The 71,905-nt window shown below is 42.3% G+C and overlaps 2 protein-coding genes across 5 annotated transcripts; one reads left to right on the forward strand and one right to left on the reverse strand.

Moving 5' to 3' along the window:
* Positions 1-3,614: 3,614 nt before the first annotated feature.
* GABRR1 (gamma-aminobutyric acid type A receptor subunit rho1) lies at positions 3,615-36,610 on the forward strand. Of its 3 annotated transcripts, none has more exons than XM_042803559.1 (10): positions 3,615-3,918; positions 18,190-18,243; positions 19,993-20,099; positions 21,475-21,542; positions 25,197-25,420; positions 28,687-28,769; positions 29,961-30,101; positions 30,562-30,714; positions 32,377-32,573; positions 33,424-36,610. In XM_042803559.1, the coding sequence occupies exons 1-10, from the start codon at positions 3,797-3,799 to the stop codon at positions 33,709-33,711; spliced, it is 1,437 nt and encodes a 478-aa protein (XP_042659493.1). In that variant the 5' UTR covers positions 3,615-3,796; the 3' UTR covers positions 33,712-36,610. The 3 variants fall into 3 exon arrangements, with proteins under 3 accessions (XP_042659493.1, XP_042659494.1, XP_042659491.1); XM_042803557.1 differs by lacking the exon at positions 3,615-3,918 and adding an exon at positions 17,594-18,075; XM_042803560.1 differs by lacking the exon at positions 18,190-18,243.
* Positions 36,611-39,418: 2,808 nt separating this feature from the next.
* On the reverse strand, positions 39,419-56,553 carry PM20D2 (peptidase M20 domain containing 2). Of its 2 annotated transcripts, none has more exons than XM_032989878.2 (7): positions 56,039-56,553; positions 55,788-55,936; positions 52,025-52,167; positions 48,834-48,988; positions 47,232-47,367; positions 42,809-42,916; positions 39,419-42,004 (listed from the first exon to the last, which is right to left on the reverse strand). In XM_032989878.2, exons 1-7 carry the CDS (start codon positions 56,480-56,482, stop codon positions 41,802-41,804), a joined length of 1,338 nt encoding a protein of 445 aa, XP_032845769.2. In that variant the 5' UTR covers positions 56,483-56,553; the 3' UTR covers positions 39,419-41,801. The 2 variants fall into 2 exon arrangements, 1 of the variants encoding a protein (XP_032845769.2); XR_006166421.1 differs by lacking the exon at positions 39,419-42,004 and adding an exon at positions 45,373-45,508 and having other exon boundaries at positions 42,810-42,916.
* Between the last annotated feature and the right edge of the window lie 15,352 nt (positions 56,554-71,905).

The following is a 71,905-nucleotide window of genomic DNA, read 5'->3' on the forward strand; positions in this document are numbered from 1 at the left end:
GAAAGCAACACCAGCTGGTGGTGTTGAGCAGGAGCTGGGGGTGGCACCCCTGGGAAGAGGCCAAGTCGCTGGGCATGAGGAGAGCTGCTGGGGACTGCCCTTCAACATGAAGGATTCAAACCTTATTAATTTCTGCTTGAGGAAGAATTCTAATTTTTTTTACCTTTCCTGTTCAATATAATTTGTTTCAGCTGCCTGAGACGTTTGTGATTTGATTTTGTTTTTGTTTTGGTTTTGTTTTTTTTTTTTTTTCATGGATTATCATTTGCATTCAGGTCCTATTCTAACCCAAATAAGCACAGTATATGGCTTCAAGCACAAAAGCATTCCAGGAAAGATGGCTTCAGCTGTAAAAAGGAAATCATTGGCCTTTCCTACTGCAGAACTCAACACTGCTCAGTTGATTTCACTTCTATGGTCCATCCACATTGATTGATCTGTTCCTGGACCAGCTCCTGACTGTCTATGAGGGATTTGGCACAATTGTTTCACTTTCAGATGGCTGTGTCCTATCTGTAGAACTGGTGTTAAAGTTAGAAAAGTCAATGGTATTGTAGCTTTCAACTGACATTTTAAAATTTGCTCCAAGATCTCGTGAATATTGTCAGATGTGGGTGGAAGGTTAGTACTTATGTTGTTGCTAGTTGGGAATCTGGAAAACAGAGTGTATGTTTAATTTTATATTAGTGAGCACTCATTTGGTAGATGAACAGAAAAAAAATGCTGAGGGATTATCAAACCAAATAAAACTAAATAATAATTCAAATGTAAAATATTTTTACACAAATCCCTAGGACCATCCCCCCAAATATGTTAGCTGATAAACTTAAATAATAAAGTAATTTGAGGAGACTGAATTCAGCTCATAGACAGTGTACAAACTGTAAAAACAGATGAACTTGTTGAAATACTGTTCACTGCAAATTATTAATTCTTTTCTTGTTTGGTATCCCCAGGGTTTCTACTGAATGAAAAGAGTGCTATATCTTTAATATTTAGTTGTTCTCCTGGAGAAAGCAAACAAAATTAACTCTCTGTCTACACAAGACATATTTGAGGACAATATTTTAAAACATATTTCGTTCAATTTTTCTGTTTTCTTTTATTTTTCATATGTAAGGCACATAGCCATATTTTATCTTTTCCCTGGGTGTTTGAATTTCTCACATTTGTTCTAATTCTCATATGCCAACTTTCCACCATTTTTCCTTCAGAAAAAATCAGAAAGAAATAGTGCTGGAAGTAACCCCAAGAAGTAATATAGTCTAACCTTTGGTCTTAAAACAAAATCAGCCTTAGTTACTTCTAATGTTGACAATTACAAATTCTTCCCATGTAATATACTGCAATGCTTCCTTGTCCTCACTAGAAAATATTTCTAATATCTAGTCTAGTATCTAACCTCATTTTTCCCTTACTAATCTCTCAGCCTGTTACTTTTTGTTCTGTATATCACAGCCATTTGGAACAGAGTATTTTTCTCTTTGAAGTAACTTTTACGTACCTGAAGACATATACTGTGCTATTTCTACCCTTTCTAGCCTAGACTTTGGGTTATGCACCCGGACGGTTCACAGTTTCTTTGCAGATCATTTGCAAAACTTGTTACTTCCTTGCATGTTGGTACTGAGTCAGGGATAACTGCTCTTGGTAACAGCAAGTTAAACCAACCTAAAGCCAGCAATATTTTGTACCAGTCCTAGAAATATTTCATGGAGACCATGCTTCCCTGTCTTGCTTATGAGAATGTTGTGTGAGATGGTGTTGAAAGCTTATCTAAATCTACTGCTTCTCCCCAAGATATGAAGCCTGATGGCCTGTCAGGGAAAGAAGTGAAGGTTGTTCAATATGTTTGTTCTTCATGAGCCCATGTCTATCCCTCATCCAGTCATTTTCTTCCAGGAGTTTAGAAGTTGTCTGACTATTTGTTCCAGGATTTTTCTATGAATTGCTCATATTTGAACTTTCCTATGAGCAGCAATACAAACAAGGGGAATTGAACACACTTTTTGGCCTTCTCTATATCTTCTTTTAGTAAAATCCCTCTGTTAGTGAGAGGATGAATGTTTCCCACCCCTCATGTGTACCAAGGGAACTCCAGCTTTTCCAGGGCAGCTAAGTAAGTTCATAGTTATCCATTGCTTGTCAATCCCCATTACCCCTCTGGGGCATAAGCAAGGGACTAGCATTTTTTAGTGATGTGTATGAAGTAACAAAAACATATTTCAAAGAGAAGAAAGAGTTCATTTGATGAAAGACATCATAAAACTTTATATAGATTATTGCAAAGATTGAGAAGAGTATATCTAATATCAGCACATGTGAAAAGAACAGTTATTAAGGTACTTTTAATTCTTCTTGAGAAAGATATGTGAATGGGTGGAAAATAAATGCAGATAGTTTTCAAAGGTAAGATGGGTACAACAGCGATTAAACATTGCAATCAACTGCTGGTGACTGATTACCCATCTCTTGAAGCCCGCATGACTTTGTGTAAGAAATGTTTTAGCCCAGCGAATCATTAAATTGAATCTTAGTTGATGGAATGACATTTCAGTGGTTTTCAATGTGTTGTTCCTGTGGATCCTGGGGCCATGTAAATGCTCACTGAAGTCAGTAAAGCCACAGAAGCTTAGACCAGGTAGAGGTCTGCTCCCCAGGGTTTTTAGAAAGGGCTTTCATGAAAAAAGATGGGTGACTTGACAAACTTCTCTAAAATAGTGATCCATGGGTTACGGGCAGAAGAAGAGCCCTGTCAGCAAAGGGATGGGACAAGGCTGGCATTGTCTGTTGAACACGGGGCAACATCTCCATGATAAGGCACAAGTGGGACCAGAGCTGTAAGGCCTTGGAGGGAAGCACAGAGGAGAAGAGTAAACACGGAGCTGTGGGTTATGCAGGGAGGGGGTGAGCTCCAAAGAGATGGGCAATGTGGCTGGCTCGACCATGTATTTCTGCCCATGCTGTTTTATTTTCTTTATCACCAGCGAGGATTTTGTCAGACACATGAGACCCAGCACACCAGCTCCCTGAGCTCCGGCGTTTGCTGCTCTGCTTCGACAAGATCCCCCCAAACAGCCCTGTGCAGAGAGAAGAGTTATCTCTCCCGTTCTCATGCCCCCCTTCCTCTGCACACCGGGATGCTTTCCAGAGACCCTGCTCAGTGGAGCAGTGAGGTACGTGACACAAGTCCTGAAAGCACTGACCACTCCAGCCACAGTACCACTGTATATTAAAGTAATGTAGAAAAGCACACAGGATCAAAATACTGGTGTATTTTGATAGAGCTAAATGGAAATGAGCGTTTGCTGGAAACTGATACATATTTATTAACACTTTTCAATCTATTGCAATGCCTGTAACAAACATCACTGTTACATAGATAAGTTTGGTGATTAAAGAGCGACTAAGGACACCTGTCTGACCAGCTGCACTACTTTGGTCAACCAGGCAGAAATATCTATATGCCATATCCCACCGGTACTTGAAAAGGGTTCAATTTAAACCAATTAATAAAATAGCCTGTTTGGACAAAAAAAAAAAATTGTTCTCTGAGAACACGTGAATTCCACACTGCTAGAAAATCCCTGCCATCTGACGTAGAAGGATTTATAGGTTTAGTGGAAATTGCTTTCCCCACTGTCCAGATTAAATACTGCAGGATGATTTTTTGTATGAGTAAACATCCTTCCAATAATGATCAGACCGATAATGTCTTAAAAAGAGGAACAGGATCTACATTTTGGTTTTCTTCATCTTGTATGGACTATTTCTGGATACAGAACCTTCAGGTAACATGTTGACTGTCCGTAAAATGCATTTTAGCATCTTCCTCCTGTTGTGGGGATGGGTTTTATCCACTGAATGCAGAGCCCACCGACAAGGAAAAGAAATACATGATGTATACAAAAAAGGCAGGTGAGTCTCATTTTTTTACATTCAAATAGCTATAGTTTGGAGAAATGTAATGTTTCAGGTGAAGATACAATGACTAACAGATAACTAGAGTTTGCATTTGCAGATTGTGATCGTTCAGTCAAAAATATTTTCTGTTGCTGTTTTTGCCAATGAACAAATATTATTACATTTTCTACAGTGAAAATTATTGCTCCTCCCCCAAAAATGGGTTTGTGAGGTATGTTAAAGTTTTAAAGGGTGCAAAAAAAGAAGCATATGCTTATATTTATTGTTATTAAAATGTGGTTGAGTATTTACATGAAAGTGGAGAGGAAATTTAGGTCCATGAGGATTGTTGCATTCACTGAAGATCAGATTGACTTGAGATCTCAAATGAAAACATTCAGAATTTATTTTATACTCCCATACCATTTGTTTTATAGAGCTTTTGAGAGGAAAAAATTAAAGTTTTTCTGCAAACTTCAAGGCTATTGTCAGTCATCAGAGGAAACAGAAGGAACATGCAGTGTATTGAATTAAGATATTAAAAATTGTTTAAAATATTGTTTGGTTTTTTTTTTTTTTTTTTCCTTCTCTCTTACAAAAAGACTATGTGACATTTTTCTCCCACTATTTTGTGGACAGCCATTTTAGGAGGTTTTGAGTTGAGGAAGGTTTTTTGCTACAACTGAGTTTTGATTACCTATATGCTATATGGGGAATATTTGGAACTTTGTATGAGGATCTTTATACTCAGACACATAGCAAGGTACATCTGGAGGAAAAATCCTTTGGGTTTTTTTTGAGAATATAGCAGACACATAGTTTTCTTTTCAAATGTTGTGTACTTCTGCTTGTGACAGACTAAACCTATGTTGTTTCTGTTTTGCTATAGTCACTGTTTTTGTTCTGTAATGATTCCATAGCACCATCAGTACCATAAAGTGTATGGGGATGGAAATGTGGGAATGCCACAGTCCTGGGAAATTCAAACCACTACTCTAAGCCTTCAGGAAAAATGACTGAAAGGTGGAAGGGATGGAAAGTTCAGTGCCTTTTTGTTTTCCTGTAGCCCCTTGTAGCAAGTCAGGGCTACATTACAGAGTGACTGTAGCGACCTGGTTGACACCTGGGGGTCCACGAGCCATTTTATATATAGGAAATGGCTTTAGCAGTGACATCACATTCGTGGAGGTATATCTGGCAAAATGGATGCTGGGGCTCTGCTCATGATCAGCCCCAAGGGGATGCGTGACCAGAGACTGTATGGATGCAAGACAGCCATGAAACCTCTATTTTCGTTGAGACTTCATGACAGTGGCAGCAGAGGTGATATGCTGGCTGTAGCAAAATCAAGGTGTGAGAAGTAAGGTACCACCATTTGAGCTGAAAAGCATCCAGCAGAGAAGAATGCATACACATAGCCATGTTCTTGTTTAGCATCTTTAATGAAAATTCCCACTGCACCAAATTCTTAACAGTGTCAGTGCAATTAAGTGATAATATAACAAATCACAGCAGCAGAGTGTTAAAAATATGTGAAAATGGAAAGGAAATACCTGTTCAGTTAATGTAGGAACTGCCTGTTCGCCTGTGCTTTGTGTATACGGTGTAATTGCACCAGGACAAGCCTATCAGAAAGCCCCGAGGTGTCGCAGCTCTGAGAAGCTGGGTCTGGGAGGTAATCTCTGGACTATTTCTGCATCATTAGAGCAGTACTGATGCTGAGGAGGGCTGAGGGGGAGAGAGGAGCAAGGCTGGTGTGTGGCTGTAGGGTTGTCCATCAGCGGCGTGGTGCCCAGTGCAGTGCTCACTTTCACCTGTGATGGGATAGGCTGTGAGAGACAAATGTTTTTAACTGCCTTATATTTTGTAAGGTAAAAAAGGATGATTATTGTCATTGTCTGATTTCCTGCTAAGCACAAACAACAAAGCCTTCTGTATGAATAGTACGAAGAACTCCTAATTTATGATAATTGACTTCAGTGTCAAATAAGCCCAGAATAGAATTGCAAGTATTTTTTAACTTCTGCTTCCATCCATTTACTCCTGTTCTATTCTAGCTTGTCTCTTCTCCAGCCAGGTATTTCCTGGTGGATCAATCCCCCTTTTCATCTCCATTTAGATATATTCAGAAGATTAAGCTTCTTATATTTCTCAGTGTAGGATGTTTCCCAAGCTTTGACTCAGCCATTTGTTTGTTTTCCTCTGTTCCTTCACTGCTTTTTCGGGTTTGACATCAAGACTGGATACAGTATTTGTACAGCCCTCATGTAGGTGCTGTATGCAGTTACTCCTGTTGACCTCCTGGGACTGTGGTCATGGTCTCCATAGCAGCCCTGCAGTGGGAGATCAAGTTTGCCCAACATGACCGGGCATCTATACATGGCAGGAAACCTCGTCTTAGAGGTACAGCCAGTCCTCTTCGCTCTCATATGTAGGTCCCTATAGGTTAAGATGCTGATCATATAAGACAGTTTTGAAGAAGGCACGGTTCCTTTGTATTTCAAAGTCAATGCCTTTTTCCATCACAGAATTAGATTCTGGAAGAAAAACAGAGCAAGGGAGGATGCTATCTAACGTCAGAAAAAGCTTGCAGCGAAGATTGCTCCTGAAGGTTTTGTAACTGACTTTTTTTCACCTCCCTTCAACACTCAGCCCTGAATATCCATCATGCAGAAGAATAAGTTATAGCAATTGACTTTGTTACTCTTCTCTGAGCACTGCTATCTCTTGTTCCATAAAGCCTGTGGTAAGGACCAGGACGGAAATCCTTCCCTTCGCTGCAGCCCTTACCTTCTGAAGAGACCCACGGGCCTCAGTGGAGATTGATGGGGGAAATCTATTTGAAGTGGAAAAGGCTGGCTCCACATCACCACAGGATGCCCGGGGTGGCTTGATTTGCACCCATGGCCTCCTTAGCCTCCAGGAGCCCTTTAGGGCACAAGACCATCTGCTTGCCCTACTGCCAGGGCTCAGCACCAACCACCGGTGTTGGCAGGCTGTGCAGGCACCTGCTGTAGAGACCTGCCACCTTGGGTGTGCTGCCAGCATCCTGCTGTCCCTGACAGACGTGTGCAGCCTTGCTCCTGATGCTCATGGTACAGCTAACAGAGGAAATAAATAGGCTTTTAGCTTGGTTCTTTCAACGGTGCTGTTCTGCAAGCGTTAGTTGCTTCCAAGGAGACGACTCACTTGCTCTGAACTCTGCTTTCAAATTAAAACTCACCACTTGCTTCACAGTTTTCAGCCCCAGGACTTGTCATTTCACCTGCTCAAATCCAACCGAGCCCCCAGCCTTTGCATTCTAGATGATATGGTGAATGGGGTAAATGGGGGGCTGCAGGGTCAGACATCTCTGCCACAATTTTTGACACTGCTGGTACTCTAAGGCAGCCATTCTAGCACGAGACACTGCAACCCTGAAGAAGGGTGAGCAGACAGGCATGGTTTTCCCCATGAGAGTTCATGCATACACCACAGTCTTTTGGGGAGTGGGTTTGCGTGACAGGAATTTCACAAAAGGTACCAAATAATTCCTTAAATAAAACTGATGAGGCTTTGGGACACAGTGCAGAGTGTGGCAAGCAAGTGGCAAATAAGTGTAGGTCAACGTATGCATACAGTCACAGCTAAAGCAGCAAAGTAGATAGCCTTATTGCATGGGACTTATTACAGAGCCCTCCAATACTGTAATTCTCTGTAAAAATGTCTGTGTGACTCACCTACTTATTTTTGCCAATCTCCACGACAAATCACCTCAAAGGAATTTCACTTCAAAGAGCAGCAATACAAAAATAAAACCTTTCTCACCTTGCAGACCTGTTCACAGTTTGCAGTCAGCCATGTGCAAATCCTGCAGGGTTTGCAAAGCTTTTTACTCCTGTTAAATCCACAATGCCAAAACTCCTACAGGAAGGAGCTGAGATCCGAAGCACCGACAAGAGGGCTGTCTGCTGCTTTCCCAACTGCTCAGGCTCTTGGAAAACCACCAGGCTGCACCGGTGTCACTAGGAGGATACAAAGGGTCACTGAAGGTCACAACATGGTTATGCCAACAAAAGGGCCAAAGCCTGTGTTGCTAATTAGACTTGTAGAATCTGCTAGAGAGGATGAGCAACAGGAAAAGAATGGGCCTGGAGCTGAGCCCAGGTTGTTCTGCCAGAGCTAACTGCTGGGAAAAAAAAAAAATCTATTTTAACACTTAAATCTCTCTGGACAGCATTATAACCACCTTTCAGAGAAACAACTCTCAGCAGAAGACATTTCACTGTACAAGATCTATGGATCATGTTTGTTTAATCTTAGCTAAGAGACTTGCTTCATGTTTTCAGTCATGTCCCTACCATTCCCTGGCCGTGTTATAATCATTTTGCCTCACTCTGGTCTTCAAATAGAAGCTCATTTTCTGCTCCTTCAGAGCTCCTTGTCCATGTTTCTGTCAGTAAGAGCTATCTTTCACAGCAGTTGAATGGCATCTTCTACAATAAGCCATGGATTTGCTATCACAGGGTCTTGCTCGTGGCCAAAGATCTTTCTCTTTATGACATTTTCAGATGTTATTACAATTAGTGACACTCTTCCTAAGTGATGGGAGCCACCCTGCATCATTTTGGCCATGGTTCCTTCCTGGTCCTTTCTCAAAGGCTCAGCATCATACTGAACGTTTGCAACATCGAAGTTACCTTCCCTTTCTTTTGTTGATTTTGGATAGGACTTCTGTGTTGTCAGCTCCTCCGTATCCTGGCCACACTGTGTGTGAGCTGTCTGCACCCTGTAAAGCACGCATGGATAGCCTGGTACTCTCACAGAGGCTGCCTCCTACATGTAGGACAGCTCCTATCTTCTTGTCCTCCTGATGCTTTCTCTGGCCTTATGAATTCATCCCTAACAGGATTTCTTCCTTTACCTCCCAGCAATACTTAAGCCATTCTCTTGTCCTAGAGTTTTGCTCTTGTATCTTATCTTCAGGATTGATCCTGAAAGCATTTATTTGCATGAACAAAGCTTACTAATGCAAGCTGTCTTTAGATCAGATCTTCAGAGTGCACAATAAGCCTGTAAAATGCCTGTTGAAATCTTTGCCTATAGGAGCACATTATCAGTAGCAAGACAGATCCAGTGGAGCGCTGAGCACCTGCAGCTCCCAAGGCACTGATTTTTAGGATCAGCAGTTTGTGTTGTGGCTTGATATCATTTGCACCAGCAGTGCTGGGTCTCAGGAGAGCGACAAGAGGCCCAGTGTGGGCTTCAGTCCAACACAACTGGAGTCTCTCCATCTCCCCTGTTGCTAACTTGTCTTTTCCATTTCTCCTTTCACCTCCATCTCCTTCACTCCTTTCCTTTACCTCATTCAAGCTTCCTCCTCCAGCTTGCTATTTTCCTTTTTTTGATCCCTGACTTTCTCTACCCTCCTCTTCACCTGCCTCATTTCTTTGCCCCTAAACACATCTTGCTCCTGTCACACAGCTCTGCCAAGTTTTCTCCTGTTGATTTAACTCTGTCTTTTTCTGTAGCTTCCCTCTCTACTCCAGCAGCTAATGCCACTGCCTGTATTACCACTTCTTCCACTTTCCAGATATCCTTTTCTTCTGTCCAGCAGTGCTCATTTTCTTTATCCTGTTATACATTAACTTATTTTTCATTATTGCTTTGCTATTTCTCTCATTTGCCTTTCCACCCCTGTTGTTCTTTCAAGTAGCTGCAATCCCTCACGACAGCTTTCCTTGGAAATCTGTTTTTTTCTCACAACCCAGCCAAAAGTGTCCTCTCTCTGCTTACCATTGCAAATGATGATGCTCTGAAAACTGTATTTTCTACTTTCATCATTATCACCAGCCTCCTTTTATCCTTAAGCTATTTTGGGTCTACACTTCAAATAGCTTCCTATCTTTATTCAAGTGATTCATGGCAGAACATAGTCTCTACCGGCACTTCTGCAGCTATGTTCATACACCCATGTACTGAGACACTTTACTAAGCCACTGACGATAAAATCTCCAGTCAGTGTTGCCACCATGTAACTTGTTCAGTATCAGCAGCTTCATACTGTCTTCTAGCCCACCATTACTTCAACATGTTTTATGAGCTGGTGTGAGGAGACATAACAGGCTTTGAAATCCTATCTGCAGCCCAGAAAAAAAAAAAAATAAAAACAATAAAAAAACCAATCAAACCCCAAAATGCTGCAAAGCAGTTTCCTCCCATCTGCGTACATATAAATTGTTTGATTTTCTGATTCTGGGGTTGTGTTCACCTCTGAAATGTGCCTTCAGGTCTTTCTTCTAAACACTGCCCGGTCATCTTCCAAACTCACTTGGGTTTCTAGTGCTTCCCACCCAGAAAGCCATGCTCAGGATGTTTGGGAGCACCCTCTACCTCTGACCTCTCTCCTTTCTCTTGCTCTGCTCTGTTTTTTCCAACGATGGGTGCTGGATATGTGAGATGTAGACATGCCTTGGTGTTACTAAAAGCATTGAAACACTTTCTGTTTGGTTTACTGCTCCATTCCCAATAACGCCTAACCTCCTGTTCGTCTTTTTGAGTGCTGTAGAGCATTAAGCTGATGTCTACCAAGAAATAGCCACAATGATACTGAGATCTACTTCCTAAGAAGGAACAGTTGATTTGGAGGCCATTGCTATCTTAATATTGTTTCTGAAAGTACAATGGAAAAATTTAAAAATACAAAGTACAAAACAGTGTACACTTTTCTGAATTTACTAACACTGAATTTTTCTGAAGTCACTTGTCATCATGATATTCTGCTGTAATTCTCCATCCATAATTCTGATTTTTACTACCTTGAATGGTTACATATCCTCAGTAAATACTGTTGACAGTAATTACTATTTTCTCCCAAGTAATGTATAAAGCTATTGAACAACAGTGATCCTATCATAGTTTTCCATGGGACTATTCTGAAAACTTTTCTTTACAGTGAAAACTCTCTATTACTCCTCTGTTTCTTATTCTGTAACCATACACATGTGGGGAACTTCCTTCTTTCTGACTGGTTGATTTCTTTACAAGTCTCTGGAAAGGACCTTTCAACACCCTTTTGGAAATTGAGGTCCACTGTGTCAACTTGGTCTCCCTCGTCTACAAGGTCACTGACTTTTTAGAGAAGTCTATTATATTTATAGTGCATAAAATCCCTCAAAAAAAGTCAAACTGCCTCTCACTCTTCTTCAATATATACTATATTTATCTAGTATCTACTATTGGTATTTTATACTATCTTTGTAGTTAATTTGTCCAGTGGAGTAGTCTGTAGCTTCTCAGAGTCCAGTCGGAGCTCTATTTCCAAAGAAGTGGAAAGTTGTCAGCTTCCACTCCTGTGACAACAAGGATAATTTAAGTGCTAGTTCAACAGTTCCTTACTTGTTTTTCTTCTGGGTAAAAGCCTGGTGACTTGTTACTCTTCAGTCCATTTACTTTAAATCTGACTCTGGTCTTGTGTCAATATGAATATTTCTTAACATTGCTTCGACAGCAGAATTGTTACAATTCTGTATTTTTTGTAGCGCAAACAAATTCCTTAATTGTTCATGTTTTTGTTTGCCCTTATAAAGGCAAAGTGCTTTGATTTCTGTAAGGAACAAAGACAAATGTAATATTGATAATTAGCTAGTTACTCCCCATTCTGCATTTGTACAATTATTTATCTGTATTTCATGCAGTTCTTTGTATACTTTTTTTACTGAAATTCATCTTACTGATATAAGACCTTTACTCCAATGTGTTGAAGCTGCTTTGAATTCTGATCCTAGACCCCAAAATGTCTGTTTCTCTTTCAAGCATGCTGTCATGCATGAGTTTTATAGTTCTGTCATCTGCCTTATTACTGAGAATATTGACTAGCAGTTTCCAGGATGAAATCCGTGAGATGTCATTTAATGTCTCTCAACAGCAAAGTAATGGCAGTTACTCTAACCATGGTCTTTCAACCATGCTTAAAGTGACAGTTTCATCTCAAATGTACTTCTCTAGTTTAGTAATGAAATATTAAAAACCTCACTCCAATCTACTTTTCCTTCTGCCTATGCTAAGGTGGACAGTTACACTGTCAGAAAGGACATTAGTCTGGTTTGACGTCAATTATTGCAAAGATTCACATTGAGTGATCTTTATAATCTCGTTATCCCTCGGGGGGTGCAGACAATCGGATCATGAATTTGTCCCAGTTTCTTTGCAAATGTCAAAATTCCAACATCATTCTTTTGTCCCCTGCTTAAAAACAGGTTCTGTGTTCACCCTCATCCTCTCTTATGGGCATTGCCCATCTGTGAGGAGTCCTCAGAGGCACCTGCCTACAGCTCAGAGGCTGTAACAGCTGGTACTCCAAGTGCTCCCAGGGAAGTGTCATCAGCCTCTGTTGACTTAAATACCTCCAATTTATCTAAATACTCCTTAACATGCCCTTCCCTGATAGGCACTGTGCTGACATCTGCTTACAAGTTAACTTTGCTTCGAAGGCTGAGGCAGACCTGAAACCTTTCATCACGTTCTGCATTGCCCCATTAGTTGATCCCCTTCTCTTCATCCATTTCTCTTCTTCACTTAGGTGAGCCCCGGCACCGTGCCTGACTTCTCCTCATTTGACAGGACCAGTCCTCAGTCACGCTTCTCCTTCTCTCTCTGACCCTTCTTTTCAACCTGTATAACACAAAACCCAACAAACACACTCACACGCTAGATGCGATTTCTGCCAAACAGGGGAACTTTCATTTTTGCAACAGCAGGTACAGTGCCAAGACCTCAGGTGCCATGACTATTTCTGTGAATACTCAATATGTGTAGACTTCTTTCATCTTTTTTCTTTTGCCAGTGTTTATGTCCAGGCAAAAAGCAAAGGGAGTGTGAAATGTAAAGGGTGTATATATGTCTCCTGCTTCTGTGTACTTTATATTCTGATATTGATCTATATTCAAGTAATACTGGATTAAAATGGGGTTCTTATTGAATTTTCTGTATCACTCAAAAATAAGATGGTAGAACATCTCTGAATCTTACTGTTTCTCAGAATTTGTGATATGAACATCAAAAACAGTGCTCTTTTCCCCATTTCTTTTCATAAATTTAACCATCTATAATAGCAATGGGTCACCTTTCTTCACTGTCTTTAAATCTACTAATCATAAGGACACATGACCCAACATAATTAGAAACAAACAAGGGCATGCCAAAATCCAAGATAATATACATTTTCTGATTAATTTTCCTCAGTTTTTTGTGGCTTGTTTACAGCTCACAGCTTTGTAACTCTCTCAATCTGCGTACAAATTAGTGGGTTTCTATGGTACATTATCCCTGGGAATTAGTATGTTACACAGTGGATGCTATCTCCTGCAGTGCATGTCGCTGGATAAGAGCAGCTGCCTCCCGTTTCAAGTTTGCTCTCTTCTCCCTCAGGTTCTGGGTGGTTTTTCTCCCTATTTATCTACCTCACTCTTCTTCCTCCTGCAAAGCACTTCCCTGGGCTCTGGACTGCCTCTCAGTCTTCACCCAGACCAGCTGCACCGTGTGTCCGCCAGCATCTTCTGCTTGATGAGAATGCCTTCCTAATTAATTTGCACATTATGGGGGGGAACTTTCTGTGAACCCCCTGCCCCAAAATCTCTTTCCTTCCTTTGGGACATAGCCTGTGAGGTTCTTAAGCCCAGTGATACTCATACATCTCCAGGAGCTGGGCAGCATCTCTGTCCTGCACCCCTCTACAGTGAGGGGACACCCCTGCTCACACAGGACTACTGGGGGTGTCCGTGCCCCAGGAATCATCCCACACAGTGATGAGGCACCGTTTGAGCCTGATGTCTCCTCTCTGCTCCTTCTGACATCTTCTCCTCTGGCCTTACCCAATGTTTCCCCTCCCTCCCCATCTCTGCCTATCCAGCCTCTTTTCTCCTCAGTCTCATCCAACACGTAGGCTCTGTTGCCAATTTAAGATCTCTTTGCTTCTGCTCTACTTCTTCTCTGCAGAAACCTGGATGTTTGTGCATACCATCCCCAGACCCTTCCTGCACGTCCCCCATTCCCTGGACCAGCGCCTCCCACCTGGTTTCTGCCTTTAACATAATGTTGATGTAATATGAACCCAGGTCACTAACTGGTCATAAAACAGAGGGAAAAACAAAAACTAGTCAAATATTTAGGCACAGGTCTTTAATAAGACCTTTACACTTCTGACAGCTCTTTAGTAGTACCAATACACCTTTGCCAATCCCATGTCCTTCCTGCCAAGGCTTTGTCCCCTGCAGGGAGTTGGGCTGCCTCTGCTGCTCTCTCCTGGTCCTTCTGCCTCGGGCAGCATTTTGTTAGGGCCTTGCCCAGCCATAATTTTATGGGTGGACTGAGAAGAACACAGTTCTTGCCATTCCCCTGCCCAACAGGGCATGAAGGCTGTGCAGCACAGGGGGTGCAGGATGGGAGGCACTGCATAAACGGCCCACCAGTGTCCACCCAGGGATAGGGACCCCAGAGCCAAGTGCCATGGCATGTCTGGCAGGGATGAGGGAGTTTTCATCACTTTCATTACTTTCCAATTAAAATCCCTGTTAAAAACTGGCTCAGCAAGCTCCACACCCTCCCTTGCCTTGCGTCAGTGGTAGGAGAGGCTGTGGATCGGCTGCACTGCAGCACAGCGTGAGCTGCAGAGCTTGTATCTCACAAAATTAAGTGTGTGGTGGTTTCAGAGGGTAGGGGGGGAGAGGCCACAGTCTCTGAACCAGAGAAGGGGTGGAGGCATCACTGAGGCATGAGATGAGCAGAGAGGAAATGGGCACCCTGGGTGTCTCTGCCCCAGCTGCCGGCTGCCAGGCTTCCTGGGGCATCAGGCACCTCCACTCAGAGTAGGAGGTCTGGGGTCAGTTGCAGCCACAGCCTCTGGCCAAAACGTTGCTGATGACTCAAGCAACTGAGGAGACAGAGATTATGCCACAGCCACATCTCAACAATGTTTCCTGAGACAGGATCTGTTCTGACATCTCTTCTCTGATTTGCCATCCTCTCTGCAGACCTAATAAGGGATGGAGAGAACAGACTGTCCCAGAATTTCATGAAATCTGATAATAAAGTTAGTGTTAGCCCAGTCTGTCAAACCCACCAGCACTGTTCCTCAAGGATGTCATCCCTTGGACCCAGCAGCTTACTTTGACTTTTCTCTTGAGGAAAATACATCGGATCATGCTTTTTCCTGAATAATTGAAATTGTATTTTGATTTAACTCCTCGAGGAAGAAATGTGCTCAGATCCTAATGGGATTATCGTAGTAAGAGTATAAAATAGGTTAGTGTCTACTACAAGTATATTACCTCCCATAGAGAAAAGACAGTATGGTTTATAGTTGGGAAGTATATGCTGCGTAAGTAATTACAAACTAAAATGCTAGGATGGGTAGTGATTTCTACCCATTTGTTCACATTTGCTGTGGTTGCTTCCAAAAGCTCTTATTTCAAAGATAAAGAATACTGTGGGTTTCCTGGTGCACACTCTAAGTGTGGACCTGACACTCCTCTGGCACACGTCCTGGGAAGCTGGGCACTTGGAAATGCCTGCTGGGATCTTCAGATGTCATGGTTGGACTGACATTTCTGAAAATCAGATAAGGTTATCCCTAATCCTGCAACTCTTTTTGCCGTGTTATAGGGACTAAAAGTGCCAGAGAAAATCTCGGGCTTTTTTTTAAAAAAAGAGTAATTGCTTTTTGCCTCGTGTCTGTAGTGATAGTGATGGAAATCTGGTTTTGCTGAATTTTTTTTTCCCTAGCTATCCATCCTAAGCTTCAGGCACCTCATTCCCCCTCAGCCCTAGCAAGCATCAGCCTTTGGGACAGAAGCATCTCCTGATCCCTTGAAGCAGTGAATGGATCTGGGGGAATAATGATGAATTTGGAGAGGTTGCATTGCCCCAGCTGTCATCAGGGGCCTGAGAGCTACTCTAGCAATGCACAGGGAACACTGTGAATAAATGACACTCTGCTCCAATTTTTGCTTTTTCATAAAGCATCTCAGTGAGCTTCATGAGCCATGAAATGCCTTTCGGCACTGTAACTGTTAGGAGATAAATATTGATATTGGGAGGCAAAAAAAAAGGGTTGTTCACTATTCAGTATATTTTACCACAGGAGTTATCAGTTAGTTTTAAAGACAGCCCAGAGAAGTCAGAAGCAACACTGTCACACTGTGTGGCCACAGTGGCAAACAGTTGCGCTGAGAAATTTGTGAGCAATGTCTAGATCGAATCTCGTGAGTGCAGCTGTCTGCCACAAATGTGCAGGGACAGCAGACGCATGAGAGGATGCTGCAGCAGCTTGCCATGAATTCATAGCCAGAACGGGCAGGCTCATGGGGTCCCATGATGGAGCTGCCATTGATCACTTAGCCAGCAGAGCACTCCCCAGGAACCAGACCAGAAAAGCTATTTATTGAGCAGAAAGAAATGGGGCTTCAAATCACAGTGACTGGGGAATGATTGGCAACAGGTAAAAAATGTTTTGCTGCCACAGGAGGAGGCAGGAAAGTGGGGGAGGCTTGGTAACCTCAGAGCTGTGACAAGGGGAATGGGACTGGCAAAAATAAATGAAGGAGCTGAACCAAAGCACAAATGATCACAGTCCCCTGCAGCGACTGGAGTATGGGGGAAATTTTATGCTGGTTTTTGATAAGGAAATAAAGTTTAGTTCAGAGGCAGTGAAGAATCACCTGGAAAAAATAAGAGGAACCACCTGAGGTTGGTGGGTGCAGAGGATGGGGAGTATTCAGCCACAAATCCTTGATGACCATGCTTTGAAGTCTCCCTCAACAGGTAGGATAGGGCCAGGGCCAACATGAAGCATTAGATAAGCTCTACAAACAGAAATGAAAATTAAGAATTGCAAGAACATGGACTGCTTCATCCTTGTTTGAATACCAGCGTTATTCCTGAACAGCCAAGAGTTTACTAGGGCACTTTAAAGTCATGTAAGTAGGTCAGCTTGTTGCCAGAATCTGCTTATCCCCAAAACACATCAAATTACTTCCTGACACACAGCAGATGAGAAGCAGACAGCAGTGAGACATGTCAGTGGTAGCCCAAGGGCATACTGACAAGGCAGAAAACTCCAGAAAGTGAATTTGAATTTGCAAGTGCATTTTGTTGCATGATGCCCAGGTCTAAGCAGTTCCAAAGAAGCTGCTCCTTGTGATAGCAATGGTGCTGCATGGCCCAAGGCTGCCCCAGACAGTGATCTGCCTGTGGGCTTATTCCCAGCCTTCCCTCTGGAAAGCACAGAGCAGATTCTGAAAAAAACTCGATCCCACTTGGCCAACATTTCGCTTCAAGGCGAATCAGTGATACAGACCAGTGTGCCCACCCTAAGTCTGGGCAATGAGGAGGTTGTGTGTTTCTCTGTGGCAGCAGAAAGATGAATTTCCTACCAACTCTCTTGGCTTTCAGAGAGCTCCCAGCCCAGGGAAAAACCATCCTGTAAGGCCTGGGGTTCTGCCACCGCTTGCTGAAGGGACGATGGTGCTCGAGTGGTGACAAAAGGAATTTTTTTATTGCAAAAGGTGTTTTACTGCTGTAAAGCTCTACAGATGGATTTGAAATGTATGTTAATGGGCAAAAAGTCTAATTAGTAGAGTTGGTTAGAGTTATCGTTTATTACAGACGGAAGCTATTATTTTTAACTTTTAAGCAAAGATGAGTTAGAACTGTTAAATGTTTAAAATGTTACTTTTGCTCAAGCTAGCACTTACCTTGCTAAAAGCAATATTCTTTCATTTAATGATAAAATATTGGCAAAACACCTGAGAGGAGCTTTCCTGACAGCCAGCTGGGAGACAGTATGAAACCAGAAACAAATATTTCCACATTTTTTTTTTACCTATTTTCCCCCGGGAATACTTTGAAAAGATTTTCCTCTCATGAAAATGCCCAGCTGCCTCTGGTGAGTAGCTGGAACAGCTGTGGTTGGCGCTGGCAGAGGCCGAGCTGCCTGCCTGGGTCCTTTGCCAGGCAATCAAACCCAGTGGCATCCCACCTCACAAAAATAATCGCTCCCCTCCTTTTGCCGTGCCCTGGCCGCGAGCCCTCGGCACCCCCACCCTCAGTACCCTCCGCCGTGCCCAGCCTGACACCAGCCTTTGGTAAAAAGGTGGATGGAAAAAGCCAAGAGCCATTTCACACACGTGACAGAAGGTAACGCCGCGGGGGTCCGGTGCTTCCCACCGCGCTTCCCTCCCGATGCCCTCACCCCGCCGGTGCCCGCGGCCGCCTCTCTCAGCTCTCCCTTTTCGTGTCGTTTCCGTGCAGCCAGCCGCAGCGGCAGCGCCGGGAGGCCCGTGGCGAGGTGCACAAGCAAGGCAGGTAGGCGAAACCCCCCCGGCGGCTGCTGCTGGCCCACACCGCCGGCCCCATCCCCGTGGCCGGGTGGAGGCTGTGGCAGGGGAAGGGGGCACCGCTCGAGCATACCCGTTGGATTTCGGGAGGAGTCACGCCGTTAGCGGGATCCAGGGGGACCCCGGAGGGAGCCATGTCGGCTGGCACCCTCACGGAGGTGAGGTGTGATGCCGTGGTCGTTCACCACAGCCCCTCGGGCTTCGTGTTGCGCTGCTGCACAGTCTGTGTTGCTTGTGCTGTGGGAGCAGGCACCTTCCCTCCGAGCATCCCTTCTGCAGAGCTGAGCTCCCCTCCACCGGCTCTCCAACACACTGCTCGCCCTTCCCTCTGCCACTGCCAGGGAGAAAGTGTCTTTCTTAGCATGGTAAAGTGTCTTTCTGAACATGCTCAAGCCTCCTCACAAATGTTGAAGGTTTTGCCATTGACCTGCTAATATCGCTTCCCCCATCTCAGCTGGGTATAAACTTTGCCTCCTGCATGCTCACAATGCCAGAGGTCTTTCAGGGGCTGAATTAAATCTAAAGCATAAGCAGGGGCCACATTTTAAAATGTCTGAGGGATAATTTATGACTAGAAGAAATCACCGATGGAAGTAGACGACTTGCCACTCCTAGAAATTATTGAAGTGAAACTGAGCATCTTTCTAAGATACTCCTTAGTCCAGATAAAGCTCAGGGTTTGAGAGAAGAGTTGCTGATAACACTGCTGGTCTCTTAGGAGATTGTTGAATTGGCTTCTCATGGTACGGCTGCCCATGGGTCTATGAGGAATAGAGCATGGCTAAGCAGTCTCATTTAGGAGGAGCTTTATCTCAGGAACATATTCCCCATCAAGTTTCTTTGTTGTCTTGTTTTCCTTTAATCTATTTCTGACTTGTCTTGTGTGTATAATCAGACAAGTGCCTCTCTGGGCATGCCATCTTTTCTGAAACCAAGAACCAGCAAAACCTTTCCTCCTATTTTTGAGCCCTCCTGCCATCTGAGCAGCTGGCATGCAGCTGGCTCTGAGGGCAGCAAGGCTTCACCTACATGGTAGAGCAACTGAGAAGCTGCTGCCACCACCATCCCAGCCAAAGCACTGGGGCGTTGAACAGCATTTTGCACCTTGGATGTTGAGGAGGAGCAGAGCATCCTCTTCCCAGCATTTAGTGCAACTCCAACAGCTTCTGGAATGACTTTCCCAGGCTTTTTAATGCTCAGAGACCTCCCAAGTCTTTAATGCTCCTTTTTATCCTCATTAGAAATCTGGGACAGGAGGTAATCATTTTATCCCAAGTTAGGGGATGGCCTGCCTCCTGGCCTGATTCCCAGCCTCTCTCCATTTTGTTCCTGGGCAACAGCCAGTAGCTTATTTGATATATTTTTTTCACTAATTCCTGGCCTCATGCCTCACTTATCCACACACACTGTTCCTCCAGCCCACACTTTTGAATGATTGTCTCCAAACTGTTCTATAAGCAGAGATAATTTTACAGAGGCAAGAAGTCACCAAACAAATGTTTTTTCAGTGTCAGAGGTTTTCTCAGTTATTACAGGTGCCTAAGCTGTATGTTTAGTGCAGGAATAATTTTTTAATGACATGCTGCCAACTACTGCAAGCAATCGCATGCTTATGGTCTACGGGGTAAATGGCCTCAGGGCCCATGGCGCGAAGCGAGTCCGTACCTCTCACAGGCACTGCTCAGGGCTCATAGCTGTGCTTCTCTCTTCCTGGTAGCCCAATCCTAAAACGAAGCCCTGACATCACCAAAGCTCCCCTGATGAAGTCAGAGCAGCTGCTGCGAATAGATGACCATGACTTCAGCATGAGACCAGGTTTTGGAGGTATGAAATGTGTACATTTGTCACTGTTCTTGGTTTACACCGTCACTTCTTTATACTGTAGCATATACTCAGGTGAACAAGCAGATTGACAAGCGGAGCCTTTTCTGTCTCAAATTTTTGTTATTTTGTGTTGTGAATTCATGACATGCTTGGGGGGATAGGGGTGTAGTGAAATAGCCTTCTTCCTTGGATGAGCAAATAGCATAGTCAAAGACATGGAAATGTGATTACAGGCAATATAATATTCTTGGTATTCAGTGACACTTTCTGCTGATAAAAATTTGCGAATACACCTTATGTTTATTCCTGGATGATGGGGAAATTCTAAGACTTTTTCTTACTATGGTGGTGTGTGTGCATAATCAAATCACATAACATGCTTACTGACCTGGCCATTTCATGTATAACCCAAAAGAAACTATTTTGACTGCCATGTGTTAATGCTGGCTCACAGTTTTGTGGCTGTGTGCTAGAGCAACCTAAGCTTTCAGGGAAATGGATGAAGCAGAACACCCTTTCTTTCAGCCCATCGGATTAGAGAATGTTGTAATTTATCTACCCTTTCTGGCTGACAGATGGTCATTCAAATCCAGGATACTATTATATACTCTGATGGAAGAAGATTTTATTGCTAAGTGCTCAATATACCAAATACCAGCATGTTCAATTAATTTAAAAAGGTTTCAGTTTCATAGCAGTCTGCTAATGTGAGCATTATTTATCTTGACAGATCTCCTGTACTGTAATTGCCAGAGGTATATGAGGGGCTAGTCAAAGCCTGGAGGAGGGAAACAAGATCAAAACCCCTATTATGCGGGGTCACAGTTGGATCCTTCCCCTCGGGAGCCCCAGGCTCAGTGGCACATGCCTGTGTCCTGCAACATATCCCCTCCCATCACACTGTCTTCTCCACAGCTGAGCACTGAGTGATGTGAAAGCCAAATGTGCGGAGTAGCTCTCAGGGGTGTTTTCTGCCTGAGAGGGGAGCAGAAGTGAGGGAGAAATTCCGAGTAACTGTCTCACATTCCATCAGCTGTGCTGCCACTGCTCTCCATGTGAATGGATGCTCTGCCGGGCATCCTTTTCGCAAGCCCTGGACCCTAGTGCTAGAGCTAAAAGCAATTGAAGGTGCTTTTAAATTTTGAAGAAACACATGTAGGATGACACAATAAAAAGGGAAAGTCAGTAATAGGTCAGTCTTATTGCTGATTTTTATTGTTGTTAGGAGGTTTTTGTTATTAATTCAAATCACTTCTTCTTTCAGTTGGTTTACTGTTCTTTCTATTTCAGACTGAGCATCTATTTTTACTTCCAAGATATGAAAGCCAGAGGAGTACTTTATGCTTTGTCAACTTTAATTTTTTTTTTCCCCTAGGCCCTGCAATTCCTGTTGGGGTGGATGTTCAAGTTGAAAGTCTGGACAGCATTTCTGAGGTGGACATGGTGAGTCACAGAAGGGCTAAGGTCAGATGAGACCTCTGGAGACCATGTAGCCCAAACCCCTGCTCAGAGCAGGGCTGGCTGGAGCAGGCTGCCTGGGTTTGTGTCTGTGGGGTTTGAAAACCTCCAAGGATGGACACTCCACAGACTTTGTGAGGCAGATTTGGGTCTGATCTGAATCTGCCAACAATTACTCCTATTGACCTCGTGCTACCATTTCATCTCCCTTGAAACAGAGGGAAGAAATCTGATATTTTCTTTTCTCTATGACAAAATGATACAAAGGATTTGGCTTTTTTACATTTTCTAAAGAAGTGATAACATGTTTAAAAGCTCCGAGAAGACCAATTAATGTTTTAGTTTTAAGGCACTTTGGTATACCGCAGACAGTCTCGCTTTGGCCATGTTCTGAGGTGGTTGAGAGCCAGCTAGCTCCCAGCCAGAAGCCATGTAGCCATCCTGAGAACAACGCTGGTTCAGACCGGTATATCCTGGGCTTGACAGGGCAGCCAGAATGAGCTTGGAGGGGAGATGTTTCTCCAGAACTTGCCTTTGGCACATTAGCAGTTTTATCACCCCTGCTGCATGCTGGGGACCAGCATAAGGCTCTGCTGGTCCTTCCTGTATTTTCACACTGATGCTGAAGTAGGGTTTCAGAGGCACGCAGGACTAATGCTGGTGGTCTGCACAGGCTAAATTCTTTACTAAGTCTCTCGTCCTTCATTTCCTACCATGCAATTAGTAATGTGAAAACGGTCAGTTTTCAAACGCTCTCGACGTGGTGCGGATTTTGGTCCTGAAGATTTTTGCTGGAGGAGCTTTTTTCATCACAAAGCACTGCTGAAAGTAAGGTATAATTTCTGCTGGAGATTTTCCATGAGAAGATTTTACATGCACACATGACATGCAAACAACAGCTTGTGCAGGAGAGCAGGACCACAGTGGGGGAACGGGAGATGGCTCTGCAGGCATAATGCAAGACCTACACCAACTTTATTCACCCTGTCAAAATCCGGAGCTTGTCAGACCTACCCTGTTAGAGCATCCCCAGAGTCTCTCAGCAGCTCAACTTTTGCTTTGGAAGGGAAAAAAAAAAAAATCACACTCCAGTGCAGAATACTTTTCAAAATGTTTTGTTCTTTCAACAAACGTATCAAACAGCTCTGAATCTTCCACAGAAAGACCCAGCTCCTCTGTGCTCTTAATTAACAGCCATGGGGTTAAAGAGCCTGTGCCCAACCTTCTCCCCGTGTCTAAGCCAGGAACATGGCTGTGTGCCTGCAAGGCCGGAGTCCTGTGGCCACCCTGCTTGTGCGCTGGGCTCTTCTCATTGCAGCTATTTCAGCTTTTGAGAGGGCCGGGGTATCTGCAGTCAACCGTCCACCTTGCAGGGTTGCAAAGCTGAGGCACATCAGGGTGCACATTCTCCCCAGCCCTGGGGAGCCCTCCAGTTGTCCCCCTGTGTCTGGTAGCACCTGACCTCCAGCCATGGCAATGCCCATCTTGTGCCTCTCCCGGGATGGTCCCAGCCCTTCTGGTTGAGGAGGAAGCTTGTGAAGGTGGCCAGAAAGCCCCTGAAAAGCTTTGGGGCTTGAAAGCAAAGGGAAAGAACTTAACATTGAGGATTTTGAAGTGAAAAAAAAAAAAAAAAAACCAAACAAAAAAAACAACAAACCCACTCATTTCTTAAGCAAGCATTATGATTTTGAACAACCTTCCCTGGTTTTTAAGTACTGCCCTGGCTCCTCATGTAACATCATGCTGCAACACTCAGCAATATGGGAAAAACACCATATTGCCTTGTGTAAAAAACCACTCAGGGTCAATTTTGGCTCTTTGCAAAATAATGATGGAGCAGACCTTATATTGTCAGAATAAATTATTTTTAACTCATGTGGCTTTATAGAAAAAGGCCATGGTGCTTTGTGAGATCATTGCTTGATTTTTAAATGAAGAGACATCAGTGGCAGGGATATTCACTCTGTACTAAATTTAAGCTTGAGGAGTTAGATATATCAAACCTTCCTTTTTTTCTCCTACTTTCCAACTATTTGCAAGAAAGTGGTAAAATAATAGAGGACATTATAAAGCTTCATTAGGATGTCACAAATCAGATTCTTTTTGTCCAATCAATTTAAAAATGCATAAATATCTATTATGGGCCAGTGACCCTGAAATGGACAAAGCTTTTTGCAGAATGTGTGGGGCAGCTGTTTTATCTGGAGGAGAAATGAAAAGAAGTTAAAAACCAGATTGTTACCCAGGATTGGAAATTAATTTGCAAACATAATGGGAGAGTTAACAGCGTCTCTGAGAAATGGGCCAAAAGAAGAGGGAGATATTATATGGTTGTTGCTTGGGGGATTTTCAGATGATGCATTATAAAATATTGTGGTTCCCAGTTTAATAGCCTAAAACTACTGTTAATAGATCTTCCCTAATGAAAGCTGACAATACTTGATTTTTCCACAGCAACCATAAATGTAACTTTGTGAGAAAAAATGAGGCATTGACTTCTCACTGAAGAACAAATGTCTGTCAATTTATTACTGTTTAAAGGACAAGTTAACACACAGGAGTCAATGTGAAAGGTTTCCCAGAATGATCTTCTTTACAGTTGAATATAGGGAAAAGATGTTAAAGAATGCTATAGAATGAATCAAATGAAAAAGAAGAAATTCCATGGCCAGTGGCTTTGGGAGCTTGAGTTGGATGCTGTATAAAGCATTTCCAAGAATTTGATCGGCCTCTACCGTAATAATAGCACAGACTGCAACTAACAAATCACTTCTACTGAAAAAAAAGACTGCAGAAACCCTCATATTTCAAAATGCTTGGAAAGTGTCATGGAAAAAAATTAAAATGTCAAATAATTTCAAAAAACCCCACCCAAACCCTATCCGGCTTCGTCTACCTCAGACACCAGGGAAGACCGGTCGGTTTTAGGCACTTCCCTCCGGTTATGGGCAATATATTATGCTGCACTCAAAGATACCACACTTATAAACAGCTGTGAGTGATCTTATCTTCAGATACATGAGGGCTTCCTTTGAAATAAGGAAAAAGGCAAACCCAAGTGTATGTGCTTCTGAGACCTGACTCCAAATACAACAGAGGTCAAAGAGAAGGAGCATACATCAGATTTAAGCGTACGATATGTAGGGGAAAAGAGCAAAAAAATCCCATTTTTGTCAAATACGGAGTCAAAAAGGTTTCAGTGGCTGTGCTGGAGGAAGAGTTCCCACTGCAGGAGGCTCTTCCAGTTGCCAGAGCAGTGAGGAGGGCAGCGCAGGCAGCAAACGTTTCTTCACCGTTGGCTCCAGAAACAAAGCATCATATGGTTGGGGGATTAAGTGGCTGGCAGCACTCTCCACCTTGGCGTGTCTGCCTCTTGGTCCCTGGAGTGGCTCGCAGACACCAAAATGTAACGTCCTTTTCAGGGGTGGATTCGCCACCCGGATGGCCTCTGATTTCTGAACCCAGTAAGTCAGTTGGACCTGTGGAATAAACAAGCTGCAGCCAGCCATGTCCCCTGCAGCTCAGGGAGTGGATGTGCCTTCAGGAATGGTGCCTCACAGCTTGTGGTTTGTCTCAGAGGGGAGAAATCACTGATATTCTGATAAGGTGTAAGTTGCAACACTAGCCTTTTTGTTGCAGGACTTCACCATGACGCTTTATCTGAGGCACTACTGGAAAGACGAGAGGCTGTCCTTCCCCAGCACCAACAACCAAAGCATGACCTTTGATGGCAGGCTGGTGAAGAAGATCTGGGTCCCCGACATGTTCTTCGTCCACTCCAAGCGCTCCTTTATCCATGACACCACCACAGACAACGTCATGCTGCGGGTCCAGCCAGATGGGAAGGTACTTTATAGCCTCAGGTAAAACTGCATTTGGTCAATGTGAGCTATTAGTGGAGTGGGAGAGGAAGCAGCCTAACTGATTCCTGAATTGTGTTTTTGCATGACTTCATGCTTTAAAAAAAAAAAAAAAAAAACATAAAAAAAAATGAATGTGCTGGCTATTCACCAACATGTGAGTCCCTGTGCAAGTTCATTAAGTGCCTGTCATGGGAAACCAATTTCTGTGCCAACGTTGCTGGTTCCACCGGTGTCCTTTCACCTTGTGTGCATGGTGAGCCGGGGACCAGTGGGCTTCAATCCCCACGGGGCACTGCTGAAGAGGCAAGGAACAATCTGAGTAACAGGGATATGTCTGGTAATAAGTTCAGAAGTCCAGAGCAGCTCTAGGTATCCACTGCACAATACAACAAAGTCTCTTGGCCTAACAAAATGTACAATTTATATTCTTATAGGTAATTACAAAGAAGTATTAGTTATACTGAGTGCAACTTTAACTGTATGGTAAATAACAAAACAGATGGAACATTCTTCAGCACATGAAGTGACAAGCTTCAGAGCATGGGTATATAGCTCCTGGTGACTCAGACGTATGGCTAGATCAATCCAAACACCTGACTTCAGCTCTCCCTGCTTTTTGTTCACATTTATTGTGAAATGCATGACCTCAAAGGGGACATTTTGGATAAACTTTGTTTTGTCATCTAGTTTAAGGGGCACTCCCAACCCTGGATCTCTCCCTTATTTTCCAGCTGATCAATCAGCTTTGAGAGGAACATTGCCAACCTAAGTCTGAACATTATTAGGCCAGTGTTTTGTTTTGTTTTTTTTTTTTTTTTTTCTAGTAAGTAACACTTTCATACTTGGACACACTAAGTGAGGAGCATCTGTCAGTCTCCAGAAGAAACTAAATTCTGTGGTTGTTTTTCTTGGCTGCAGCTCCATCCAGTTAGAAAACAAGTATTGCCAAATGACCCATAAAAATATATGAGAGAAAATTTCTGTAAAATATCCTGATGCAAAAACATCAACATCACCTTCACAACAATGAAATAGCAAAATACATGATAAATAAACAAAGCATCAGGTGATAGATAATGTATTCTGAAGGAAAATTTAACTGATAGGAAGTCAGATTCAGCAAGATGCGTAGATTTAACTAATGATAAGGTTGCAGAACATGTTGCTTAGGAAGGCTGTGGAGGTCTTTAAGGACATGTTGAACAGCAACCTTAGGAGCGGCAGAGGTAGAGCTGAGCCTGTCATGAGATGAGCAGATCAACTTCTCAGCCTGCCAAGGTGTTTTATGGTTTTATGAAAGGAAGGCAAGCAGAGCAATTCTTGATTCCCTGGGGGTTATCAGTTTGACAAGAATTTTCTTGTTCTCTGACATTTTTATCTTACTGTTCTTTGGAATTCACAGCCTGAACAGTCTCTACCTTCTCATTATTAAAGCTTTCTCTTCACTCAGCATATTAGACAAGGGTCAGGTGTTCCTTTAGGCCTTTGCAAAGTTTGCTCAGGACCTTAGTAGAATTTAAAAACAGGACAATAAAATGACATAATGGTCAGCTACAGCATGCACTCCTATGTACTCTTTCATCTAGCTGCATGGTACCAATTATCTGTGTTGCAAGCATTTATGGTTGTCTAAAGCAGATGGGAACAAAAGAATATCAAACTACTCAGATCCTGCCACGCACAGTCTTGTGCTTAAACAGTTGTCCTGTACAAAATGGTGGTGAACGTCTTGAATAGCAAATTGACAGAGTTTCATTATTTTAGTCAGTGGCGACTGCAGGTTGGAACACTTTATGAATGCTGCTCTCCCCCAAAGAGCGAACGGGTCATTATTGCCTGCCTGCCTTTGCTGAATGCCTTTGCCTGTAGATTATATTTTTCCTAGGTGTCTGTCTTTTTAAGGTTCTTTGCCAGACTTTGTCTTCCACTATAGCCCTCACTCGCACCTAAACAACAAATCTGAGCCAAGCACTTTCACTCAGAAAGGAAATCCAGATAGGAAAGTGCCCTGGTTGGGGCTGGCCTAGAGCTCCCGTTGGTCTGGCAGCGGGAGGAGCTGCAGCCCCCTGAGACCCCAGGGGCTCCCCAGGGCCCAGTGCCCTCACCTGTGTGCGGGGGCGGGGGGAGCACAGCTGGAGGGCTGGGCCCCGATTGGCCGATATCCCCTGTCACGTGACATCACGCTCACTATATAAAGGCAGGAGTGGGCGGGGAGGGGCTCTTATTCCCAGGAGTGTGGCTGTGGGGCCTTTGTGTTGGGAATCACCGGCCGGGAGCAGGCGGGAGGTGAGCAGCTGTATGGTACATTACCTGTCGGTACTGCTGTCAGCGTATTGTTCTGTTACTGTTATTGAACTGTTGCTATCTCCACCCGCGAGTCTCCCTTTGCCCCTCCGATTCCCTCCCCATTCCCCAGTGGGGGCAGGGTGGGTGAGCGGCTGCGGGGCGTTCAGCTGCTGACCACGCTCAAACCACGACAGAAAGCAACATCAGCGGGAACCCACACATGCAGAAGGACTACTACCATAAGGGACTGCATTGTGGTTTTATCATTATGTGATTCTTTCTCCATTATGATTTATACTTCTTTCTTCATTTACTTCCCTAGAGCTCAAGCCAGTTGAGTCAAGATTCATGGATGTTTCCAGTGCCAACACAAAATCATGCTATTAAAAATGAGATAATCAGACTATAGCAAGACGAGAGCTTTTGGTTGATGGGGCAGAACATTTCACTGGTCTCTGTTGCATACCAGCTCCAGCCCTAACTCAAGGCACTGCCTGTGCCCTCTGGTGGCTGATACCCATGTGTGATCACTGGGTTCTCATTGACCAGCTGGAAATTCACTGTGCAGAGAAAACTACCTGCATCCCTCATGGCAGCAGGATAGCTTTGATAAATGTAAATTATTTTATTGTACTAAGCATCCGCTGAAAGCATAGATCTCTGCAGAGAGGTGTTTGTTGATAGTCTAAGAGGAAGAAGTGACCTCTGCCCTTTCCCATTTCCTTCTCCAATATTTTTGTTATCTGGTAGTGACTTGTAATGGCCTAGCTGTCTAGTCATCTCCTCTAACACTAGTTTGCTCAGAAGAAGAAATGGCTTTAACTAAAGTGGAATGGCTTTAGCTGAATGGAAGGTATTTATTTTTAGTGGGCTGTTTCTGGCAAGATAGTTACTTAATAAAAAAACAAACTCACAGCTTTACTATTTTTCAGTCACATAAGAAGACAAGTTTTTAATGGAGTGTTTTCTATTATTCCTAGAGTTACAGTAACAGCAATGTGCAACATGGATTTTAGTCGCTTTCCCCTGGACACACAGACATGTTCCCTGGAGATTGAAAGCTGTAAGTAAAGTGGAGGTCTAGGGGAGCCAAGGGCTGCACCCCATGGGCACCCAAACTGTATTTAATTATACCAATAATTACACTGATAATTAAACTGCTGCTAAATTTATGGAAGCTCTAAGCGAAGTCAGAAGACTTCAACACTAAGAAAAACTCCCTGCCCATATTTTTCACTACCATTATCACCTGTTTGCCACAATGCAGTGTTTTTAGAAATTACCTGAGTACTGCCTTGACAGTGTCCCTGGAGGCCAGCCGGGCTGCCCCACTGCCACCCCATCCCCAGAGGCCCTGGGCCACTTGCCTGCAGGTCAGCAGTCTCCAGCAGCGCCCAGGTGCCCTCAAACACATAAATAAATGGCCATGTGCCCTTCATGTGCACCATCTGCTCTTCTGTGGTGTAGAAACCATGATGGGGCAGTGACATTAATCACTTTCCTCTTACATTTCTTACACCTATTAGAGATAAACCCAGTTTATACCCACACATAACTCATTTGTCCCAAGTATGACATGCATACAAATTTGCTAGATTTCATGCAGTGTCATTTTAAACTTTTAGCATTTTAGGAGGTTTTCTCTTCTCCTTCCTAAACTTGCAATAAGAAATTATAACCTTAATTCTGTGTTAATACATTTATGTGTGATTTTTTTCTTTCTGTCTGGGAAGAGCTGCTACTAAACCCACCTGAAAGAATTAACATCCTTATACTTCCACATGTATTAAAAAAAAGCAAGACCTGCAATGTTCACGTGTGCATCATGGGCAGAAATTTTACCCAAGTATTTTTCCCTATTGTTCCTCCTGTTACTCCAAGCAGGCTCTTTCCTTTAAGCTTCCTTTCATTTGCTTCTGATTTTAGGACGTTTATAAGGGACAGTTTTTCATGTTCTGATGCAGTGGGTGGGTTACCTGACACACATATTATGTGTGCAAAATTATGATTAGAGAAACAGAAGGGTTTACAAAATGCACCAGACATCAGGCCTGAGGGCTGTGACAATGAGCTAGTCCACTTCTTGCCGCAATCATACCCACCGTCGTCGCAGCTCTCGGCTGCGTGGTGGCATCGGGCCTTTTCAGCTGGGACCTCCACAGGTGGCCTGGGAGGTGTGTGGGCACACCCTGGGCTGTGGGCGTGATAGCAGCCGGCTTTGTGCACCGCACTGAGGTTTGCTCTGCTCCCCTAGATGCCTACACTGAAGATGACCTCATGCTCTACTGGAAAAACGGGAATGATTCCCTAAAAACAGACGAGAGGATATCGCTGTCCCAGTTCCTGATCCAGGAGTTTCACACCACCACAAAGCTCGCCTTTTACAGCAGCACAGGTGGGTACCTGTGGGAAGGGGAGGAAGGGGTGCAAACCATCCCTCTCGACCTTGGCCATGGAGATCCATGGATTGTCCATTGGGAGGGCTCCCTGTGGCCCATCAGACCTGCCTCCCTTCTAGGCTGAGGCTGCTGTCCACACCACAGACTTCCATCTTGGTGGTTATGTAGTCTGGAAAGGCAATCACTCTTCAACATCACACCAAGCCTTAATAAGAATTGAACTCTCTGAGTGCACAGGTTATATTATCTTCTCTGGAAGATACAATCCTGAGAGACATCTTGACTTTGATAGTTGGTTCAATAAGGAGCCTTTTCTGTAAATTGCAATGATCTGTGGTCATTAACTGTGTTTTTCTAAAAGCAAATGAGGCGCCACTCCCCTGATGCAACATCACCTTCTCTGAAAGTAGCTTGATGTTGGTGTGACTTCTCTTTTTCCTTCTCTCTGTTACACAGGGTGGTACAATCGCCTCTACATAAACTTCACTTTACGCCGACACATCTTCTTCTTCTTGCTCCAAACCTACTTCCCTGCCACCCTCATGGTCATGTTGTCCTGGGTGTCCTTCTGGATCGATCGCCGAGCAGTTCCTGCCAGAGTCCCGTTAGGTAAAAACAACCCTGTAGTCAGCAGACCTGAGAGACGGTTGCTGCAACTGCAGCCTTGACCATCAAGATGAAATCCCCTGTGCTATGCACTGCCCCCTCATTGCACGGAAATCAGCTGTGCCACACGTGTGTCCCCCATGGTACAAACTCTTAATCTGCCCTGCAGTGCCAAGCAAATTGCCTTCCCTGCTTGCAAAGGCCCTAGCTGCATGCAGTGCAAATCGGGGAGCAAACGTCCTGCTCTGCTTTCATTGCTGTTAACAGAGACAGGGCACGTACAGAGTCAAAGTGTCAGTATCCTGCTGAGATTTTGGTGAGCAAGAAAGTGAAAGTCAGTATTAGCGGCTGAACAAAACTTCAGTTTATTGAGTTTTACTAGAGGAGGGAGGGTGGAGGTAACAGCTGAGCTGCGCTGTTCAACTTGTTAAGTGAGATTACAGTCCAATGTGAGTGATGCAGCTTCCCCTTTTGCAGCACCTTTCGGGCAGATGAAGCCATAGGTCAGAGGAGTCACTACAGGAGCAGAACTATGATATGGACAGAAATCTTCTTCTAAAGCAGATTCTTTGCCTTTAGCAAAGTGCTGTTTGTGTTTCTGCAGAATTTGAGCCCAAGCTTCCTTCCCCTTATTCCAGGCAACACGCCTCAGGATTTTATTTACTGTTAAAACCATATTCCACGGTGAAGAGGAAATACAGAGGCATAACAGAGATGGCAACAGGGCAGTTATCCATGTCTGTGTTTAGAAACAGCTTTCATTGCCTTGAGACATCAGGAAGAGGAGCATAAGGATTTGGGCCATGGCTTTTGGGAAGATGTAGTCACTGCCTTTAGCAATACTTTTTAGCACCTAGATACTTGTGTGAATTCATTCCTTTGTGCTTATATACAGAATTTCAACTTTTCAAGGGATCATAAATGTGACATAATTAGCCCCTGAAATAAGAGGGCCACAGAGAGCTTCCCTCAGAGGCAGGATAACACCAAACTACAGTGTCTCCTGCCCTTGCTGATGTGCTCATTGTGCTCGCCCACGGTGTAAGGTGGGGCAGCATTGCCCTGTGGGGCCCCGTTTGAATCTGCTCTTGCTCTGGGAAAGGCACCGACCAGGCACAAGAGCTCGCTGGTGACTTCCCACAAAGCAGGACTTCCCAGGAGCAGGTGGAAAACACAGGCCTGGGGAAACTGGTGGGAGCAGCAGCAGCAGCAGATGGGCTTCGCTTGTGCCCATGCTGTGGAGGAGTTGAACTAGAAGCTGAAATCCTCAGAATCATAGAGTCATAGAATATCTCAAGTTGGAAGGGACCCATAAGGATCATCAAGTCCTTGTACCCCTTCAAGGACTGTACTGAGCCTGGAGATGGGGTTCAGCCAGCACAGTGTCAAAGTACTGCTGCCTGGCCCTGGGGTGGGAGGCTGGTGGTGTGGCAAGGAACACCCTGACACCAAAACTAGAGCTGTTTTCACCGAAAAGACAAGAAAACCCCAGTTAGAAATCAGGGCTGCTCGGATCCTCCTCAGGCAGTGAAACTCATCACCCAAATGTGAAAAACAATACTGCTAGTTAAATTCAGACATCAGGAAATCATAACGACAGCTGTATTTGTGATGAAGTGTCTGGTTTGAAAGTGTCTTACAGTCTCTCTGCCGGTGTATTTCCAGGGATAACCACCGTGCTGACCATGTCCACGATCATCACCGGGGTCAATGCCTCCATGCCTCGTGTTTCCTACATTAAAGCAGTGGACATTTACCTGTGGGTCAGTTTTGTGTTTGTCTTCCTCTCAGTGCTGGAATACGCAGCAGTGAATTACCTGACTACGGTGCAAGAACGGAAGGAGAGGAAACTGCGGGACAAGGTGAGGCTTTCTGTCCCTGAAGCGGCTTTGTGCCCCTGGGAAGAGGTATGGCAAATGTCTGGAAACGTTCACAAGTTTGCAACTACAGCATGCTGATCTCAGCTGCCTGAGGAGAATGCAGGGCGTGCAAAAAGACACTGGCAGTGAGGCATTCCGGTTTATAAATTTTGCTACAGACAACACACGCCCAAGCTCACTGCTCTTACACTTCAGAGTCTGAGGACACTAACTCCCTCTACATATAGTCCTCCACCGCCTGTATAAATGGGGTAGGTTTTAGGATTTTATCTTTAAATATTTTTTATATTGAAGATCCAAAGCTGTGAATAGCACCAGATGAATACTGCATTTTGGGTTTCAGATAACATGGCAGATATCCCCCACGGTCTGAACTTACACAGTGGTCCCAATTTCCCCCTTCTGCCTTCATTATATTAAATTATAACCACCCAAAATTTCAGCCTAAGCTCTTCTCTTCAAATGGGGCAAGCCTCATACATGCCTCCTTGTGGCTTCCCTTTGGTCATTTCTCTGATTTTCAAGGTGCAGGTCCATCCTTTATTTACAGCCTGGTAGCTCCTTTATTTACAGCCTGGTAGCCGTGCTTGAACCAAATGAGCTTTTCTACAGACAGCCCTGCTCTCTCCCGGACTGCACCGTGTCCTGCAGACATGAAAATGGAGAAGGAAGAAGCCACTGCCCAGCTTCATCCTCTCATTCTCCCCTTTGTGTCCCAGCAGCCTGAATTCCCCAGGCTTCTCCCCTCCTCTGCTTTTGTAAGGAGAAAAGGGATGTCTGTCTCTATCTGGACCCAACTCATAAACCACCCTGCACTTACTTGTGTCCACAGCTTCCCTGTGCGTGCAGCCTACCTCAGCCTCGGCCCATGATGATGGATGGCAGTTACAACGACGGGGACGTGAATGAGCTGGGGCACTACGTGTCCGAGAACGGAGACAAACAAGACCGAATGATGGTGCAGCTGGCGCTGGGGTCCGAGAGGGGCTCAGGCAGGAGGAAAAACCAGAGATATGTCAGCATGAGGATCGACACTCATGCCATCGACAAGTACTCCAGGATAATATTCCCTGGTGCATACATTCTATTTAATTTGATATACTGGTCCATTTTTTCATAAATATACATAGTCACAGAGTGTTGGGACATTAAATGAAAGTACAGACTCATAGGCTACCAGAAAGAACATGGAGAATTGTTTTAATTGGAGGGGAGATTGGTTTTTTTTCAGGATTTAATTTTTTTTTTTAAATTAGATGCAACTCATCTGTGGCATAACTAATCGTGCAAGTTACACATTTCAGCAAAATATAGGATATGCAATCTAAGATTTTATACTTATTTAAAGCTGTGCTATGTTCCTTCTTGTGCCTCACAGGCCACTGTAAACTAGTTAAACAAATTACTATAATTGCCAGCTGCTTATCTATGCTCCATTTTGTCCCTCTGAAATCCCAATTCTCTAAGTACCTGCCTGAGTGCATGCATACGTCTCTCAACTCAGCAGACTTACCACATTCAATACCAAGAAATACAGGAATATGCAAATACTTACGTGTTTGCAGAAGGCCAGAAATGGTCATTACAGACACAAAATATCCAGTACCGGGAAACACTCTGGCAAGACCACTGATGGCTACAGCTTGCCTTCACTGCTTAATGCAGCTGCCCAGCAGTACCGCACTGACAGGTCCATGGAGGCATACTGGCACACTTGTGCTTTGTCTTGATCATATTTAAAACAAGAAGATCTTTCCAAGCTGTTTTGACTATCTTTTTAGAATATGACTTGCAGTGTGCATTTACTAAGGAATGAACAGAAGCCAGGCTTGCTGCAATGCTAACCAAGTCCTCTGGGAGAGACAGGAGCTCTCCTTGGATCTCCTTATTTGGGTCAGTGGTAGTTTTGCTCTAGTTTCCTGGGAAAGGAAACAAGTTTCTCTACCAAATGATTCAGTGAAGACAATCAGGTGACTCTGAAAAGAACAAAACTACTCCTTTCCTCTGAGGCAGCCTGGGCATTACTGGTCTGTACAGCCTGAGAACCTGTTGCAGCCTGTAAAGCCACCAGTAACTGTACTCACTTCCAGGAAAAGCCTAGTTCAACTGGTTGTAGTGAAAGCATCCCAGAAAGGTGCTCAACAGTTGACAAAGCAGTAGTAAGGACTTTATATTTGGGTTACTAAAGATATTATGCCAAAAACTTTGAAATGAAGTAAAAAGGAGCTTCTGCCATGAGAGAGTAGCTCCACTGCAGGCCCAGGTACAACTAACCGACTCCGCTCTCACGCCGCATCCATCCCCCCGCACCCTGCAGCCCACCGTGCCCTCGGAGCAGGCTCAGCGCCCTCCAGGGCGGGAGCGAGGAGACACAGCTGGAGCTGGGGGCACTCGGCCAGGACTCGAGTCCCAACTCTCCAGTTTCTGCAGAGCAGCCAGTCAGCTCCATTTGGAAAAGGCAAAATCCGTGATGCAGAAGTAGTAAAACATTTCAGGGAAACAAGAATTGGTTGTAATGGAATCAGGCGGCTTTACAGTAACAGGAGCACCAAAGGTGTCTCAGAAGGTGTGGTTACTCAGTCGGCTGCTACCACGTTACACACCTACATCCACAAAGATAACTGGAGGTTTGGATTAACAGGGCTTTAAATATATGTGTGCTTTTGCACACAATTACGAAATTCATTACTCCCTGCACAGCAGAAACTGTTGTCTTTTACAGGTGTAGCTGCTCCAAGAATCAGACCAAAGCAGTTGTGTCTCCAAAAGGAAAGTGAATCTTCCTACATGAAATCTGCCCTGGACTGACTGGTCTGCTACTCTATGCATTAGGCTTGTGACACAGATATCGCAGTTGTTTGAGCACTGCTGGTTGTTGCTTTAATTTCCTATGTAAATAAATGTAATGTAAACACACTCAGCTTTTCTTACAGCTGCTAAAAACATGACCTGCAAATCTACCTACGCTCACCTTGCACTTACAGCCTACACTCTATAGGTAAGGCAGTGAAATCACAGAAGTTAAAATCATTGAAAGACACACCCACCTGTAACATAGTTTTACTACCCCTTTCTACGTAGGGTTTTTTTTTTTTTCCCACATATGCATACTATCTTCATTTTATCAAGTTTCCTTCATATCACATTATTCTCCAGAGAGGCTTTTTCAAGAGATTGAAGAAAAAAAAAAACCAACCCAAACTATCTTCTTAAACCTTAAACACTTCAGTCAAATGAAGGTCAAAAGATCACTCTGGCAAAAGCAGATGAAAAGCTGACCACCAGGTTTGGCCACCCTACCTTATTCCTTATTCCAATGGCACCTTCCCCCACAAATAGCTCCAAGATTTCTTGAGCACTACTTGCACAGGAATGCATTCAGATTCTCAGTATTGTCAGAACCTATTTCTACAATTTAAGAATAGCACAAACAGGAGTGTGACATTTTACAGTAAGCTCTCCAGCTTCCTAAGAAGCTTGATGCTATGTAGTTTGCTGCAGTACTGTACATTCCTTTATAGACTCATTGATCTCATACTCCATACAGTATTTAGCATCTGAGCAGCATATTAAGGGAGATTTTGAAGGTACACATTCAAGTTGGAATTCTGAATTCCCTGGCTTTCAGTGGGAGACTGGTTTCTAACCCCCCATGTGATTTGCAAAGCTTCCTTTTCAGCAGGTCTCCCTAAACTGATCCCCCAACCTCTATGTTTGCATTTACACTGATAATTGTGTTTTATTTGGGAAACTCTAGTGCCTTTTCAGTCTTATATAAATGTGTATATAGATGTGCTCTATAAGTACAGGATATGTCATATACAGCCAGTGTTTGCTATCAACTGTACTCATTAAACATATTTACATACACAGCTTTTTGGCTTCTAACCTTTCGGTGTATGGTTTCTGTATCCAGTCATTAACACACTGCTCCTTTCCACTTCCACAATAAATCAGAGTGATTTGGTTTTGTTTATTTCTAGAAACACTCAAAATCACAATAAAACTTCACATTTGTACAGCACTGTGTGTTCTCTACCTTCAAAAGAATGATCTCTGTGAGTTTACATACGCAAGACCTTTTTTGCTAAGGACCTGATCCAGTCAGATACCGAATGTCCTTAAATCCTGCGCCACTGGTAGGGCTGGAGAGCCCTGCAATGCCTCAGGCAGGGCTCTGACAAGAAGCAAATCACCAAGATTATGACATTAAGCTTTCCACCCCAAGCTGTGTACATCAGTCCTCCTCCTTCTGGCATAGGGTGATACTTCACAATATAATTCAGACCAGTTTCTCGGAGGTTAACCCAAAGCTCAGCCCGGGATGATGCTGAAGGGTATTGGCATGTCGGTGTGGGCTACAGACAGACACAAGTTCTGCCTGCGAGCATGTCTAGATTCAGAGCTTTAGAGATTGAAGCCTTTAGGATGCTGATAATTACTGGTAGGGTAAAGCAGCAAGGAGACAAACTTCAGTAGCAAGAGACAGAATAGTGAGAAGACATGAAAAAAAAAAAAAAAAAAATCAGTGATCTCTTTTCTTCCCCAATGAAAGAATATTATCATAATAATCAAATCATTAGAGGCCTCTTTCTACATGCTGCATGCCCAAGCAAGCAATTCCCTCAGTACAACACAGATACTAATTCCCTGCCAGCCCTGATGAGCAAGTAGAACCCCCAGGCCCGCGACTCCCCTCTCCAGCACTTGCTCACGTGGCAGCAGGGCACGTGATGGAGCGCTGAGGCAGCAGCACCGAGAAGTGAAAAGCCACTGTGAGACCACCCGTTGCTGCATGTTCCACCACAGGACACCAGTAGCTGAGTGGCTGTACAACACACACGGGCCGTTCCGGTGCCAAAACAAATCTGTGAAAGGTGGACAAGTTGCAGGGTGTCAAGCATGTTCCGGTGTCAAAAAAACAGAAGTATACAGAAACAGGAAAACCAAGGAAAATTGCAACTCCTGATGAATTTTAAGTACTTGTCAAACAGTTATGAAACAAGACTCCAGCACTGTAATTCTGATGAACACGTAATACATTTGTGTGCTTTTATCCTTCAGTAGGGTCTCAAGGAGCTAAGGGGAGATGAGTCATTATTACATTTGCCTGTTACAAGTTTGAGACTAAGCAGCTGAAAAGGGAACTTTGTACAGGTACTCTAGAGCAATCAGAAATGCTAGCACTGCTTCAACCGCTGTTAAGGCTGCCTACAACCATGGGGACTTCATTCTTCCCTAGGACCGAGGCATTTCTCACTGTGTTTTTAAATAAGGACATTCAGATGCAGCCGTGGCTGAGAACGATCCTCGATGAGCTTGTTAGATACTTTTGGCTTCCACTAGTGCCTGGAGGAATCTAAACCAGCAGCAGTCTTACCCAAACTCCCTAACCCAAAGTTGGGTAAGAACTCTTAAGGGAGGGGTGCACTTCTGGTCCCTAGTAAAAACAACAAAATGTGGGTGCCAGCAGCAGCCACCCAGACAGGCTGGCGGACAAAGGCTCTGTGGAGGGCTGCTGCTTTCAGGACCAGGAATGGTAAACCCTACGCAGACTGACGTTTTTATTCTAAAATTATTTAATCCTAAACACTTTGCTCTAAATAAAAATCTCTTTTAAAGAATGTTGTTAGCAAGTTATGAGCAGGTCACTCGAATACTAGACAAAGATTTCAGCAGCTCACACGTTATGACTCTTCTTCACAGGAACACAGACTCGCTCTCTCTGCAGTGCAGTGGGGTACAGAGCACTCAGACAATGGGAATGGAATTATTACAGATATATGATGCACAAGAACCGAAAGCTGCTTCCCATTTACTGTTTGAAGAAAGGCTGCGGGACCCTTCTACACCAGCCAGCTTAACTCAGCAGGTTACAAGTGCTATCCTTCAAGTTTTTCATAAAAAGAAATCCAGCGCAGTTCATGGTTTATTTTTTTGTTTTGTTTTAAACCAAGCATATCTTTTACTCAAGTTCTAAGGCGGATATTAATAAGGAAACATGGTAGCTTGGCAGGCTAGCAGAGGCTTTAAGTTCTTTAGAAAGTCTGGACATAATCACCTCATACTTAAGCAGCTGTGATTTGTCATCAGCTGTTCAACATCATTTCAGCAATTATAGTTTATTATCTACACATGTTGATTCATTGCTAAAAGCACTACTCTTGACAAATACTCCAATATTCTTAAATTACAAACACCTTGGGGAAGACTGCAGTTAGGTAACTTAAAATGCCCGAAATTTTCAACAACATGCAATTTATGAGCACAAATTACCAAAAATCAAAGCGAGTTTTATTCCCACAGGAAATAAATTTCTCTCATATATAGTATCATTGTGATAATAAAATCCTAATGTTAAATACCATACTGCTTTAGTTCTGGACCTTAAGAACAAATGTTCTGAGACAAATGAGAATTAGCTTGCCTGGGGAAATTGAAAAGCCTCTGTCCTTGGAGGCATCCAGGATCCAGCAAATGAAGCCAAACTCACCTGATCACCTGTTGGTGATAATCCCACTTCAAGCCAGGCCAGGTTTAGCCTAACAGATCCTCCAGGGAGCCCTCCCAAGCACCATGCCTATTATTCTATGAATTCTGACAGGTTTTAATAGAACAGCCCTAGGATTGTAAAGACTACCATTAAATATTGTATTTGAAAAGCACTGACCCTCACAAAAAAACCTGCTCACTATGGCAGACCACATTGGAAAGCTTAAAACACCCTCACTCTTACATAATCATACCAAACCTGGGGGGGGGCAGAAATCAGACACTATTCAAATGAAGTCATGCAGCATCCCAATATCAATCAAAGGGCAAGAAAATTCAGTCACAATTAAATTGCTTTATTGATATCAACTCATCCTTAATCAGTATTTCAGTTTCATTTTAATTCCAGCAATGATTACAACAAAATTAAGATGTGCTTTTAATGCAGAAATATTTAATTAAATGATATTGGACCTGATGCAGCCAACAGCCAGCTGGTCTGGACAAAGAGAACCGAGAAGGCTGTAATGCACATCAGCTTGTAGGAAACAACAATGCAGCATGGATTGTTATCACTGGTATCTCCACACTCCATCTTAAAAAACAGCAAAGCAGGAAGTTAAGCAGTTCATGCAGGAAGAAATAAAAAGCCAGATATGCTAAGGAAATCCCTGAATGAGCTTGTTAGCCCAGCAGAATTTAACGAATTATAATTGCCTCTGAGAACTGGCAAGGCAAGGTTTATATTACAATTAAAAGAGAAAGTTCCTTTGACAAACCTCAGACCAAATTTCAGTTGGATTTAGTTTCCAACTTACTATCCTGGACATACCCAGAGCTCAGAGTCCAAACCTCCACCGTTTCATGCATTCATCTGTCAAAACTGTCTGCTAGTGAAAGCAAAGGTATGGTGTAAGGCCAGACTGTCTTTTACCCTGCAATACTTAGTCATGCTCAACTCTTCAAATAACTGGCTTGTAATACAAAACAAACCCCTTTAATTGTGCCTCTAGTTCTTACAGAAACAGATCAAGCTAATTCCTTTTTCCAAGAATACTGAGCATTTAATATGTTATCGGATGGTCTGCGTCCTATTGCTACAAACACAGAGGCTGAAGTATCAGAATGTCTAAAAACTGTCAAATTATGTTGTCTATACAACATACAAACAGCAGCCAGCCTAGTCACACTTTTTTTCCTTGTAAGAAGGGAAAGTCTCAGAATTCTTAAATAGCAGCTGGATGTCTGTGTTAAAGAGTGTGCAGAAACGCAGGGGTACACAGTTAAACCAAGGTAAGGAAACTGTTTTTTTCCAAACATTACAAATTGAATACAGAAATTAATAAAATATAAATTCTGATTAGAATTCTAGCGTTTACCATTTAGAAACTGGTACTGTTAAACACAAGGTTTCTGAAATTATTTTGGGTACTCTGACTTCCTGAGAATACAGTTTGACTTTTCAGAAGCTTGCTGTAATACCCATGGCTTAGGAAGATGTTAACCAGTAAGCTGCTCTTTCACTCAGTCTGTCCATTGACCCGGCAATTTGTATCCGAACAAAAGATGAGTTCCTTCTCTACGACAAGCAAATTAAAAAAAAGAATTCCTAACGTGTTTGGACACACAGAAATACCACCTAGATAAAATCTGCAACATTAATGTCTCTGGGGAGCAAAATAACAAGGATTAAACAGGCTAACCACACAACATACAGAAAGGACAACTGGCCAGGCTTACCGGATCTGCTGCTTAGGACAGGGGAACAAACAGGTTTGAGAAGACAGCTACTGCACAAGCAGTCCTCAGTGCAAGCTTCTCAGTGCTTACTGCAGGGGTTTGCACACAACACAAAGGTTTTAGGTTACCTTCATTTACTGCTTCATGGCACCATGCTTGCAACTTTGTGAAAAAGATTTCCACTGGTTTAGCTAAATTTATACACATCCATCATACCAGTTAAGCTAGAGCAACACCTTGTGTGGACACTTATATTGCCTGAGACAAGAACTTTAAGAAGGTGCACATGCATTTTCCAGCAGTAGTTTAAATGTGTTAACTGAAACAAACACCTAGTTCCTTTCAGATTTTTTGATTAGTGACTTCTCCACAACACCTCCAAAATTTATCAGGAGGAAGGTCAACACATTTCAGGACAATCAGCTTTTACAGACTGCATTTCCATACACTTCTCTTCCATTGCTAGAAGCTACTATTGTCAAAAGCAGGCGTGCTTTCAGACATATACCCTTCTCTCCAGTGACACCAGCTCAGGTTTTAAGCCTCGATCTCATCCCAAGAAAAAGTGACTAGCCAGAGAGAAATACTTCACAGACCAGAATCAGCCTGTGATCACCAAGCGAACGGTGTTTATTTTCGAACAAAAATTTCTATGTAAATACCATACTTCCCCTATAAGAAATATTAGTTTACCAATACACAGACAATCACTGACAAGTGATCTAACACTATCATTTATTCAACACTGCAATTTAAACACAAGATATTTGAAATTTCTCTCTGAAATTCATCACCATATTGAAAACAGAAAACATTACAGCTAGAGGAAATTGCACATTTTTGAAAGCAATGATACTATTTGCTTCTAAAGTCCAAAAAAGTAATCAACATTTCAGCTATGTGTTTATCCCACCCCTTCTGGGATTTAAATGCAGCATCTCCATTAAGTCAATCCTACCGAGATAGTTTTAATAAGCCTTAGTGTGATGCACATGCTCCTGTGCCACCGCCAGATTCTTCTTTAAGTTCTGCTGGATTTATTTGCCCCTCTTCTTTTAGCTTCACCTGTCTAAAGTCTTCTCTGACTTCTTCTAGCAGACCTGGCTTGAAGATGACATCCAGTGCTGTCATTGCCAAAGCTTTTGCTGTGCGCAAAGCATAGAACTGAGCATTCTGTGACCCTGTAGAAAAAAAAGTAAGAGAAATTTCAGGTTAGATTACTAATTTTAGCTACAAGCCGCTAACTCACTGCATCAGACAATCTATAAAATAAAGTTTCAGTTGCAAAAACAGTTTCTTAGAAGTTTTCTTGCATGAAGTATGTCTATTTTCTGATGCCTCAAAACAAATTTTCACATGCAAGTGCTTAACTTTCTGCTACTGATATAAACAACTAAGACTGAAAACAGGAAAATGAGTGTTCACATTTTCCTTTTTAGAAAATAGAGTTTTATACCATGATCTCTATCACACTTCCAGACTACTGTGCTTCAGGGGCAAAAACTACGTTTTATCTTGTGGCTCATGTTTAGAAACTCTGAATGTGCTGCTAGGGATAATTGTTCTAATTTCTTCTGTATAGATGGTATACTAAGTCAGGCTTTTAGTACGAATTATGGTTATACACATTTAACTTCAAGCAGAGTAATAGAAATTCTACATTTTGTCAGCTTTTTTTCTGCAACTCTATAATTAACAAATTGTTTCAGGGTCCATATTCAGCTCAGCTCCTATCACGCTTTGTGAAAGCAACTCCATTTCTATATAGGTATTCCCATGCAGCCACCTTCACATCCAGTACTTACACTTTTATACATTTACTGCACAGAGCTTTGAATACCACTGAAGCATGTGAAAGCTTTAATTCTCTGTAATTTGAAATATTTATAATTTCTAGAGTTGCTGCAGTGCAGAGTCACCAAACAGTCTCTACATCGCGTAAGGGTTCCAAATATAAATGTCTAACCCTTTTCACTTCCACTCACCTGCAGCTTCTGTGTACTGCTCAGTATGATTCAGTGCATCAGAGCCAATATAAAAATAAGGATGGAGCCCAGGGACCACAAATGTAACATTTCCAAAGTCCGTGGAACCTAGAAGCGACATAGAAATTTTCTCAGTGAACAAGTGTTGAAGAGTTTTGAATGCAGTAAGAATCCAGCCCGTATCTAAAACAGAATATCCTTTGCCCCAAATACTAAAATAAAAGCATTTCTGAGTCATTCTTCATACAAAAAATCTCCCATCACCAAGATGTTTTCACTAACTAGCCATCTTCAGATGCTGCTCTCCACTGTGCTTCTGATCAATAATCAGTTACTGGACTGCGATGAAGATGTATCAGCATGTTTCTATTCCATTTACTGTTTTTTTTTTTTTTTTTATCAAGCATCCCCTGATAGTAAGCTGTTAATTCAGAAACAATGAAAGCTGTAAACCTTGGAGCTTGGGGCAGTTGAGCTATTTTCCTGCTACAGCCCTTAGAACCAGGCCCAACAATTCCCACTTTTCACCAGGATGCAATTATTCAGCATTAGGTAGGGGACTCTTAAGTAGGAAGAATCTATCTTTAAACAAAAAAAAACTGAGGACAACTGTATCTTCCTGTGCTTTTTGACTATTCTCAGTTATGGAAACCTTAACAACATGAGCACTTCTGAAATAACAATATGAGAACTAAACTCCAGAAAAAACACTAGTGCTTTGCAGACTTAAAAAAAAAATCTTGATAGTAATGCTGCAGATTTTAATGATGATTCTTTCATGCCTGACTAGCACTTTCAGTACATTAGCTAGTGATAGAACCTCTCTCACAATACTGCCTTATCTATTTAATGATACCATCCAGAAGCAGTAGGTCCTTCACAGTAAATTATCCAAGAGTCTACAACTACTTCCTGAGTGTCTTTTTTTTTTTCTTACCCAAACAAGCAATCCACTCAGTATTTGTTAAAATGACATTTAGAAGCTGGAGAAATCAACATATCAATTATTGTGATATTCAGGTATCAGAGGAAGCATTGTTTTGTAGCAGGGAAAAATGGGGATAACCAACTAAGATCTCTATTAACCCTTTTCAGCCCAATCAGACCTATAAGAATTTTTTTCTTTAACAATGGCATATAAAAATGACTGTTCCAAAGATTCAAAATTATTTGTAACACATAAGGTCGCCCCCATATCATGATACTTTACGGAGAGAAGATATTGCTAATGCCTTATTAGTAATGAATTGATTGAAGAATACAGATTTTACTTGGAAGCATATGGTTATTAAAAGTGAGTCCACAGAGCCTACAGTATGCGACCAAAGTGGACAAGACTAGCTTGCTATTTGCTCTGCCCAAACACAGATGCAGCAAGGCTTGTCCAAAACCACAATCTTCTTTCAGTATGCATTTGAAGAAAATCCAACCACTGGCACAGCAACAAGGTGTATTAATTTTCAGCAGTCTACGCAACTGATCCATTCACTGGTCAGTCTGGAAAGACAAACCAGAAGTCTAGAAGTTCTGGCTACTCCAGACTAAACCAAGAGTTCTAGACTTGCCTTCCTAAGTCCTAATATACAAACTGCTGGAAAGACTGTGTTGGCCTTTTTCCCTGCTCTCACTCAGCAAATGAAGCATTAGAAATTTCAGTGCATCCCAGCTCTCAGTCACGTAATTCCACTTAAATTTATATTCATATCCAATCGACTGCCAGTTTCCAAGTTATCTTTGCTGAACGTAGGGGATTTAAACTTGGTATTTCCCAGTAAGATGAAGAGCTTACCAAGCCAAAGTCCAGCCAGCTTTTAATAAAAATGTGACAGCCAAATCTTCCCTTCTATCAGAAAAAATGTCACACCCTTTAGTGGGAATAACCTAGAGGCATGTTTAAAACATCAGGTGTTCCAATGTTTTCCATAAAAACATCTGAAACTCTATGCTTGCTAGAGACGTACAGATCAGGATTCCTTCTAGAAGCATAATTGCAGTTATCAATGCAATATACAGACTTGTGCACTATCTTCAGCTAGAAAGGTATTGGGAGCTCCTGCCTCTCAAAAAATGTATCCCGAAGCTGATACTGAAACCTCTTCAAGTCACTGAACGCATAATGGAAGTCAGTATTACCACAAACATAACTGGAGGGCAAAATGCAAAAGATTCCAGGAAGCATTTCTAAACAGTCCCAAAGCTTCAGAAGTGGTATTTTCAAAACATACTGCCTCCTTCTTAGGACTGTCTGTATCAGTCTTGTGCACAGAAAGCCAATGAACCCCATGAATGCTAAAAATATCAAAAGTTATCACAAGCATGGGTGCCTCAACTAAGGCATGCTAAACCAAGCCGTTTGGGAGGTTAATAACCTGTAGCAGAGCCACCCTACCAGCCGAAGGAGAAACAGGTTATGGCACCTGGTCAAAGCTAACTCAGATTCACATCATTTCACATCATCCTGGCTGTGTGTCAAATGAGCAGAGCGTGCACAAGGCACACACGAGGTAGTGTGATTTGATGGACTAAAGGAATTCTTCGTAACGCTTAGCTGCCTAAAGCGATACCTGTAAGCAGACCGATACTAATACCCATGCAGAGGTGGCAGCGAGTATGCTCATCTGTTAACGACTTTTCTGCTGCACAGACATGGAGAAGCAACTGAGCTATCTTCCTTCCCTTTCAACAGAAGAAACTGATATCCTAAAAGAAAACATTGAAAACCGTATGAAAACTAAACAGAAATAGAGGTCTTTTTCAAGACGAGACAAAACAACCCCCCCCAAAAAGGGTAGCATACAAAGTTCCACTCCTAGGTCTCTGGAGACTGTGCTTTGTTAACAGTCCTGAATCCCCACTGCAGAAATCCAGAACAGAAGCTGTGGAAAGAAAATTCAGTAAAGCCTACTGCAGTGTGAGATAAAAACGCAGTTGCTGAAGCACATTTTGACATGTGACAAGCAATTTAAGTACAGGACAGGCATATGGGGAGTTTCAGTTTAATTTAATGGTTAACATTTGCCATATCATGTAACTTACATACAAAAGCACTATTACAATTAGGTGTCTGTACTAAGTTCACTTGAAGTCCTCTGAACCAGCAAGATCACCAGTATTCATGATCTCCACCCTTAATACAACAGTTGAAGGAATCAACTAGCCGAGCTCCAGAAAGTTTCACTACAGTAAACATTCTAAGTAAGGTTACTCAGCCCCTTTCTTAAGCTAAACGAGCACAGTAGTAAAACTTACTTGTACCACACTGAAAAAAGAAATCTGTCTTTACTTATAAATTGTTTTTAAACACAAGACAATGAACCACTTGGAGATAATATGCTACTGTTGCCTGAATTTGGAAGGGAAGTAAGAAGTAGGAAAAACCCAACAGAATACCATCAGATACGTTGTCTCTCCCACCTAAAAAAAAAAGTTGACAACTCTGTCCCCAAACACCAAGATCTCAACTGTTCAAAGATAAACTGCATTTAATGTAGAGAAGATTAGTACCACAGTAACAACTTTTACAGAGAACAATCTTTTCCTTTTAACCAAAAACATTTAACATGAGTGGAGTAAAACCGTTTGTATATACAATTATGATCAGTAGTGAAGGCTATCAAGTATCAGCAGCAGTTAAGACTTGAACAGAGGTCCTGTAGGAAGATTATGAAAAAAAAAAACCTGTTAAGGCTGATGAGAAACCCACCTGAGCATTCAAGAGTTCACATCCCTATTACTATAGCTCTGAGACACCAAGAAAGTGAAACAGTTTGAGACACAGTCAAGACCTGGAAGTGAACACCTACTTGAACAGAACCCTTTGGAAAGCTCATTTTTTGAATTTGTGAACTAAAATTAAGAGGCACAAAATTACCTGTTAATGGAAAGAGGTTTACATTAGCGTTACCGTGATGCTTAAACTTCCAGTTGAAAATATCTTCCAAAACTCCCTCTAAAATATTAGTTAGATGCTAGTAAACTTGTTTATATGTAAGCTTGGAAAGTATTATTAAACAAGGTTCCTAAAAACTAAGTCTCATCTCCATTCATAGTAAACCAAGACTATTTCAAAGCAACAGAATGAACTGCAATTCATTCCATATCATGTTCTCAGGAAGGCTGTTCTTAGCTTTCCATCCTTCCATCCACCCACCCCCCCCAACCAAAACTCTTCCTTACTTTTTTTCAGGAATGCTATCAGAAAATGATTATTGCTTTTCATACCTGTTGGGAAAGTTCCTTGGCTTCTACGACAAATAGAGAAACACAGGCCAGAAGTACGATCCTTTTGCAGAACTTCAACTTTCTAATTTGCTTTTTTCTTCTGACCAAACTATGTTTAATCTAGCTCTGTCCCATTATTTTATATACTTAGGAGTTGACCAACCTAAGCTTAAGCCATAACAAAAAACCCAGATGGAGTTACCTGACAAACCATTCAAGATACAGTCTTCTGATATAAATTCTATTCCAAGCTTCTTTCCATTCTCCTTGTAAATGTTCTGCAGACTCTTATTTGGAAGCACATTGTAGTAATCATTTGCACCACCTTTTATCTCCACCTAGACAAAAACACCAAACGATTAGAAATTTTTCTCCAATTTAAGCCAGTTTAATGTAAACAATTTAAAGACCAGAAAAAATAAGTACGTAACCACACTTCAAACCCATGTGCAAACAGACATAAGTACTAAGCTTCTTTCAAAAATACAACGTTCTGCCAAGTATTACCTTTGATCAAAACACAGCTGGCATTCTATCAAGTTTGCACTAGACAGGCAAATTCCAGAAGCATGGCTTTTATGGGTAGCATCTCCAAAAATAGGACAGAAAACATTTCCTGTAACAGTGTCTAAGGATTTTCAACGCAGGTACTATTAAGCTATATAGAAATCAATTTAGGTTTTCACTAAATTCTATTTTATTATTGCTTAGAACACTTCCAATAACTACAGTCCCATTCATGAAATGACTTCGCACAGGCAAGAAGTTAGAAAACAGATGTAAAAAAACATACTAATGCCAAATTTCAAGAGATCTTAACTTTCATTCTGCGTATAGTACACTTTCTAGAACCCTTTTCCAGCTAGAATGGAGGGGCCATACTAGGAAAAGAGCATCTAATGCCTCACACAGACCTTAAAACTCACTAGCTCACATTCGTATACACAATACCTATTTGTTCTGATGAGCATAGACATACTTTTCACAGTTGTATTAGTCAAACCTGTAACTACAGAGCAAGTAAAACTGCCTATCTTAGCAATATGCTGCAAGGTAATCATATTGCTTGAACCAGTTACAGGAAACACTTCCATTTACTAAAAGCAAAAAAGGAGTTACTGAAAAAAACACTCAGTTTTTCACATTTGGTTGCTACATCAGCCTGTTAATAGGCAAAGGACCTAGTGACATAGAATGTGGAAAAAAAGACAAACCACTCAGTATCTATTTTGCCTGTTCCCACTGGTAAGGTTTGACACCAAGCCTCCCAGGACTCTGAGCCTAGCAGCACTGTCTGTAGAAGAGCATCAACCACAGCAAAACCCCAAAGATTATGGGGCACTTAAAGAAACTGTATGTATGCAGGACCAGGCAGGATGCATAGTAAGAGGAACAATAGTAAAGCAATCAGGGAGCTATCATTTTTTAAATGTCATTGAAATAGAGGGATGCTCCAGCTCACTCAAAAATAGACAAAGGTTACATCCACCCTGAAGGGTCAAGAGGACCACCCTGGAAATTACAGACTGGTCAGACTGTCCTATCCAACCCAAACCATTCCATGATTCTATGACCTCTGGAGATCTCTCCCAAACTACATTCTTCTATGATTCTGTGGCATTCTACTTATAAACCAAAGCTTTCTTTCAGGACACAAAGCAACAGAATAGCAAAGAGTATCATAGAAATCTGGATTTATTTCATCTAAACACCATGCAGACAAAAGCATTAAGTCTCAAATTCCTATTATGGCCTACTTTATCTCCAGCATAACAAGAACACATGACCATGAATACATTCTTACTTTACATCCTGTAGCCAGTGCTGCAGATTTGAAGCAGTTCTCAACCTTCTCTGTTAGAACAGAAAGATCTTTCCTTGAAGGGGCACGCAAGTAAAACTCTAGTTCAGTGTAAGAAGGAATGATGTTAGGTTTCACACCACCATTTTTTATTACACCTGTAGAAAGGGAAAAGTCATGTTATCAGTGCTAAATACAACTGCTTGATATTCAGCCCCGTCATGGAACTCCTTGCTCAAGAACTAAATATATAAACAAAAAACATCAGCTGAGCATGAAATACAAAGAATGTCAACAATACAGTAGTATGAGGACAAAGTTTCTTTATCACATCACATTAAGTGGAATATGTACATGTTTTTCATCACAATTTCATTGCATTCTTTGGTTTGACATCTGTTATAAACGTAAGACAAATTAGCATTTGTAATTAATCCCCTGAAATTCAATGCATCAGTCATAAAGCAATCTGGCTGCCATTGAAATAAAAGATGTTGTTATAATGGCTACTTTGGAGTCCAACTTTTAACGGGTTCCTCAGCTATAGTATTTCCAACTTATTTTGCCAGCTTGGAGAGAAATTCAGTAAGTTGCATTTCTCAGCAATACTGGAATAACATGTGTGTTGCAGTGCACAAGTTCATTAGATTCCTCATACTAATTCTTTAGAAATATTGGAATGTATAATACATGTAGTTTTATTCAAGAGTTAAGTTTGAGTTGAAAGTGTTCCCTCAAGGAAATGTGTGACAACTACCTAGTTTTCAATTATGACAGAAGTATTACCATAAAAGACCATAATACTTAGGATATTACAACAATAAAACGTTGTAGACCTCAATTCTACATTAGATTTCAACGCATTAACAGCTAGTTGCTTTCAACAAGCTGTTTGTTTCCCTGGCCTCCTACCCTCAATTTAAATATGTGGAATAATATTTGTTTTCTGTAGAACCTGAGAAACTATTGACCTTAAATGGTAATACTGCATAAAGTTACTGACATGTCACTGAAGCCTGAAAAGACAGCACTATCAGGATGCAAATCGACAAGTTGTCTCTACTTTTGGTACAGAAAACCTATGAAGACTATGAACTCCCCCTCGAGTAAAACCTTTCCAGTCTTGAATACAGTCAAAGCAAACAAAAGTGCTAAATTAAACCTCTATCAGTACTAGTCTGTAACAAAAAGGAACAGCTCAGATGAGAGGGACAGACATCGCAGGAAAGGAACCAGCAAGTCAGCAAGTAAGTAATCATGCAAATTTGCATGACATATACCATAATATATTTGCTCAAAACAAGTAGGCTAACTTTCACTTGTCTTGTCCAGCACATTTGTAAATGGAATTGGATAGTCTAAGAGTAAGTCTACACTTAAATTTCAAAGCAACTGCAATAAAGACTGAACAGCAGATCTAGCTTAAAAGTAGACTGCCTGCACTCTATTAGTAGCACCCAGTTTGACCTCCTCCTAGATGGAACTATTTTTTTTCAACCCGTTTAATACAACTTTTGGAACAAAAAAAAAAGATCTACATTCCTATTTTTAAGAGGGCAACATTTACTTCACTTATAAGCAGGGAAGGAAGATAACTTACCAAATACCAGACAAACTCAAACTAACAATGTTCAAGTACATAAAACACTGCTTAGAAATTCTAGACTTCAAGTAATGGAAATTATTTCAGGTTTTGTTAGTGGGTTAACATTAAGATTTTTAGGATCACTTACGTCAACCACTGCTGTGACTGCAAGTTCTACAACACAAGATCTCTAACACACTGTCGTAACGAAAGCATTGCTAAAATTAAATCTCATTCTGGCTGCTTATACTTTCTCAAAAGTATCTTAAATATTTCTAGTTTGAAAGCCAGGTTTACAACAGCAGTTGTATCAACATAGTAATTTAAGTTTTGCTGTGGTTCAGGAAGTGTTACTGCTAGGAGACTTGTTTAGATACTTATTTCTTTGCCTACATTACCCATGCAGCCTTTAGAAACTACGAAGAAAGCGGTATTCAGTGTTTTGGGCTTTGAGTCAATAGAAGACTTAGGCACCTTAAATCTGCAACACATGGGTTTCAGACACCAAACTCGTAATTAAGTGCCTCGTTTGCTACAGAGCAATAGGATAGAGAGGCTCTGCCCACTGTCTGAAATTCATTTGGGTATGCTGCACAGCAGAACAGCAAACATCTTCATCTACAGTCAAAAGGGGTAGGGCTTCCCGACTCCATCCAGATATCCTGGAGAGAAATACACACATGTATTACACAGCACAAGCAGCCAAGATGTGTAATGATTAGCTCAAAACTTCTGGAAGTGTTTTAAGCTCACAACAGGTATTCCAAATAAACAGTTCTACATTCAGAAGTCCTGTAGAAATGGCAAAGTTTCTTAATTTCAATTTGGAAAACATTGTGTTGGGTGTAATAAGGGAATGCTGGGTTTATAGCTAAAGGGCAGTTTCCACCTCAACTCTTGAAACTTTCTCACTATACAAAAGTAAGCACATGTTGAAGGAGTACAAGTCAAGCTTAACGGTCAACATGGCTTATTGCAAAATGACCTTTCTACTCCAAGGTCTACAAAATATTAAATATTAGAATTCAGTGAGCATCTAGTTGATTGGGCTACTAACCAGAACTACTGGCTTCTGCCATCACTTGTTTTGTACTTCAGCAAATATGCTTCAGTCACTCTAGACCACTACCCCTTTCCAATAAATGCCATCTGATTAATGAATTGTCTACTACAAAAATGATGCAGTAAGTAATACTTCACTTCATTTTTCAGAAGCATTTAATCTTGCACCTTTGCACAACCACGCACATAAGCTTTAAGGAATTCAAGGCCCTGTACCAAAATAAACGTAGCACTTTTAAATTTTTTTCTTTCTGAACTGCAATTTCAAGTGCAAAGACTTAAAATTTGTCTAGCCTCTACCTAGGTACCTGTGTCCTCTTTTAAATCTGGCCTATAAGCCTATTTTCAACAGTTAGTTCTGGACACTGACATGATTTTAAAGATCACAGACAAACTATTTAAACGAAAAGGTGCTATTTCATAATATCTGAAGTGACTAATAATTTAGTGCAATAATGCAATACTATAAATTATGGGATTTTGTAAGTTATTATTTCAACAGCCTAAACTCTTACTTGCTGGACATTAGGTTTAATGAAGATCTCACCATGGACTCTCCAGGTCGGTTTCATTTGCTGTCTTAAAACAGACAGATTGTTGTATGCAAGAACAGCAGCATCTAATGCATTAACTCCTTCCCAAGGATAAGCAGCAGCATGAGAAGCTTTTCCAAAGTATTTCACAGTCACGCTAGGAAATAAAAGGCATTGCTTATTTTTTTTTTTTATTCACTGAAAAAACCTCTAAAATAAAAAGTTCTTTTTGTTCACACAAATATTTGTTATTTACATTTTGTGCAGCAGAACACCAAACAATTTACCTGGCACTACACTGTTGCAAAGTTGAATTATCAGAGTGCAGGAAGATGAAAGATTCCTAGGAGACCAATGAAATGGAACAATACCAAGAGCAAATCAAGCAAAAGAGTTACCAGTAACATAATACTCTATAGCCTTTTCCCGAGAAGTACAGGCTTCACATATTAAATTTCTCCAATACTGTACTGCCTGGCTGTTTGGATTACTAACATCCTTCTCAGATGATAACAAAACCTTTTCCCCAATTCAAAATTAGAAGCTGATTGTCCTGATTCTTGACAAACTTAAATAAAATGTGTACAGTTTAAGATAGCAAAAACACATGAATGAGTATCACATACAATCCACATCTAAATAACAAAAGTTTCAAAAGTATAGTAAAGGCATAGACTAATATAAAATACACTACAGCAATGATATTATTTCCCAGCACTCCTCAAAAATGTTGGTAGAAAGGCTTGCAACAAGGAAGAAATTTAGTGCAAAGGTTATCCTCCAACTTCGTAGAAGGCAAAATACTGTACCTAAACATATCCAGTAAGAATTCATGATTTGCTTCATCTGAGGGCCATTTATATGAGCTTTGCAAAACAATTTAATATTTCAAATTATATGAAAACTTTATACAAGGCAAATATTAAAATACTGACAACTACATAAGGTATTACTATTTATCAAATACATAAATATTAGTTTTTTACCAACGGTAGAGATTTTAACTAAATCTGTTTGTACTCAAGCCCAGTCCTTTACATGAAAAACTCCATCTTCAAGCTCAAAGTGTTCCCCCTGCCCTGGGACACATAACCTATCTCTTACCCAGCTAGGACCAGTCTAACTTGCTTGTCCCTGTCTTACACAAATGCCAATTTAGCCACTTATCCTGAACTGACCCCTCATGCTCTGGACCATGCCACAGCTGTAATACCAAAACTTATAAACACTGTACAGTGAAGAGGGACACGATGGAGTGTACTGGAGCAGCAGAAAATATCTCCTGCTACTGCCTACAATCCAAATTAAGTATGCCCTTTTCCATCCCCTCCTCATTCCCCAAGACAAACAAACATCTCATTCTGCAAAATATGAGTGTTACTTAAAATTTATTATCATTATGAAATCAAGGTAAGAAAACTTATCCATTAACATCCCAAGTATTAGACTGTAACACCTCAAATCAACACAAAGAAGGCAGGACAGATCCCTGGACATTCTCCAAAAAATGGCCAGAAGGCAAAGTAAAGCTGAAAATCATGCTGCAAGGATTTTTTTTTTTTCCCACAAGGAACACGTACTTCTTATTAAAAAAATGTTATTTCAGCATGCCTTTTCTTGTACTTCTGTTGCTAGACAAATATCACATACTCAGAAAACAAACAACAGATTTTGATGAATAACAACACCCTAAGCCAGTTTAAGAACAGCAGCAGAAGAATGTGGATCCTCTCTGACCAACAACAGACTTAAGTGAAGGATAAGCGAATAGGAATCAGCAAATTTTAGCATGTATTCACCACAGTTATCCCAGTACATTAATTTTACTTTAGGAACAAACCAGCTTTCAAAGGTTACAGATATAGTAGTATTAGCAATTTAGTGATCACCAGTCCTTAAGTCCCTTGAAAACAACCAGAGATCGATTACAAAATATCAAAACAGTCTTTGTACCTCTGGAATCTCATAATTACATAAATCATGACATAAGCTCAGTATTTCAAGCCTCTGGAGGTAGTAAATTGTTTCACTCAGTACCTCAATTCCATGCCTCCACCATATTCAGGGTTTAAAAGCCAGCTAGAACTTGTATCCTAGGGCAGATCATCATCTCTGAAGGGAGATTTTAAAATCTTACTGTACCAGCCCCAAAAGACTATTGCAAGAGTTGAACAGAAAGACAAAACTATCAACAAAAAACTGCATCCTGAAGGTTATAAACATAGTCTTAAGGTACAGCAACCAAAAGGCAAACTGTGGTCAGTCCTGGAGATTACAATAACCAGTTAAGACTTTTTAGAAACACAATGATGGAATATAGCAGAGCACTACCTAGGTAAGGAAGACCAGGTGTTGCTAATGTCTGTTTTACCATATAATTTAGCAGTAACAGAAGCAAATTATCCACCAGGAACAGCACTGGCAAAAGCAAAATGGCCAATAAAATCAAGCACATAGGAACTGGAAAGTAGCACAACCAAGCCAAAAACACCTCTCAGTACATCAAGTAAAAAATGACTGGAAAACCAGCTAATTAAATATTACAGAATTTAGTCAGAGAGAGCCAAATGTAATACTCGGAAAAAACTGTTGCACTGGACTGAAGTTACTAGTAGAGTCTCTGCAAGGTAAGATCTTGGGATTAAGAATCATTAGTAACTGTGACATAAAATCTTGTAACAGAACCTGCTGACAGAGTACTGCTGGAACACTATGAAAGCAGAAGAGGTTTATAATATCAAAGAAATAATAGCATGGCCTTGCAGACTGGCAGAGAAATAACAGAATGAAGTCCAAAAATATTTGGAAGAACATGTCCTTACACAGTAAGCATTTGTCTAAAAGCTGATGCTCAAAAATGACTGAAACCCCAAGCATGACAGCTATCTCCAAAATGATAAGGAAACACAGTGGTCCCAGAATCAGCTGAGTAAGGTCTAAGGAAATTCCACCTCATGTACTGTGTACAATTCTGGTTATGCACACCCAGCAAGGAATACTTCAAGATGAGTCAAGTCACTCCAAGTAAAAACAAACAAGTGTTGTCACTGAATAGTAGGGCTAATCAAAAGAAGGCATAATTTCCAAAGAGTTATATGGCTTAGTTGGCAAAAAAAAAAAAAAGCTGAGCGAGGGTATAACTGCTGTCTATACTTACATTGGGGGTAAACATGAAGGAAAGCAAAGAACTACTTTGAATTGAAAAATAAGAAGTTGCTGTGAGATTTAACAGATATAAAACGGCCATGATTAAGTTTAGGCTGATAGTTAATAAGAATCCAAACAGCTGTCAGGCTCCACTTGCTAGCCCCTTCAAAAGTGGGGGAGAAAACCTGAAACTATTACAAAACTGTTTAAAATAAAATGCGTACAGAGAACTACATGACCTGGTGCCCAGGAAAGCAAGTGACTACAATACGTAAGACTCCCTCTAACTGCATTTTTTTTAATTTTTTTTTTTTTTTTAGCAGATAGGATAATCACATGCATGCTTAAAAAGAAACGCCTAGGAATATCATAAACAAGAATGAATTTCTGGGACACGTGCAAGATTACTTCAGAGCAGTGAGGGACCTTTAACACTGAGCTGAACAGTGGTCTTCGGAGGAATGGCTGAGTTTCCAGAACGATGACCTGGCTCTTTAGTTGACTGCACATACTTCAACTGAAGGGCACCTGCAAGCTCCCCAGAGCCTACCAAAGCAGCTCCCCTGCTCGGAGAGGGGAGAAAAAGCTAACGGCAAGCCGATGCTTTCCACCTGAACCCCGCTCACTCACTCGTGCTCAGCCACATCGGGCAGGTAGGCTGCGTTTTCTTGGGAGGGGTGCGCCATAAAAACCACGTCCAGGCCGTCAAACGCTCCGGCGTTGATCAGGTCTATTTTGCCACCTCCTTGCTCCTCCGCCGGCGTCCCCAGCACCGTGATCTGCAGCACAAACGCACGGGAGTCAGGGAAAGGGGGGCCGAGGTCAGGCCCTGCGCCCCCGGGGGGTGGGAGGGGAAGAATTCTTTCCCCCCCCCCCCTCACCTGGACGGCGACGGGCGCCGGCGGCGGCAGGCTCTCCAGCGCGGCCTTCAGCCCCAGCGCGGCGCCGGCGCCCACCTCGGCGATGAGGTTGTGCCCGCAGGCGTGGCCGAGGCCGGGCAACGCGTCGTACTCGCAGAGGAAAGCGACGCGGAGCGGGCGGCGGCCCCGAGGGGCGGCCGTGCCCCACTCGGCGCGGAAGGCCGTGCCCAGGCGGTAGCGCGGCTGCACGGCCCAGGCGGCGCCCGGCAGCTCCCCGCTGGAGAAGAAGCGGGTCATGGCGTCGTGCGCCTGGTGCTCCTCGTAGGCCAGCTCGGGCCGGCTCCAGATGTCGCGGCTCAGCGCGCCCAGCCGCGCCGCGTTCAGCTCCACGCTCTCGCACGCCCGCTGCTTCAGCGCCTCCAGCGCGGCGGCGGGGCCGCTCGGCGGCGGCTCCTGCGGGCCCATGAGGGAGCGGCGAGGCGGCTCCCCACGAGCACCTGCCGGCGCGACGGGACCCACCCTTTCCCGCCCCTGCCCCGCCGCCCTCTGAGCCGCCGCCCGCCGCCGCCCCCTTTTATCACCTCCTCTGCGCCGCGGGGCACGCTGGGAAGTGTAGTTCGCCACCCCGGCACGGCCCGCAGCCGGCGCCCGGCCGGAACTACCCGCCCCAGCGCACCCGCGGGAGCGCCCCCCCCGCCGCGCCGGTGCCTCCCGGAGGGGTTCCGCCGGCGCCCGGCGTGGGATCGCATTTCGCCGCTGTGTATCCGTGCGGGTGCCGCTTCGTGCTTTTAACCGCTGTATTTTGCGGCTGAGATAACGCACACCTGTATTCACCGCCAAAACAAGCTAAATTCAGTCTCCTCCTGCTCTCTGTGTGCCATTTCAAGTGCAAGATCTGCCCGGGCTTGGAAGTTAATACCCGATTGTCTACAACATTTTTTTTTTTTTCTTTTTTTTCAGCTAGGAGTTCTGTCAGCCTGGATTTTGTTTGGCCCTCCATGTTTCTATGTTATTTCTGTCTCTCCTCTCCCCCTGCAGTTAGGCCACCTCCGCTGCCTGCAGCCAGCCTGGCTTCCTCCTGCACCCATGGGGCACGTCACGACGCCCACTATCGCGATGCAGCTGCAGGTCGCACGGGTGCTTCGCCCTGGCACGTGGCAAAGCTGATGGCATCCACAGTGCATGGGCTGAGTCAGGGCACGGCCCACGAGTGGAGAAAGCACAACGCTCTGGGGGAAGCCTGGGCCTCGCCGCCTAAATGCCACGCGGCACGCAGCGAGGCCCACGCAAGTCCGAGCAAGTGACCGGCCATGGCCTTGCTGGCTTTCATAATGAAATCCTGATGATCAAGTGCGTGGGGTTTGGGGATTTTTCTTCTGAAGCTGTTGTGCAGTGCGGCGTTTGTTTAAAATCCCACGTGCACGAATGTTTTGCTAGCAGTGGTTTATGTGAACTTGGAATGGGCGTGAAGTGCTCACCTGGAGTTTTTAGACACAAGCCAGGTAGCAGGAACCTTGCCTACCTAGCCAGCCCATACCTGACAAAAGCTGAACTCAACAGAAACAAAATGACAAATTCTGGTGGTTTTCCTGTATTCATTTAATTACCAGAAATTAACTTTTTGTTCATTTTAATCATAGTTTATCCACCACACCTGTTCTCCGCAACTTTTCCGTCACCTGGAGAAGTGCTTTGGTGTATTGTACTACAGGTTTGCTCTCTCCACAGAAGATGAGGATGTTCTTTTCCTAGTGAAACCCAAACCCTACATGACTCTCAGTCACTTCAGAGTTCAGGCTCCCTTGCCTAATGTTTGTAATGAGCTATTTTTACTCTTGTAACCCACTCTGGCAAGTATCATGGCTGTAGTTAGTTCTTTCCCTCCACCCCCGAATCCTTCCGAGTGGAATAAATCTGTCTACCCCAAAACATGTGCTGAACTTTCAACTATCCTATTGATACATGCAGTTAGAATTTGTCAGCAGCTGAGGGGGCACATACTCAGCAAAGGGGTCACGTAATTCAGGTCTGTTTGCCAAGGGATTTCTTGGACTGGAAGCCCTTTGGAGCAGGCAGAGTGTTGCTGATGATAGTGCCAGAGTTCTTTATGAACAACCACTCTAGGCATCCATCAAACCTAAACACTTGTGGAAAGAGCTGGCTCCTGCTTTAAGTTTTAGTGAGGAGGGGAAAAAAACCCACACCTTTTTTCCCAAGTACCTGGCTCCCTGAGGCACTACTGTTCACTATATAGTTTCATATTTCTTCAGCAAAAACACAGGGTCCTGCTCAGCCCACTGTACCTTTCGCACAGATTCATCCTGTACACTGTATAGCTTTATATACCTGATCAGTAGTTTTGCAGCCAAAGGTGGGTGCTTGCAGTAGTTTTAATATCTGTTAACTGGAAAATTAAACATTCTGTGATATCTAAGTGACTTGCACGTGATTCTTCAGGAGCATTAAACCTACTGGATGGACCTCGTCCAATTGCTCTAACAAAATGAGAGAAACATCGCAGATCATGGTTTTCTGAGGAGGGGAACCATGGCGGGAGCCCTGCATTAAGTTTCACAAATATTTGCTGACAGTGGGGATAAGGTGAGAGTCAGATGGGAACTCTTGGGCTCCATTTCAGTGCAGAAGAGGAGTATCTTCCACAGAGCACAAATTCTTTCATGCCTCACTCCCCAGCCATCACCTTCTTCCATAAATGCCCTCTCAGTCTGTCATTGCCCCATCCGTGGGTGCTTCATACAGCCCCACTTCACCACACCCAGCCAGTTCAACTCTCCACGCCTCAGCATCACCCAAAAAGTACTACTTTGCCCCTCCAGGCTCCAAGTCAGTGTTTGCAGTCCCATTCTCCTCACCTAATGGATCCTGATTCTCCTGTCCTCCTCCCTCCTCCTAGCTATATTCCTTGAATCCACTAGGCACCAGCCTTTCCCTCCCAGCTCTTTCAGCCTTCGCTGAAGACAATCCCAGTTTGCTGCCCAGCCAGCCCAGGCTACCTCTCTACTCCTTTCCTTTCCCAGTCTTCCTAATCCCTATTTTCTTTACAGCTTTCAAAGTCTGCTTTTCTACTTTCCCTCCTTGCTCATACCTCTCCTGTATTTTTTGTGCAGTCTTTATCTGCATCTGAGGAAGAGAATGTCCCATATGATGCAGCCTGTGATTTGAGAATTGAAAATAAGGGGCTTTTTGGCCGAGTAAGTTTTCTACTAGACTGCTGAAATGGCTCTGCATGTGGTCAGATGAGAGCAGTCAGCGCAAGCACACTGCAGATGACATGTCAACATGTGGCCAGGGTGACTGTGACATGAAGAGTAAAGCCAAAGTGGCCAGTGCACTGGCTGGTTCTAGTCTAGGACTGGCTTTAAGCTGCTTTGGCATTACAGCTGAGGATGTTGTGTCTCAGAGACGCAGCTGAGCCTGAGCTAACGAGCACAGGCATGGCGAGACTTGGCCATGGAGCAAATTGCATGGTGGCAGCTGCCTCCAAACAAACTGGCTGCTCGTTTGAAGGGCTGAAGGAGGAGCAAGGAGTGCATAGGAATACAGGCATCTGAAAGTGAGACAAACTTAGCTCTGGCTCATCCAGGGAAGATTTACCACTCATGGGGGGGCAGCTAAATTACTTTTAGGGATTATGTTATCAGCTCACGACTTGCTGTTTTCTTTTCCAACTGAGACATCTCAGATAATCAGAGGGTTGAATTACTCATGTGATCACAGTCTTAGTCGCTTGAAATTAACCTTCAGGATATACTTAAAATCCTCTTTGTCTGCCATCAGGACTTATGAAGCATATATCAATAAAATATCCAATAATTAAAAAAAAAATAAGCATTAAGTTGTTTGTGCCATCTTGACAGTTCCAACTCACATGTTTGAAAACTGATAGTATGTATCATAATCAGTGCTAGCATCAGTTAACATAATAATGGGTATGTTATATTGGTATGTTCCACTTCACAGTCCTAGATAACTTGCACAGTCTGTGAACAACATGATTTTCTATCATTAGTATTGTATGTCTATTTGCCCTAGCTCCCAATTTTTTGTGTGTATAATTGATCTTTCTGAACTACAATATTTTAGAGTGTATAAATGTATTAGACTTCAACAGATGCTGAACCTAGAAAATATAACATGTTCAGCAGGTGTCCATCTTGGGAATGCTGGTATTTTACAACGACCATTTGAGATCTGGAATCACTTTCCTCTTGCAAAAGTATGAGGTATTCATCACACGGTAAAGCAGGCAAAGGAGGAATGTGCTTCAATTTATCTCATGTAGATGAAGAAAAATCACTATGCAATCTTTCCTTACTCCTTTTTCTTCCTTTTCAAAGGAAATGGATGGCCTGCTGCTGATTTCCTCGTCATCAACATTTCCTAGATAAGAAGCTATGGACTATGTCCTAGCAGTATGGGGACTCTCAGTGGCATTGGTGTGTGTTCCAGACTTTCACAAGGTGATCTAAAAATCACATCTACAGATGATTTACAGATGACAGAATCACAGCATCACAGAAGGTTGAGGCTGGGAGGCAACTCAACACCTCATCTAGTCCATCCCCTGCAGGGTCAGCTGGAGCAGGCTGCCCAGCTGGGTTCCGAATATCTCTAAGGATGGAGACTCCACAACCTCTCTGGGCAACCTGTGTCAGTGCCTGGTCACCCTCACAGTGAAAAAGTGGTTTCCTGTGTTCAGATTTAATTTCCTGGGTTTTAATTTGTGCCCATTGCCTCTTGTCCTGTCACTGGACACCACTAAGAAGAGTTTGTCTCTTCAGGTGCTTATACACATTGCTAAGATCCTCCTGAGCCTTCTCGTCTCCAGGCTGCACACTTCCAAATCTCCCAGCCTTTCCCCATATGACAGATGCTCCAGTCCCTCAGTCATTTTCATGGCCCTGCACTGGACTCACTCCAGTAGCTCCGTATTTTCCTTGTATTGGGAAGTCCAGACCCAGACACAGCACTCCATGTGTGGTCTCACCAGTGCTGCACCTCCCTCAGCCTGCTGGCAATGCTCTTCCCAACGCACCTCAGAGTGCTCTCGCCCTTCTTTGCCATGAAGACTTATTGCTGCCTCATGCTTAGCTTGGTGTCCACCAGAACCCCCAGGTTCTTCTCAGCAAAGCTCCTTTCCAGCTGGGTGACCCCCAGCGTGTGCTGGTGCCTGGGGTTATTCCCCCCCAGGGGCAGGGCTTTTCCTTCCCATGGATGAACTTTGTGAGAATTCTCCTAGCACATTTCTCTAGCCTGCGCAGGTCCCTCAGGATGGCAGCACAACTCCCTGGTCTGTCAGCCACTCCTCCCAGTTTTGTGTCATCCGTACACTGTCCAGGATGTCACTGAAGATGCTCAACAGTATTGGACCCAGTATTGACTGCTGGGGTACAGCAGTACTGACTGGCCTCCAGCTGGACTTTATGCCACTGATCACAACCCTCAGCGCCTGACTGTTCAGCTAGATACGCTCCTCGGATACATCTTAGGCCTGTAAGACTCTTAAACCACCTTGACAGCATGTCAGTCAGTAACAGTAGGTGGCAGAAAACATTCAAAGGGCAAATCCAAAGAATATAGTAGGCAAACTATATAAAATGAGCAGGCGTCTTGACATCATAGCAATTAATCAAAGAAGAGATGCTTCAAGGGGCTTGACTATCCTTTAAATTAGGGAAACCACCGCACTACCAGAGAACTCCTCTTCCTCTGCAAGGAGCACAGCCACATGAAGAGGCCAGGCAGAGTGTATCTGCAAGTGTGGTTCCTTGAGTGGGACTTGCTGACAGGGGAGAGCCTCCCTCCATACCCCCCGGTACGTGCTCCTGCTGCTGCGTCTCTTGTGTGGGTCTGGCAAACATGCTGTGCTCAATGAGCTAGTTCAGTCAGTAAAAACATCTCAGAAAAGAAAATTGGTATTCTTCAGCTGGATACAGTTTCACAAGACACATAATAGCTCTCTGCTTCCAGAAGGGTCTTCACCTCTTCCACCACGATTTTCCCTCTCCCAGCCAAAAACTCCTGCCACTCACTACGCTGTCTCTGGTATTTGTTCGACCTTTACCTGAGCTGATGCAATTCACTAAAATGGCACAAAAATAGCTTATTCAGGAATTTGAGTAATTTCCTGCTCTTTCAGTGAGTTAAATTGGACAAAGGTGAAAAAAGTGACAGCGCATGGAGAGTGTAGTGAGACTAGCTGTGTGGAAGCAGTGAGCTGCTCAGTCAGCTCAACCACTCTGGTAAAGCCCATCCTGACAGAGCTGCTGGGAGCATCACTGTTGAGGACATCCCACAGAAGAAAAATTAAACTTCATTTGCAGCTGCAGCACGTTATCAAAGCAGAGAGGGGGTCTTGGCTGTGAGCAAAGCAAAGGAACAGCTTCACATAAACTGAAGACTAAGCAAGGTCACAACAATTTTTTTCACTGTAACAATAAAAATAGTACTATGACTCCTGAAATCAGACCAATTTAGGAAAGACAAAGGAAAAGGTATATTTTTATTCAGGAGCAATGGATGTATGCTAAATGAGGCTTCTATTCCTTTTATACAAAGCCCATGTCTTCCTAGTCTTGTTCCCATTCTATCATCTCCTCCTATATGTGTTAATTGTTTGTGTGGAAGAACTATTGGAATTTTACCCCAGAGATGGGACGGTACCTATCAAAACAAGCAATAATTTTCTTGCTCCTTATATTAGAAAGCTTCAGTTCACAATTATTACAGTATAATGTTTTTTCTCCTACTTTAGGAGAAGGCATCAGTCTTTCAACATTATATGCCCACTTGAAAATTCATTGAATGTCACCAGTAGGAAAAAAACATTTATATTCAGTATCTTCATTTTCTATAGGTTGTGCCTTGGGTTATGATTACAAGAATCTTGTATTATAGTCAGTCTAAATTATAAATCTACAAAATGCAAAACATATCCAAAACATGCTGTTCTGGTCTCCTAGACATAATGAAGTAAAAAAAAATAATGCATTTTTTTAAAAACAAGGTAAAAAATACTATGCTGATATTTTGATTGCGCTAAGCAAATTATAATGCAGTATTAGACTGTTAAAAATACTGTTACTATACAGAGGAAATACAATCCAGACAACATCATGTTTCTTTGGGAAAAGCAGTAATTGTGCATATATTTATGTGTAAGTAAACAAGAACAAACTTTGCAGCTGCCAGTTCAATTCATATTCCTGGAACCAAGCTGTAAACAAATGCTTATATTTTTGTTTTAGAGGGTGGATGAGGTTCGGTAGCTTTCCATTGGTCTAAAAGAAGGAACATCTGTTGTGGCCATAAAAAACTTGATGATCAAGTTTACCACATCCCACATTAGCAACATTAGGCATTTAGGTTGAAATCCAGATCAGACTGAACTCAGTGAAAGTTTTGCTGTTAAATTCAGGTTGGCCTGGATTTCAGGTCAAAATCCAAAGCTTTAAAAACAATAGCCCAGTGAGTATTGAAAACAAAAGTAGGCCGTTGCTGTGTGTAGGAGCTATACACTGACTTGCCTAAAATAACATTCCAGTCTGGTTTACAAATAGCTTTATATTAGGAAGTGTGTATCAAGACATACAAAGCTACAAAAGTGGATTCTATGTTTAGAAACAAAGCATGACAAGTACTTCTTCAGTCAGATCACAGTATCAGTATCACTATAGAGCAGAAGAATTTTAAAGATCTCAGGAAGAGAAATGGCTTAAGTCACCAATTTGTCGTCTTTAACCAATAATGGATCTGGTGAATAATCATTATAATGTCTATCTAATCTAATCTAATGGATCAAAGATGCTACTATGTCTTATACATTTCTTATCAATAGAAAAGTGATGCAGGATAGGTGGATTCAGAAAAGCAAAGCCTTCTCTCTATAGGCATATTGTTCCCACCACTTAGGAGCTAATCGTAGCGTTGTCATTACACTATATGTCATTCACATTACACTATTGGTCAGTTGTTGTATTTGTATGGTTTCTGTAGTAGCAGCATCATTATGGTCATAATGCTATCCCAGCTTGAGAGGATTTGTGATGAAAATGGCCTGATCACAGAGATGTCCACCAAGACACTTCATGAACAAACAGCTCTGTTACTGACTCTGTAAGCCTTTATTTGTTTATTATTTATTTTAATTATTATATCATTTGTTATATTTGGCTGTGCCTTAGATGTCTAGTTCCTTTCTCCCTCTAAAAGGCAGATTTTGCTTATTTCAAGTCAGGTAGATTCAGCGACTGATTTCATAGCAAGACTCACTAACTGGGCAATAAACACAAACAGCCCAATGTGGAAGGAAAAAGTGATCATAAGATGTAGATGGTTACAGTCTCTGTTGCTGCCAGCTCCTCTCCACAGCCAGAGAAACAAGCTACCTCACCTTCGGGAGGGACAGGAGCATGCACACCAACAGTTGCTGCTTACTCCTGCCTTTCTGGCTGTATGCTTGCTGGCTGACCCACAGACTGCTTGTGTTGTGGACAGGACAGTAAACAAACGCCCAGAAAACAGGCAGGCATATAATGGTCAAGAACCTCAGGCACTTTGCCCATCGTTTTTAACTTCGCCCTCACTACCTGTAAAAGAGAGTTAATCCGTCTCTGTGTTTGTGAGACCAAGTGGCTTTCCCTGTTAAAACTTTATACAGCTGAAGAGAAAGTAAAAAATCGTTTACACAAAATCTCCACACGTTTAATTGTTTCTCTTCTCTGCCAATTTTAAAAATGGTTGATAATATTTTTAATACTTATCACAATGCAAATATAAGTGAAAAATAAAGTCTAGACTGTGCTAAACCTTTTAAAGCAAGGAAAAATCTGATCTTTCCTGATGTCAAAACACTGCTTTACTAACATATGTATGCCACTAGTTATTTATATGACATCCTATGTTGTTAGAAATAGTTTAATTCTGCTGCTGATTCAAACAGAACCACAGTCAGGCCCCAGCTCTTTTATTCCCCTGGAGGAAGAAAGTATTTTGCAGCTGTTACAGATCTTTATTTTTAATCCATTAAGTCTTTGAAGTATTAGAGCTGTTTGCTCATAGACAGTATCTATCTGGGGGTTAAACAGACAGAAGATAACCACTCAACTCAATTTTCTGTTTTTCAATTTCAATTTAATTATAGATGGAGATTTTTATCTCATAAAAAAATTATGTGAAAGCCTCTAGTTTGTTTCATATGAGTATACTATTTTGCAGACAGACAGCACAATTATGATATATTTACAATCCACAGGAATCTTAAATGGATTACTTCTGTTAGGCATCACAAATGACTATTAAGTAGTTTGCTGTGGATTTAGTGGTACTGAGGAGCTACTGAGACAGCAAACCATCAGCTTACTGTGTCTAATTGCAAATCTCTTTACCCCCAAAGCTTTTCTGTTATTAATTTTTTTAAATCTGAAGTATGATACATTGCATAATCATAAATACACTTGTATTAAGTGTTGACATTTTCCATAATACCTTGGGAAATTACATTAAAAAGAGTCATTATTTTTGCTCCTATTACTGAACAGATTTGTACCAATCATGCAAATATGAACACAACAAGCCTTATGGGTGTTCATTAATAACTATTATTTGCTTAAGATAGTAATTTCAGAATAAATACTTGCAAAACCATACTTTATCTATTCTCAGTAGGAATATACAAAGCAATAGCATGCTGACAGTAGCCGTTATAACACACAATGATTTTTTTAGTCTTTATTTAATTTATGTGATATCACAAACTATTAAATAAACAGAGGGTATGTTTGCACTCACCACTTATACTCCTGGGCTTACTGGTGACAAGAAGATGTTTATGGGTATAGTGAATTTGCAGATTTGTTTGAGTTTATATCAGTTTTCTGTAAAAAGTAAGCAGATAAGTGAAAAAAGGAAAAATTGTATTTCTCTGCAGTGCTATTAAAAAGAATCATATTTCTAATTTATGTTAGCATGAACTTTGCTGACCTTGTATATATGAATAACTCATGAGAGTGCAGTTGGATTTTTTCGGGTCAGTGTAACACATATGCAGAACTTTGCCAGAGTTTTAGGGTCATTTGAACTTGTGCAGTCATTACTGTGAAATGAAACAAGTATGTTTTTATATTTTTAAAATCCAAGGAAACTAGGACATCCGGTATACCCAGAGACCTGTGAACAAGTACTGAAAATTGTGAACAGTTGTGGTCAAACTGTATTACTGAACATGCTGGTCCGATCCACTTTGGTTTCAACTAATGGTTAAAATGATTTTGAGGTGAAGTCATGCATTTCCCAATGACATCTGGCAAACTTAGATAATGTGTTCTAGTTGTTTCTAGTCCAAGAGAGTTTGATCTTTAATTACCCCAGCCCGTTCGTCATTGCCTGGCGTGAAGCTATTTTGGTTTTAAGCACGTCATAGAGACCCTGAGTTGCAGTTTGTTTAGATATTTCATAACCTATTGCCTTTTCATAGTTTATTATAAATCTCAGATCTGGCCTGTGTATTTACACTTCACAGAGGTCTGACTCTCCTTCTACTGTCTCAGATCTTTTAATGAAACAGGAGACAAGTGGCTCAACATCTGTAGGTGGAAGTTGGGTATACCTGAAACAGCATGCAGTTAATAGCAAGGTGGCCAGGGCCAGTTCCTATAATTCAAACTTTCATCTCCTACATTGTCATGCACAATGTTCATGCACCAACAAATATTTGTGTGCTGTCTAATATATTTTATGTCTGTTTTGTATCACGTGCATGTGACCTCCCCTCTCCTCATCAATGCTGCTTACTGTATCACATACTAAAAGCACTTGTTAGGACTTGTGTGCGATGCCACTATTCACCCATGTGGAGATGCACCTTTCCAGAAATCTGCCTATAGGTAACTTGAATGTCATCACTTCAAATCAAGAGCACTATTAAAAAAAAAGAAGAAAAAAAAAAATTCCTCCTTTCAGTGTGTGGCTAATCCATACTGAACAGGCACATGGGGGAGAGATGAGGGTGATTAGATAGGAAGGAAGTTAGATAGACAACTGTGGACATGAAATGTTCATTATTTCACATGCTCACCATCAGGGAGTAAGAGAAACAAATTTAACTGGAGCCTGACAAGACCCACTATAGACCTGTCTGGGACTGATTGCTTCCCTAAGCTTTCAACAAGGCTGCTGGAGAAGCAGAAAGCAGATGAACATCAGCGCCTCTTTGCTGAAAGCAGTGTTTCCCAGGATTCACCATCAGCAATACTCACACACTCAGTTATACTCACCTGTAGTATATTACTCCAAGATCTGCACTCAGTTCCTGAAAACATTACCTGACTGAATGAGCTTTTGTGATTAGAAGTCTCAACACATACAACAGCGAAGTAGAGCAAAAGGGTATTAAAAATGTATGTTAAACTGCAGGATACCGTAGGAAATCTGGAAACTTCTGTGGCTTTTAAGTGCCAACAGATGGTACAGGGTGACCTACTTTGGAATAAATAAATTAAAAAAGAGGGGCTAAAGTTGCCCTGGCAAGGAGAGCCTGTGCTGGTACTGGGAAGCTGTGGCGACTGCGGAGCGCAGGGGACTGACAATGGGGTGTCTTGAGGCTGCCAGCTGACTTTGCAGCCCAGGCATCATTAGTATGTGTTGGCTGTTCTGTAGCCTACTCAATATGTGCTGGTAATATTAATCTGGGTTCCCTAGCAGCAGGTGCCTCTATCATGAGAGTGTATAGCATGATTACTTTGCAGATTGGCAGAAAGTCCAAGGCTTGAGTGACTCAAAAGAGCAAAATTAAATTTCCAACCCTAGTAATGTCTTTTCTGGAGTCAGGCTGGTTATTGATTCTACAGTACCGCATTTAGTTTTAATAGATGCCTAAGAAAAAATGACTTAATTCTCCAAAGAACAAAATAGAGTCCAGTACTTCAATCAGTACCACAGACACAAAACTAATTGTCAGATTTTTCCACTCTCCTCTTATAGTTGCTTTAAGTTATATACCATCTATTAGCATTATTGCTAATTTCAATGGGGAAATCTCTAAACTGTGTTATTCCTATAGCGTCAAGTGTCCTCACTCTTATCACCAGCTATTTTGTAAATTCCACCTATTTCCAGTATCCACTCTGGCCGTTTCCAGAACTTTCCTTAAACAAAGAGCACATAAATCCTTCCAGAAGTATACAGGCAAATTAAACTTGGATAAAATTTTATACTGTGAGTCACAATGTGTGGACATTTACTGACCTCTGCTTGTTGAGTAACATGGTTGTGAAACTCAAAGCAGCAGCATGTATTCACTTGATTTTATGAACAGCTAATGCAAAACTACTGTTTGCCACCTGGTGAGCAGAAGGAGTTATCTTAAGCCTGCTGAGCATCCTGTTTGTAGAACAATGTAACAAATTAATTATCCAGTATGTATCATTTAGTTTTTCTCATCTGTTAAAATTTTTACAATTTAAATCTGTATAAACATCCAGTTCAGTTATGAGTACAGTGTATGTGCTTGGCTGCCTGTGTGTTAACATAAGGATATGCTTTCCCACCAATCTGGGACAAACTCTCTCAAGGGACAGTAGGCTAAATATCCATTTGTTTTTAGATGACAGTTGCAGAATTAAAATACTTTACACAAGATCCACTGTGATTTGTTAATCCCTCCTGCTCATTCGTAAACAATTTATACCTGTCAGACCTTTTAATTCAACATGAAGGAAACAGGGACAGACTGATGTCAAAACTTTCCAAACATTAGCATTATGGAGCTATATTTAAACTCTCTGACAGGAAGAATCCTGTATGACAAGAAGAAGTTGAAGGCACTCAGTCATCCAATCCTCTGCCAGGGTCCATTTCAGATGATCAGAATTGGCCCCGAGTAACCTGGTCTGACGATGTAGCTGGCCCTGCTGTGAGCAGGAGGGTGGACTGGAGGATTCCTGAGGTCCCTTCTGGACTGGTTTACTTTATGGTCAGGTATTGGAAACTACTGCTTGCATTACACTTTAATAAGGTGAGCCTTAGCCAAGTGATTTTTCTGGAGTGCCAAAGGCACTTTCCAAACCTCCAAACGCTGCCTAAGCAGTGTGACTGGAGATCAGTGGATAGACCTGCAGCTCTCCCCATGGTTTTGGTATTCAGCTTACACGAGAAACATCTCAGACATCCATCCCACCTCGGAACCACACACCTGCCTCAAAGGAGAAGAAGAAATTATTTCCTCGAGTAACTCATAGATACCCTCAAAATATACATCTTATCTCCTACAACAGCTGTGACATCTCTTCCTTGCTCCTTCACTTACTAAGGACCATCCAGCTGGCCAGTGGAGTCCCTAGGGAGCCACACTGGCACTGCAGCCACGTCATGCTCTGCACAGACTTTCCCACCAAGCAGGCACAAATCCTCACTGCCCACCCATGGTAGCAGCACTGACGTCTCCTGCTTGGCTGGGGAGGGCTAGGGACCGTGAAGAGTTCACAAATAGGTGGCCCGCAACACACAACGTGTTTCTTCCTGCCTCAAAAGACTGCATGAACAGTCCTTTGCATGAGTGTGTACCGTGTTGAGGTGATGGTGGAGGAACAGCTCACCCTTCTCACAGGGCAGGTCTTGCCCTAGTCCACGGGGTGACCACCACCTGTCACATTTGTCTCCGTAGTGCCCTTTGTGGCATGCGAACCGTAGATGAGGGGAATGAAAATGGTGAAGGTGTATATAGAATTCATGGAGAAATTATTGATAACTTCATGGTTAACATGCAAACGTGGATCTTTGGTAAGGCCCTGACCACGAAGACAGGCTCGGTATGTGCTTAATTTTGCTATGAATTGTCACATCAGTAGACCCACTCACTAATAGAAAAAATAAGCATGTGTGAAAGTGTCCATAGAGTCAGGTCTTAGAATTTACATTGACATTTTGGGGGATGGACTGCATATGGTGTGCATTTTTTGTACTTGCTTTCTCTTAGAAATGTCTCTCGAGCACTTCGACTGACCCCTCCTGGGTACTGCAGGAGCCCTGTTCTCTGGAGAGGAGACCCACGTTCAGTTAAGTGGCCAGGGCAGGAGCCCCATCTGGACATGTGGTAGAGGTCCCAGGGTGAGGGGCACTCAGTATTATAAGGGATTAAATCATTTATTTAGCTTTATGGCTAGGATGGTCCTAAATTTTCATTTGTTACCTATCTCCTTTGCTTTTATCTCCTGCAGATTCTGTGGTCATACAGGAGTATTCAGTTTGCATGCAGAATGTAAAAAAGGTCTTATTAAGTTGCTTTGAACGAAGGCCTAGATTCCCAAAAATATGCCAGTACCTAATTTATTCTGAGGAGATGGTAGGATAATACAGTCTCTTAAATGTTTTCTTATATTTATTCCACTGATGATATCACTTGGCTCACAGCAATATTTTTTATTCTTCATAAGACTAATTTTGTAGCACAAATCCAGAGTTGTCAGACTGCAGAAATTTGAATGCAAAGAAACTATTGTTAAATATGAAGAATGGTGTTGTGTGGTACACAGATATGAGACCAAACTTCTTAAAAATCTTCAACAGGTTTTAAATGGAAATCGATAAATATGAACACTGTTCACAGAATTGACAAGATCATTCAGGGATGCATATCTAAGATGTACTTTCTGCAATAAAAAATCCTGTAGTTTTACTGAAGGAGTACTGTAATAATACTGTGTCTGTTTCGCCTGTCAGAGTATAGACAACACTCTCATAGCCAGTCTCAGTTCCACTCCAGGTCACTTCCAAGATGCTGTAGATCAACAGGGTGATCAAGGACAAAGTTTGAATTAAAGTCAAAGTATGTGGAAAAATCAGGGTCAAGTTCCCAACAAAGGTCCTCCAGTTCAGGAACAAAATTAAGATTTTCTTCTTCAATGCTGAGACCTCCATCCCAATCTCCCCAGAAAAACACACTGACATTCAAACTAAAGCAGAGTGTAAGAGAACATTAAAACATCCAAATTCACTCTTATGCTCTGGCTCTCAGAGTTTCTGTCATGAAACTGGTTATTGACTGGCATTTGAAAATGATTGACACCTGTTTCAAATGGTTAAATTTCTCAGGAGCATAGAGCATAATAGGTAATAAAGTTGTTTAAGATTTAGTAACCTTATGATAACCCCTTTGCTGTCTTGAAATAAATACAATGAAGAATCTCACTGATATTTGGTGTTTCATTTGAAGGGGATGTCCTCTTCTCAGAACTCTAAATTTAGGCTTATACTTAAGTCTTTCCACTGGCAAGAGAAAATTTGGCCTGACATGGTGATGCTACAAGAACTCCGTTAAATCAGGACAACTGTTCATGTGAGGAAGCAGAGTACAAGAAGTACTTCAGTGCTTGATGTCCTGTACCTAGATGATGTTTAAGTGCCTATGACATTGAAGCAGTCACGAGTACCTCCAGAACACAGCTGAGGCTCAACTGTCAAGTCTTGCAAAACATGTCAAAAGCTTTCCCAATTCCAAAAAATGCCTAACTCAGCAAAAGGCCAGGCTGAGTAAGTCTGAAATGTGATCCATGCTCTGAACTTCAGTTAGCTCACGCAGGTTAGATGAAGAATCAGGCTAGTTTCACAAGGCATTGTTAAAAAGCTTGTGTTAAGCACAGTGAAAGGTGACACACAAGTAAACCAGACACAGTATCCATCCAGCATCTTGTATAGAAACTCTACTTAAATAAGTCAAAATTAATTAAAAATTGTATTTATGAATATAAAGTCATATTTTGCTGTAATGAAACCTTCCATGTGTCTGAACATATCACTTTTACATATTGCTGAATGATGTCTTCATTATATTATAACTGTATTTTGAAAGTACGTTGCATTAGAAGTAAAACA

This window comes from Tyto alba, unplaced genomic scaffold, assembly GCF_018691265.1.
Source record: "Tyto alba isolate M040663 unplaced genomic scaffold, T.alba_DEE_v4.0 Super-Scaffold_40, whole genome shotgun sequence".
In the NCBI taxonomy this organism is placed as follows: domain Eukaryota; kingdom Metazoa; phylum Chordata; class Aves; order Strigiformes; family Tytonidae; genus Tyto; species Tyto alba.

Coding starts and splice junctions, on each gene's coding strand:
- GABRR1 (XM_042803557.1), top strand. CDS start 17,723: ATGAAACCAGAAACAAATATTTCCACATTTTTTTTTTACCTATTTTCC. Junction 18,076..18,189: donor TTTCACACACGTGACAGAAG/GTAACGCCGCGG, acceptor GTTTCCGTGCAG/CCAGCCGCAGCGGCAGCGCC. Junction 32,574..33,423: donor AGAGGAAACTGCGGGACAAG/GTGAGGCTTTCT, acceptor TTGTGTCCACAG/CTTCCCTGTGCGTGCAGCCT.
- PM20D2 (XM_032989878.2), bottom strand. CDS start 56,482: ATGGGCCCGCAGGAGCCGCCGCCGAGCGGCCCCGCCGCCGCGCTGGAG. Junction 55,937..56,038: donor CGGCGCCCGTCGCCGTCCAG/GTGAGGGGGGGG, acceptor TTTGTGCTGCAG/ATCACGGTGCTGGGGACGCC. Junction 47,368..48,833: donor CACTGGCTACAGGATGTAAA/GTAAGAATGTAT, acceptor GTTTTTGTCTAG/GTGGAGATAAAAGGTGGTGC.